The 72,089-nt window shown below is 41.4% G+C and overlaps 3 protein-coding genes across 3 annotated transcripts; all 3 read left to right on the forward strand.

The window, feature by feature from the left end:
• Positions 1-7,795: 7,795 nt before the first annotated feature.
• On the forward strand, positions 7,796-12,774 carry LOC135231204 (keratin, type II cytoskeletal 6A-like). The gene is made up of 7 exons (XM_064284187.1): positions 7,796-8,394; positions 9,661-9,875; positions 10,231-10,291; positions 10,413-10,508; positions 10,633-10,797; positions 11,313-11,438; positions 12,277-12,774. Exons 1-7 carry the CDS (start codon positions 7,876-7,878, stop codon positions 12,529-12,531), a joined length of 1,437 nt encoding a protein of 478 aa, XP_064140257.1. The 5' UTR covers positions 7,796-7,875; the 3' UTR covers positions 12,532-12,774.
• A 20,290-nt stretch (positions 12,775-33,064) lies between these two features.
• Positions 33,065-38,043, forward strand: LOC135231205 (keratin, type II cytoskeletal 6A-like). Its single transcript, XM_064284188.1, has 7 exons — positions 33,065-33,663; positions 34,930-35,144; positions 35,500-35,560; positions 35,682-35,777; positions 35,902-36,066; positions 36,582-36,707; positions 37,546-38,043. Exons 1-7 carry the CDS (start codon positions 33,145-33,147, stop codon positions 37,798-37,800), a joined length of 1,437 nt encoding a protein of 478 aa, XP_064140258.1. The 5' UTR covers positions 33,065-33,144; the 3' UTR covers positions 37,801-38,043.
• Positions 38,044-58,342: 20,299 nt separating this feature from the next.
• LOC100666418 (keratin, type II cytoskeletal 6A) lies at positions 58,343-63,702 on the forward strand. The gene is made up of 9 exons (XM_064284189.1): positions 58,343-58,910; positions 60,178-60,392; positions 60,748-60,808; positions 60,930-61,025; positions 61,150-61,314; positions 61,830-61,955; positions 62,810-63,030; positions 63,253-63,287; positions 63,397-63,702. The coding sequence occupies exons 1-9, from the start codon at positions 58,392-58,394 to the stop codon at positions 63,612-63,614; spliced, it is 1,656 nt and encodes a 551-aa protein (XP_064140259.1). The 5' UTR covers positions 58,343-58,391; the 3' UTR covers positions 63,615-63,702.
• Positions 63,703-72,089: the final 8,387 nt, after the last annotated feature.

The following is a 72,089-nucleotide window of genomic DNA, read 5'->3' on the forward strand; positions in this document are numbered from 1 at the left end:
AAGAGATTGAAAAAGTAATCAAAAAACTCCCAACAAAAAAAAGCCCTGGTCTGGACAGCTTCACGGCAGAGCTCTACCAAACTTTCAGAGAAGAATTAACACCACTACTACTAAAGGTATTTCAGAGCATAGAAAAGGATGGAATACTACCCAATTCATTCTATGAAGCCACCATATCCCTGATACCAAAACCAGGTAAAGACACCACAACAAAAGAAAATTATAGACCTATACCCTTCATGAATGTAGATGCAAAAATCCTCAACAAAATTCTAGCCAATAGAATTCAACAACATATCAAACAAGTAATTCACCATGACCAAGTGGGGTTCATACCAGGTATGCAGGGATGGTTCACCTTAGAAAAACAATTAATGTAATCCACCACATAAATAAAACAAAAGACAAGAATCACATGATTTTATCAATTAATGCAGAAAAGGCATTTGACAAAGTTCAACACCCATTCATGATAAAAACTCTCAGGAAAATAGGAATAGAAGGAAAACTTCTCAATATAATAAAGGGCATTTATACAAAGCCAACAGCCAACATCACCCCAAATGGAGAGAGCCTGAAAACATTCCCACTGAGCTCGGGAACCAGACAAGGATGCCCTTTATCACCACTCTTATTCAACATTGTGCTGGAAGTCCTAGCCAGAGCAACTAGGCTAGATAAAGAAATAAAGGGCATCCAGATTGGCAAGGAGAAGTGAAAGTATCTCTATTTGCAGATGACGTGATCTTATACACAGAAAACCCTAAAGAATCCTCCAGAAAACTACTGAAACTAATAGAAGAGTTCAGCAGAGTATCGGGATACAAGATAAACATACAAAAATTAGTTGGATTCCTCTACACCAACAAAAAGAACATCGAAGAGGAAATCACCAAATCAATGCCATTTACAGTAGCCCCCAAGAAGATAAAATACTTAGGAATAAATCTTACCAGAGATGTAAAAGCCTTGTACAAAGAAAACTACAGTACACTTCTGCAAGAAACCAAAAGAGACTTACATAAGTGGAAGAACATACCTTGCTCATGGATAGGAACACTTAACATTATAAAAATGTCTATTCTACCAAAAGCAATCTATACATTTAATGCAATTCTGATCCAAATCCCAAGGACATTCTTTAATGAAATGGAGAAACAAATCACCAATTTCATATGGAAGAGAAAGAGGCCCCGGATAAATAAGGCATTACTGAAAAAGAAGAACAAAGTAGGAGGCCTTACTTTACCTGATTTCAGAACCTATTATACTGCCACAGCAGTCAAAACAGCCTGGTACTGGTACTGGTACTGGTACAACAACAGATACATGGACCAATGGAACAGAATCGAGAATCCAGACATAAATCCATCCACGTATGAACAGCTGATATTTGACAAAGGCCCCAAAACTGTTAAAGGGGAAAAAGACAGTCTTTTTAACAAATGGTGCTGCCATAACTAGATTACAAAAAAAAAAAAAAAAACTGGATATCCATTTGCAAAAACATGAAACAAGACCCATACCTCACTCCATATACAAAAACTAACTCAAAATGGATCAAAGACCTAAATATAAAATCTAAAACGATAAAGATCATGGAAGAGAAAATAGGGACAATGTTAGGAGCCCTAATGCATGGCATAAACAGTGTAGAAAACATTATAAAGAACGTAGAAGAAAAACTAGATAACTGGGAGCTCCTAAAAATCAAACACCTATGCTCATCCAAAAAAACAAGGACTTCATCAGAAGAGTTAAAACACTACCTACAGACTGCGAAAAAGTTTTTGGCTATGACATTTCTGATCAGCGCCGGATCTCTAAAATCTACGTAATACTGCAAAAACTCAACTGCAAAAAGACAAATAACCCAATTAAAAAATGGGGAAAAGATATGAATAGACACTTCACTAAAGAAGACATTCAGGTAGCTAACAGATATATGAGGAAATGTTCACAGTCATTAACCATTAGAGAAATGCAGATCAAAACTACAATGAGATTTCATCTCACTCCAACAAGGCTGGCATTAACCCAAAAAACACAAAATAATAAATGTTGGAGAGGCTGTGGAGAGATTGGAACACTTCTATACTGCTGGTGGGAATGTCAAATGGTACAACCACTTTGGAAATCAATTTGGCACTTCCTTAAAAAGCTAGAAATAGAACTACCATATGATCCAGCAATCCCACTCCTGGCAATATATCCTAGAGAAATAAGAGCCGTTACAGGAACAGATATATGCACACCCATGTTTATTGCAGCACTGTTTACAATAGCAAAAACATGGAAGCAACCAAGGTGCCCGTCAACACATGAATGGATAAATAAATTATGGTATATTCACACGATGGAATACTACACATCGATAAAGAACAGTGAGAAATCTGAGAAATGTTTCATAACTTGGAGGAACCTGGAAGGCATTGTGCTGAGTAAAATTAGTTGCAAAAGGACAAATATTGTATAAGACTTGAGAAATAGTTTAAACTGAGAAGAAAACATTCTTTTGTGGTTACAAGATGGGGGAGGAAGGGAGGGTGGGAGAGGGGTATTCACTAATTAGATAGTAGATAAGAACTACTTTAGGTGAAGAGAAAGACAGCACACAGTACAGGGGAGGTCAGCACAATTGGACTAAACCAAAAGCAAAGAAGTTTCCTGAATAAGCCGAATGCTTCGAAGGCCAGTGTAGCAGGGGCAGGGGTCTGGGGACCATGGTTTCAGGGGACATCTAAGTCAATTGGCATAATAAAATCTATTAACAAAACATTCTGCATTCCACTTTGAAGAGTGGCATTTGGGGTCTAAACGCTAGCAAGCAGCCATCTAAGATGCATCAATTGGTCTCAACCCACCTGGATCAAAGGAGAATGAAGAACACCAAGGACACAAGGTGACTACAAGCCCAAGAGACAGAAAGGGCCACTTGAACCGGCGACTACATCATCCTGAGACCAGAAGAACTAGATGGTGCCCGGCTACAACTGATGACTGCCCTGACAGGGAACACAACAGAGAACCCCTGAGGGAGCAGGAGAGCAGTGGGATGCCGACCCCAAATTCTCATAAGACCAGACTTAATGATCTGACTGAGACTGGAGGGACCCCAGTGGTCATGGCCCCCAGAACTTCTGTTGGCCCAGGACAGGAACCATTCCTGAAGCCAACTCTTCAGACATGGATTGGACTGGACAATGCGTTGGAGAGGGATGCTGGTGAGGAGTGGGCTTCTTGGATCAGATGGACACGTGAGACTATGTTGGCATCTCCTGCCTGGAGGGCAGACGAGAGGGTGGAGGGGGTTAGAAGCTGGCGAAATGGACATGAAAAGAGACAGTGGAGGGAGAGAGCAGGCTGTCTCATTAGGGGGAGAGTAATTGGGAGTGTGTAGCAAGGTGTATATGGGTTTTTGTGTGAGAGAATGACTTGATTTGTAAACTTTCACTTAAAGCACAATAAAAATTATTTTTCAAAAATGTCGTTGGAATTTGGATCAGAATTGCATTGTATCTATAGATGGCTTTTGGAAGAATAGACATTTTTACAATGTTAAGTCTTCCTATCCATGAGCAAGGTATGTTTTTCCACTTCTGTTAGTCTCTTCTGGTTTCTTGCAGTAGTGTCTTGTAGTTTTCTTTGTATAGGTCTTTTATGTCTCTGGTAAGATTTATTCCTAAGCATTCTATCTTCTTGGGGGCTACTGTAAATGGTATTGGTTTGGTGATTTCCTCTTTGATGTTCTTTTTGTTGCTGTAGAGGAATCCAACTAACTTTTGTGTGTTTATCTTGTATCCTGATACTTTGCTGAAGTCTTCTATTGGTTTCAGCAGTTTTCTGGAGGATTCTTTAGGGTTTTCTGTGTATAAGATCATGCCATCTGCAAATGGAGATATTTTTACTTCTTCCTTACCAAATTGGATGCCCTTTATTTCCTTATCTAGCCTAATTGCTCTGGCTAGGACCTCCAGCACAATGTTGAATAAGAGTGGTGATAAAGGGCATCCTTGTCTAATTCCCAGTCTCAGGGTGAATGCTTTCAGAATCTCTCCATTTAGGATGATGTTGGCTGTCGGCTTTGTATAAATGTCCTTTATTATTTTGAGGAATTTTCCTTCTATTCCTGTTTTGCTGAGAGTTTTTATCACGAATGGGCGCTGGACTTTGTCAAATGCCTTTTCTGCATCAATTGATAAAATCATGTGATTCTTGTCTTCTGTTTTATTTATGTGGTGGATTACATTAATTATTTTTCTAATGTAGAACCACCCCTGCATGCCTGGTATGAATCTCACTTGGTCATGGTGAATTATTATTATTATTATTTTGATATGTTGTTGAATTCTATTGGTTGAGGATTTTTGCATCTACGTTTCTTAGGGACATAAGTCTATAATTTTCTTTTTTTGTGGCGTCTTTACCTGGTTTTGGTATCGGGTATATGCTGGCTTCATAGCATGAGTTTGGGAGTATTCTGTCCTTTTCTATGCTCTAAGTACCTTTAGTAGTAGTGGTGTTACCTCTTCTCTGACACTCTGATAGAACTCTGCAGTGAAGCCGTCAGGGCCAGGGATTTTTTTTGTTGGAAGTTTTTTGATTACCTTTTCAATCTCTTCTTTTGTTATGTGTCTATTTTGTTGTTCTACCTCTGTTTGTATTAGTTTAGGTAGGTAGTGTGTTTCTAGGAATTCATCTGTTTCTTCTAGGTTTTCAAATGTGGTAGAGTACAATTTTTCATAGTAATCTGATATGATTCTTTTAACGTCAGATGGGTCTGTTGTGGTATCTCCCTTCTCATCTCTTATTCAGGTTATTTGTTTCCTTTCCTGTTTTTCTTTTGTCAGTCTGGCCAATGGTTTATCAATTTTGTTAATTTTTTCGAAGACAAAGCTTTTGGTCTTTTTAACTCTTTCAATTGTTTTTCTCTTCTCAAATTCATTTAATTCTACTCTAATTTTTATTATTAGTTTTCTTCTGGTGCTTGAGGGGTTTTTTTGTTGTTGATGATGCTCTCTTTCTGTTTATTAAAGTTGCAGGGACAGTTATTTGATTTTGGTCCTTTTTTCTTTTTGTATGGGTGCATTTATTGATATAAATTGACCTCTGAGCACTGCATTCTCTGAATAACACAAAATTTAAGTAATAAGGTAGATTGTTACACTGACAAGAGCTCAAATATATTCTGGAATTAAAAATCCAGTGACTATAAACATGAATGTGTTCGATAAAATCTTCAGGTGACTCACAACATAGATCTAGGGAGATGGAGGCATTAAGCACAATGATATCTGCATTGAATAAGGTTGTTTTCATGAAGTGAAAGAGGAAAAAATAACATTTGTATACTAATTTATTAGGTTAATATTTTAAATAATACAATATTCAACACATGGATATGTGAATAAAAACAAAACAAAAACAAACCAAACCCATTACCACTGAGTGGATACCAACTCATAGCAACCATATATGACGGAGTAGAAGTGCCCCATGGAGTTGCCAAGGAGTGACTGGTGGATTCAAACTGCTGACGTTTTTGGTTAACAGCCATAGCTCCTAACCACTACACCACCATCTAAATTTAACCTAGTGGAGGAAAGTGAGGCGTTTCCCTCTTCTCTTCAGGAATTACCAAAAAAACAACCAGGAGAACTAGAAGCATAAAGTAAACTCCAATCACCAAAATTAAAATTAAAAGACCTTAAAATCTCTGAACCAAAAACAGAAGAAGGACTCACAGAAATAGAAAAGTATAATCAAAAGGGTCAGGAATACTGAGAGGGATGCTTATAGCTGCAGATCCAAGAAAAGGCCAGTGAAGAACACTCTCAAAAACCGACAAAACAAAACCAAACAACATTGTAAGCACAAAGCAAAACCAAACAAAGCCTCGCATTGAGGTTTTTCTACATACCAGGCACTGTTGACTCATTTAACTCATGCAAAGTCAATGCCAATGGCACTTCCTCAGGTCTAAACCCAAGAATCCCTTGTTTGCAACAACGGGAACAGGGTGTGTGGGCTGGGGGCAAGACCCCATTTGTCATGAAGCCTCCAGATGCTATGAAGCCAAGGCTGAATAACGAAGCAGAGGTAAGCCTCATTTGTAGCACAATTTCTTGGTAAGAAAAAGAAAACACAGAGACTGAATTGTAAACCACCCACCAGTGATCTTGATTGACTGGCTAGGATTAAAGATTAAAAGGATTATTCACACAGTCCTGGAATATGGCCCCAATATCTCCCCTCAGGGGCCAGGTGGCACAGAAGTTATGCACTTGGCTGCTAAACCACTAGCCGCTCCATGGGAGAAAGATGTGACAGTCTGCTTCCATAAAGATTTACAGCCTTGGAAACCCTCTGGGCAGCTCTATTCAGTCCTAAGGAGTCACTATGAGTCAGAATTCAACTCAGAATACATTCTGCAACGTATGGCTATGCCAGGAGGACTTTACCTCAATCAAAGATGATTACTATCCAGTAAGGAAAAATCTCAGGGCCCACAAAAGATACTACACGGTAAAAAATCAAAGGAACAGAAAAAACAAAAGGCAGAAAAAGGACACTCACCAGAAAAAAAGTCACTGTGAAATATTAACAAACAGCTCAATGAAATAATTACCTCTAGATCAAAGGAGAACGAAGGGACCATAGACTAAAACAATAAAATATAAAACATTAGATTGCAGAGTTCAGAAAAAAAGCAGAGAAAATAAGTAAATAAAGGAAGCCATGTCAGAAACAAAGGCCAAACTAAAAGCAGCACAAAGGGATTAGACATTGCTGAATGCCCAATGATGGACATACAGAAGAAGGCTGAGAGAAGCCAGCAATATGACATGAGGATCGGAGAGTGTGAAAAGAGCTGCAAGCAAAAATATAACTATGAAAGACAAAACAGTTTCCAAGCATAATTGGAAACCATAAGGAAAAGAGAATATACATGAGAGACTGGAGATTGTATACACAGAGAGAGAACCCACACTGCAGAAAGGCATAAAGAAGGGAAGCTGCTAGAAGGATATACAAGGAACCGGTAACAGTGCTTTCCTACAAATAGGGGAACTGAGTGGCTGGGAAATAGTCTTAATTGAAGCACATACTTTGTTTCATAAATGGGTGTTACATATTCAATTTTAAATATGTGAATAAATGTGTAAATAAAAAATATTCAATATTATAAGTAGACATTCAACTATGTCTACACCGGGAAAAAGGTAAATACGTAAGAGAAATTTCCTTAGCTTCTAGATTTAACTACTAGTTTATAGAAAATACAGAGAGGGTGGTGGGTATATAGGAGTTCATTTTGTTGTTCTACTTTTTCAGCTGAATAAATAATTAAAAGAAAAAATTTTTAACTTAATATTGGCTTTTATTGAGAACACAGTGATCCTTCTGTTGGGGCATATGCAATGGATTACATCTGATCTCTAATGTCCCAAATGGCAGGAAAGATTAGGTCGGGGAGAAGAGATCACTCAGTATCACTCGGTGCATTGTGATACACAACCATAAAACGTCCAACCTTTGCTGGAGACAGTGACTAACTCCTGACTACAGTGAATTGGGAATAGTCTTATTGTATTGTGATCAAGTCAAAGCTGGAAGGCAGGAGAATTTTTCCCTGACTAAAGGAAACTAAAACAGCAACCCTCACATTTCATAACTTTTCTAATAACCTGGGTGTGATCTCACTCTTTGCAAAGCTCAGCCCTTCCCACCTAGCAAGCTCTCCTTCCAGGGCTGAGCCCAGCCCATTCTCACCATATATAAAGTGTGCTGGGAAGCCCTGCTCAGAGTTTCCCTCCTGTCAGCTCCACACCACAGCTTCTCACACTTTCCTCACCTTCTCATCTTTAGAGAACCATGTCTAGCAAATCCACCATCATCCGCCGTGGCTTCAGCACCAGCTCGGCCAGAGTCCCTGGAGTAAACCGCTCAGGCTTCAGCAGCGTCTCAGTGTCCCGCTCCAGGGGCGGTGGTGTCCTCGGTGGGGCCTGTGGAGGAGCTGGCTTTGGCAGCAGGAGCCTCTATGGCCTGGGGGGCTCCAAGAGTATCTCCATTGGAGGGGGCAGCTACATCACAGGGGGTGGATGTGGCAGCAGAGTTGGAGGTGGCTATGGCTTTGGAGGAGGAGCCGGGAGCGGATTTGGTTTTGGCGGTGGAGCTGGTGGTGGCTTTGGGCTTGGTGGTGGAGCTGGCTTTGGTGGTGGCTATGGGGGCTTCCCTGTCTGCCCACCTGGAGGCATCCAAGAGGTCACTGTCAACCAGAATCTCCTCACTCCTCTGAACCTGCAAATTGACCCCACCATCCAGCGAGTGAGGACTGAGGAACGGGAACAGATCAAGACCCTCAACAACAAGTTTGCTTCCTTCATCGACAAGGTGAGACATGACAATGTTTTTCTCTCCATCAGGTATTTCAGAGTCTTCTAACTGAGAAACAATGAGTTTGCTGCCAGTGGGGAGACTTAGGAGGAGAGAGGAGGGGCCCTGATTAGCATTCCACGAGGATGCCACACTGGCTCCATGTTGGCAACAGGCAGAGGTGATGCAAATAATTTTGAAATAATTAATCTCTTCAGTGGCCCTCATTCCTGCCTAGCAAGAGTTATCAGCTTCTGACGATCCTGAAATATAGAAAAGAAATAGAAGAATGTAATGTGTTCCCTTTTACTTGTGAAGTTTCTAAGCAATTACAAAGGAAAGTCCAGTCATAAAGAGCCCTGAGCTCTGGAAAGGAGGGGGAAAATATGAGTTTATGTTAATAGTGGAGGAAGAACTTGGAAAAGGAGAGCTAAAAACTCTGCACAACTTGATGACAGTAATCAATGTCACTGAATGGTACACATAGAAATCATTGAATTGGTGTACCTTTTTTGCATGTATTTTCTTCAAAAATTAAAATAAGTTATTTAAAAAATAATAAGGAAAGAATATTTTGCCCAGGTGCAGAAGCATTTATAGAATTTATAGAAATAAGAGCTTATTCTAGAAAAAGAGGATGACCATCACTCAAGAATGTTTAAGAGGATACTCATGCACTGAATGGGAACTTGGATTCCAATCTAGCAATTAGGGAACAGTTAACATCCCTTCTAATTGCTCCCCAAATGAAACTCTTTGCCATCAAGTTGATTCTGGCTCACAGTGACCCAATAGGACAGAGTAGAAATACCCCCATAGAGTTTCAAGGCTGTGATCTTTAGGGAAGCAGACTGCCACATTTTTCTCCCACACACAGGTTCATGAGTTCAAACCCTGAACCTTTTGGTTCGATTGTGCTTAACCAATGAGCAACCAGGGCTACTACTAAAAAAAAAAGTTTTGTAGAATAAATCCTGTAAATGCTATTTTGTTAACAAAATTTATGTTTCTTCTGCTCAAGAGGGCAGACAGTGTTGAAAATCACTGATAGGCTACGTAACTACGGGCTGAGAAAAGCTCAAAAACCCTTGGGGGAGTTCCATGGAGGGTCTGCGAGGTGTGAAGGAAAAACATTTGGGAAGCAGAACTCTCAGCTTCAGCCCTGAGCTGCTCCTCCAAGGCCAGAACCATGGAGACCTCCCAGACCTGCTTGGAGACCTGAGAACACAGGCACTTCTTTCTTTCCTTTGCCTACGCATGACCACTTGTTTCCTTCCCCTCCAGGTACGGTTCCTGGAGCAGCAGAACAAGGTCCTAGACACCAAGTGGACCCTGCTCCAGGAGCAGGGCACCAAGACCGTGAGGCAGAACCTGGAACCCTTGTTCGAGCAGTACATCAACAACCTCCGCACGCAGTTGGACAGCATCCTTGGGGAGAGAAGCCGCCTGGACTCTGAGCTCAGAGGCGTGCAGGACCTGGTCGAGGACTACAAGAAGAAGTGAGTTAAAGAGAATTTGTAGGGCTAGTCCTTGAGGATGGCCCTTTAAGAAATAGATATCACCAGATATAAAATGGGCTTTACAATTCTTTAGCAAAATCAGTCCCACAGAAATAAAACCCACGGATTACTGTCTACAGCCAAATTAGAAACACAACAGGGAAGTAGGGGTAGAAGAGGAAGGGTAATAAAGGAAAGAAATTGATGAATCATAAAAATCATTCTTTATGCTCTCTGTGGAAAGAAAGCTAAATTTGTAACTATTAATCTTTATGGACAGCATCAGATCTCAGGCTGCCTTTCTATATCATCTTACCCACTGGCTAAATTCTATTCTACCTTTTTCTTCTTCTAGATATGAAGATGAAATCCACAAGCGCACAGCAGCAGAGAATGAATTTGTGACTCTGAAGAAGGTTGGTTGATTCAGATCATGGATTCAGGTTTCTTTATAGGAGCAGAATTGGTAGACAGCCTAAAAATTGAACAGGCTGGGGATGAGGGCTCAGCTGATTTAAGGTGTTGGTCTTTCCCCAGGATGTGGATGCTGCCTACATGAATAAGGTTGAACTGCAAGCCAAGGTCGATAGTCTTACAGATGAGATCAATTTCCTGAAAGTCTTCTATGATGCAGTAAGTATCTCTATCCCCAGGTTATGTAGTCTAGTGGGGTTCAGTAATGGGTGGAAGATTCTTGGGCTGGGATCCCCTGTGAATGTCTCTGGAAAAGGTGATCTTACAATCTTCTGTCCTGCAGGAACTGTCTCAGATGCAAACCCACATCTCAGACACATCTGTGGTCCTGTCCATGGACAACAACCGCAACCTGGACCTAGACAGCATTATTGCTGAAGTCAAAGCCCAATATGAGGAGATAGCTCAGAGGAGCCGGGCTGAGGCTGAGTCCTGGTACCAGACCAAGGTGAGCAGTGAGTTGGCAGCTGTGAGGAAACCTGTGCCCCTCTCGCTGATGGTCCAGTTAGCTGAACCAGCAAGAAAGTGGTCTTTATTTGAGAAATGTATTTCAGAGAAGCTGGGGTCATCTCACAGGATATATATCCTTTCATGGTTAAAGTGGACATTTACAGTATTTATGCCCAAATATATTAAGTAAAAGAATGCAACTGCAAGAGGAAACTACCTTAGATAAGCAGCTAGTGATCTTTCATTTTATCTTATTCCTGAATCCTGGGTCTCAGAAACATTATACAGAATATCACCTTCCCAGAAGAGAAGAAGATCAACAGTAGTCCAATAATAAGAATGCTGTGTGATTCAGTTGTACAGTAGCTAAAAACCTTGAAACATCAACTTTTCCCACATTCCCTAGATGAGAAACCATTAGGTTCAAGTTTTCTGAATGCCTGGTCAAGAACTGAAAGCCACTGTCGGCATGTGAAAACCCATACCCAGTGTCTCTCTCTCTCTGGGCCACAGTATGAAGAGCTGCAGATCACCGCAGGCAGACATGGTGACGACCTGCGCACCACCAAGCAGGAGATTTCTGAGATCAACCGTGTGATCCAGAGGCTGAGGTCCGAGATCGATCATGTCAAGAAGCAGGTACAATAGTGGGGGAATAGAGGGGAATAAGGAGGGCGATGGTGAATGAAAGCAACATTCCCTTGTTAGTCAATCAGGCAGTCATCAACCATCATCTATGCAGATTTCTGGGTTCTGAAGGAACAGCAGGGAAGGGAAGATGATCCAAACCAAGAGTGCGATATGAACATGAGGAGGGAAACATTCCCAAGTGTTCAGATCTGAAAAAAATTTAGGCTAGATGCATTATAAAGGATGTACACAAGAAGAATGACTGACTGACTTGGAAATTGCAAAGGAACATATTGGGAAGGAAAAATGCAGAAAGCTTGAGGAATCTAGTGGCAAATCTGTTCAAGTTAAAGGTGAACAAGGAGAGAGAACAAAGGCAGAGCGTGAAGAGCAGTGTTGCCCAAGTGTGTTGGAGACTGAGGTGAGAGAAAGACGAGATCTTTAGAGTATGAAGTGAAAACCCACCATTTTCACTGAGGATGTTTTTAATTTCATGTAGGTTAGTGTGTCATCCTCATCAGATCATCAATAATGGTCCTGGTTTGGCTTTGGAGACAATACAACAAAATGAAGTGAGACCCTTCATTCCAGTGTCTGCTGTACTGTCTTCCATCAGTCACCACCCACACCCTCATTCAGGGTGGTTAACACAAAGCAGCATGGGTCTTTGTCAAGCGAGTCCCAGACATGAAAAGTTTTAAAGTACTGAGACTTGGTACGAAGAGTCAAAACTCCTCTTCATCAATTCTGTGTTGTACGATTCTACATCACTGAGAAAGGAGAACCAGGAATACACACAACAGAAAAATCAGATTACAAATTCATTCTTTTTCTTTTCCCCATCAAGTGTGCCAACCTCCAGGCCGCCATTGCTGATGCTGAACAGCGTGGGGAGATGGCCCTCAAGGATGCCAAGAACAAGCTGGCAGATCTGGAGGATGCCTTGCAGAAGGCCAAGCAGGACATGGCCCGGCTGCTGAAGGAGTACCAGGAGCTGATGAATGTCAAGCTTGCCCTGGACGTGGAGATCGCCACCTACAGGAAGCTGTTGGAAGGCGAGGAGTGCAGGTGGGTAACACATACAACTTTCTCAAACTTCTGAGTGCTGTCTCCAAGACACCCAGGCCATGAGCAGAGCTTTTGGCCACTATAGTAATGACCATAATTGCTGTCCTCAGAAAAAAACCAAAAGGACCATTTCCTCTGGTCCATTCCTCAGATTGAGGTTTCCCACACAGATTCAGCTAATGGTTCTCTGGGATCTCATCTTCCCTGTGTTTCTTGTCCTCCTAGGCTGAGTGGGGAAGGCGTTGGACCAGTCAACATCTGTAAGTACTTTTGTGAGCCTTCCTCCCTTGCCTTTGCTCTTTTCCCTTGATTCAGGCTGGCAGGAAGAGTTTCAACATGCTTCATTTTTTCCCTGTTTCTTTCCCTTCAAAGCTGTGTCTCAGTCAACCATCTCCGGTGGATATGGCAGCTCTGGTGGTGTTGGCAGTGGCTTAGGCCTGGGCGGAGGCAGTGGCTACTCCTACAGCAGTGGCTTCAGTTCTGGGAGTGGCAGAGGCATTGGAGGTGGCCTCAGCTCTGTTGGGGGCAGCAGTTCCACCATCAAATATACCACCACCTCGTCTAGGAAGAGCTACAAGCACTGAAGTTCTACCACCAGCTTCCGGTTCTCCAATGCTTCAGGCTCGTTGCCAGAGGCACAGTCTCCACCTCAGGCTGCTTCTTCTCTCCAGACCTCTTGTGTTCTTTGCTGTCAGATTAGAGCTGATGTTGCCTAGTATCCTCATTTCCTCTGTCTGCCTATACCTGCTCCACCTGAGCTTCCTTTTCTCACCAACACAATGTCAACCTCTGAGTTTACATCATAATTTAATCACACGCGATGCTTCACTTTCTTACTAAATTATCCATCTCCTGCCACCAATGTCCTGCATCCGAGACTAAACATTTCAAGAGGATACTCTCTGCCACTGTTAATTATAGAAACTCAGTCTAGATTATACTCCAGAACAGGACAATTTCCCTTTGATTTCCAGTGGCCCAGAGTTCCCCATCTTACAAGTGTTGTGATCCTCACTTGCAGTGGCCGTGAAGGTGCAGGTGACAAGTCCTATGATGTACAGAGTCTGTATCTCTGTGATGTTTTCTCTGCTCTTTGAACTCTTGTCATTGCCAAATAAAGCAGACTTATTATATATCACATTGTTTCAGTTTCTTTGCCTTGGTACCAATGGTTCTTAAGATTTTTCCCCTCACAAAATCTTTCTCATTTTTGAGAGATACCCCAAGTGCCTGTGTCCCTCACTCCCTCCTTACAAAAGTTTAACAAACAGCAACTTGGCATTGTGATGCTCAGGGCTCCATCCCAGATCAGATCCCATCCTAAATGTTTAGCAAGTGAAATGGGAAGGAATGGGTCCACCATCATTGTATACTCTCTTTTTACTACCATACCATATTCCAACACCTTGGTCCCTCTGACTGGTGTCTGAGGCCACGCCATCCACTGTCCTACCACTCACCCTTAATTTCTGGTTGGAGAAACATATTTCCGGCTAACTAAAGCAAAGAGCATTTGACAAGAGCATAGAATGTTTGACTTAGAATTGCCTTCTTGACCAAGGAACTTACCTGACAACATGTACCCAGAGCATCAAAAAATGAGCATACTTTTGAATTATACTTCTAAAAATATATCCTGAGGAAATAGTACAAATGCAGAGAGATGTGCTTACATAGATGTGTATCACAAGAATATTCACAACAGGGAAAAACTGGAAGCACTACAGTAGATCAAATTGAGCACCCAACACACTCAAACACAAAATTCAAATTCTCATTTCTTGAACTGTGAAGGCAAGCCAAGAATGGAAATTCCCTTCTCCTCACTCTCTAAGAATCTAAAGCAGTCCTGGGCCTCCCATGGAGATCTAGGAACAGTCAGGTCTGTGTTGCTCAGAAGGGGTGGTCCATATCTTCTCTCACATGTGACCTATATTGGTTTGACTTCTATGAATGGGTAATAGGATACTCAGGACTCAGAATGAGGTTGGTCTGTCAACTTGTACTGCTCTGGGGCCACACCAGTCCTTGTTTCCCCCCAGAGGGACAATGATTCCCCTAGCCCCCTGGCTCTCATATCACAAGAGAAATTTTCTTGGATCGGCTAATATACGGAGGGTATTTCTGGAAACTGCTGTATCAATATCCTGCTGTGTTCACCCCTAATCATTCCCTCAGCCACAAGCGTAGCCTCTTAGGTTACTGCCTCTTTACTTTTCTCACAGAACTTCCCCAACAGCAAGTAAGTGATGACTGGCTTCTGAAATCTAAGCCTACTTGCCACATACTTTATTATGTGCCAAAGAGGAATAATGGAAAGGAAAATAACTGACAAGAAAAATTACCTAGGCTATAACAATGTATCAGTCTGGTTGCTCTAGAGAAACAGAACAAAAAATGAAGCTGAGAAATAATCACCAATGGATTCTAAAATCTCAGAGAAAAATTTTATGGTATACATTATTATTGAGAGACTAGGCTGAAAATGCTCATATCCCCAGATCAACCTTAACATCCCTAATGTTATGTGTCTCATGATATGATACAATAGAGAAGACATAACAGGAACTATGACATAAATGTGCCTGAAAGAATTGAAATAATCCAATCAAGCCTCTAGCTACCAGAATATAGGAAATTTTCATGGATTGGAAAGAAGTTAAGTGACACCCACAGGAAATAATCTGCCAAATCCAGAATGCAAGCATTCTGTTTAAAACAATTTATGTACTACTCAATGGCATAAAAAAGAAAAGGAAGGGTCTGTTATAGAACAAAGGAACCTTAAAGAGACATAGCAGTCAAATATAACATGTGAACCTAGTGTCGATATAGCTTCAAGCAAACCAGCCACAAAAAGACATCTTGGAGATAATTAAAGACATTTGAATGTGAAGAAGGTATTAGACTTCTTTAAGGAATGATGATTTTAATAGATTTTATGGGTCATGGTTCTCCAAATAAACAGAACGCATAGGATATAAATATATAGAGAAGATAGATATAGAGATAGAAATGGAGAAACAGGGAGAGATTTTTTTTTAAGGAATTGGCTCATGTGATTGTAGGGGGCTGGCAAGTTTTAAATCCATAGGTCCAATGACAGGCTGGAAAGTCTGGTAGGATATTGTCTTAGTTATCTATCTAGTGCTGCTGTAACAGAAATACCACAAATGGATGGCTTTCACAAAGAGAAATTTATTTCCTCAGAGTAAAGTAAGCTAGAAATTCAAATTTTCAGCTCCAGGCAAAGGCTTTCTGTCTCTGTCGGATCTAGAGGAAGGTCCTTATCGTCAATCTTCCCCTAGACTAGGAGCTTCTGCACACAGGAAACCTGGGTCCAAGGGACAAGCTTTGCTCCCCGCACTGTTTTCTTGGTGGTATGAAGTCCCCTCTCTCTGCTCCTTTTGAGAGATAAAAGTTGGTGCAGACCACATCCCAAGGAAATTTCTTTTACATTGGTTGAGGGATGTGACCTGGGTAAAAGTGTTACTTCCCACCCTAATCCTTTTTAACATAATCTAATCTTGCCTCATCAACAACAGGCAGAGATTAGGATTTATAATACATAGGAAAATTGCTGCCAAGAAATATGGAAGACACCTTCCTGGCCAACTGACTGGAAGAGATCCATATTTATGCCTATTCCCAAGAAAGATGATCCAACCGAATGTGGAAATTATAGAACAATATCGTTAATATCACACGCAAGCAAAATTTTGCTGAAGATCATTCAAGAACGGCTGCAGCAGTATATCGACAGGGAACTGGCAGAAATTCAGGCTGGTTTCAGAAGAGGACATGGAACCAGGGATATCATTGCTGATGTCAGATGGATCCTGGCTGAAAGCAGAGAATACCAGAAGGATGTTTACCTGTGTTTTATTGACTATGCAAAGGCATTCGACTGTGTGGATCATAACAAACTATGGATAACATTGCGAAGAATGGGAATTCCAGAACACTCAATTGTGCTCATGCGGAACCTTTACGTGGATCAAGGGGTAGTAGTTCTGACAGGACAAGGGGATACTGATTGGTTTAAAGTCAGGAAAGGTGTGCATCAGGGTTGTATTCTTTCACCATACCTATTTAATCTGTACGCTGAACAAATAACATGAGAAGCTGGACTAAATGAACTAAAATGGGACATCAGGATTGGAGGAAGACTCATTAACAACCTGCATTATGTAGATGACATAACCTTGCTTGCTGAAAGTGAAGAGGACTTGAAGCACTTACTAATGAAGATCAAAGACCACAGTCTTCAGTATGGATTGCACCTCAACATAAAGAAAACAAAAATCCTCACAACTGGACCAATGAGCAACGTCATGATAAATGGAGAAAACATTGAAGTTGTCAAGGATTTCATTTTACTTGGATCCACAATCAACAGCCATGAAAGCACCAGTCAAGAAATCAAAAGACGCGTTGCATCGGGCAAATCTGCTGCAAAGGACCTCTTCAAAGTGTTGAAGAACGAAGATGTCACCCTGAAGACTAAGGTGCGCCTGACCCAAGGCATGGTGTTTTCAGTCGCATCCTATGCATGTGAAAGCTGGACAATGAATAAGGGGACTGAAGAAGAGCTGACACCTTTGAATTGTGGTGTTGGGGAAGAATATTGAACATACCATGGACTGCCAAAAGAACGAACAAATCTGTCTTGGAAGAAGTGCGACCAGAATGCTCCTTAGAGGCAAGGGTGGCGAGACCGTGTCTTACATACTTTGGACATTTTGTCAGGAGGGATGAGTCCCTGGAGAAGGACATCATGCTTGGCAGAGTACAGGGTCAGCGGAAAAGAGGAAGACCCTCAGCAAGGTGGATTGACACAGTGGCTGCAACAATGAGCTCAAACATAACAACGATTGTAAGGATGGCGCAGGAGCCAGCAGTGTTTCGTTCTGTTGTGCATAGGGTCGCTATGAGTCGGAACTGAGTCGACGGCACCTAACAACAACAACAACAGGAAAATTGCATCAATCAGAAAATGGAGGACAACCACACAACACTGGGAATCATGGCCCAACCAAGTTGATACTATTTTCAGGGCATGCAGTTCAATCCATGGCGGATATCTATGTTGCAATCTTTAGGCCAAATTTATTTGCTTCTCAGAAACCTCGGTTTTTGCTCATAAGACCTTTAAGTGATTGAACGAAGACCCCACATTACCAAAGGTAATCACAATGTGATGAATTGACGTAAGTCACAACAAGGGACTCAAACATATCAACGATAATGGAGATGATGCAGGACCAGGCAACATTTTCTTCTGTTATATATAAAGTTGCCATGAGTTGGAGCTGTCTCCATGGGAACTAACAACAGCAACAATCTCCTTTGTAAGAGTCAAAGAATTGTAAATGTTAGTCACATCCACAAAATACCTTCACAGCAACGTTTAAATTAGTATTTGACCAAACAACTGGTACCATAGGCTTGCCAAGCTCACACACAAAATTAACCATCACATAGATACGATATTGTTATACAGTTAGACTGAAGAATTGAATTGCTTAGGCACATATACTGAATGAGTCCTTGGGTGGTACAAATGACTAAATGCTCAGCTGCTAACACAAAGTTTGGAGTTTCAAATCCACAAGAGTCTCCTCAGAACAATGGTCTGGTGATCTACATCAAAAACCATCAGCCATTGAAAACCGTACGGAGCATACTTCTATTCGGACACATATGGAGTTGCCAGGAGTCAGAGTCAATTCAATGGCAACTGTTAAATAAGTAAGCAAGTATACTCAATATTTACAAGTGAAAAAACCTGATGTTTGGATTTCTTTTCAAATACTCCAACAAAGGAAAAAGAATAGGGGAATTAGATAAATTAAGAAAATGTTTGAAGCCATTTAAACTAGGTGCAATCATATATGATCCTCTTTAATTTTATGTGTTTGAAATCTTCAATAACACAATTTTTTTTTTTTAATTCATTTTTATTGTGCTTTAAGTGAAAGTTTACAAATCAGGTCAGTCTCTCATACAAATACTTATATGCACCTTGCTATACACTCCTAACTGCTCTTCCTCTAATGAGATAGCACAGTTCTTCCCTCTACTCTCTCTCCTCGTGTCCATTCGGGTAGTTACTGGCCCCCTCTGCCCTCTCATCTCCCCTCCAAACGGGAGATGCCAACATAGTCTCATACGTCTACCTGATCCAAGAAGCTCATTCTTCACCAGTATCATTTTCCATCCCATATTCCAGACCAATCCCTGTCTGAAGAGTTGGCTTTGGGAATGGTTCCTGTCCTGGGCTAACAGAAGGTCTGGAAACCTTGGCCTCCGGGATCCTTCTCATCCCAGTCTGACCATTAAGTCTGGTCTTTTTACAAGAATTTGGGGTCTGCATCCCACTGTTCTCTTGCTCCCTCAGGGGTTCTCTGTTGTGTTCCCTGTCAGGGCAGTTATCGGTTGTGGCCGGGCACCACAGAGTTCTTCTGGTCTCAGGCTGAGGTAATCTCTGGTTTATGTGGTCGTTTCCATCTCTTAGGCTCATAATTACCTTGTGTCTTTGGTGTCCTTCATTCTTCCTTGTTCCAGGTGGGTTGAGACGAATTGAGGCATCTTAGATGGCTGCTTGCTAGCGTTTAAGACCCCAGACGCCACTCTCCAAAGTGGGATTCGGAATGTTCTCTTGACAGATTTTATTATGCTAATTGACTTAGGTGTCCCCCAGAAACATGGTCCTTGAACCCCTGCCCCTGCTACGCTGGCCTTTGAAGCATGCAGTTTATTCAAGAAACTTCTTTGCTTTTGGTTTAGTCCAGCTGTGTTGACCTCTCCTGTATTGTGTATTGACTTTCCCTTCAGCTAAAATAAAACTTATCTACTATCTAATTGGAAACCCCGGTGGTGTAGTGATTAAGCGCTACGGCTGCTAACCAAAAGGTCAGCAGTTCAAGTCCACCAGGTGCTCTTTGGAAACACTATGGGGCAGTTCTACCCTGTCCTACAGGGTTGCTAGGAGTTGGAATCCACTCGACAGCAGTGGGTTTGGTTTTTGGTTACTATCTAATTAGTGAATAGCCCTTTCCCTCCCTACCTACCCCCTCTCATAACCATCAAAGGATACTTTCTTCTCTGTTTAAACTATTTCTCAAGTTCTTATAATAGTGGTCTTATACAATATTTGTCCTTTTGCAACTGACTAATTTCACTCAGTATAATGTCTTCCAGATTTCTCCACGTTATGAAATGTTTTGTGGATTCATCATTGTTCTTTATAGATGTATAGTATTCCATCGTGTGAATATACCATAATTTATCCATTCATCCATTGATGGGCATCTTGGTTGCTTCCATCTTTTTGCTATTGTAAACAGTGCTACAATGAACATGGGCGTGCACATATCTGTTCATGTAAAGGCTCTTATTTCTCTAGAACATATGCCGAGGAGTCGGATTGCTGGATCGTATGGTAGTTCTATTTCTAGCTTTTTAAGGAAGTGCCAAATTGATTTCCAAAGTGGTTGTACCATTTGACATTCCCATCAGCAGTGTATAAGTGTTGCAGTCTCTCCACAACCTCTCCGACGTTTATTCTTTTTGTGTTTTTTGGCTTAATGCCAGCCTTGTTGGAGTGCGATGGAATCTCGTTGTAGTTTTGATTTGCATTTCTGTAATGGCTAATGATTATGAGCATTTCCTCATGTATCTGCTAGCTACCTGAATGTCTTCTTTAGTGAAGTGACTGTTCATATCCTTTGCCCGTTTTTTTAATTGGCTTATTTGTCTTTTCGTAGTTGAGTTTTAGTAGGATCATGTAGATTTTAGAGATCAGGTGCTGATCTGACACGTCATAGCTAAAAACTTTTTCTCATTCTATAGGTAGTCTTTTGACTCTTTTGGTGAAGTCTTTGGATGAGCACAGGTGTTTGATTTTTAGGAGCTCCCAGTTATCCTGTTTCTCTTCTGCATTTAGTAATGTTTTGTATACTGTTTATGCCATGAATTAGGGCTCCTAACGTTGTCGCTATTTTTTCTTCATGATCTTTATTGTTTTAGATTTTGTATTTAGGTCTTTGATCCATTTTGAGTTAGTTTTTGTGCATGGCGTGAGGTATGGGTCTTGTTTCATTTTTTTGCAGATCGATATCCAGTCATGCCAGCACCATTTGTTAAAAAGACTTGTCTTTTCCCCAATTAACTGACTTTGGGCCTTTGTCAAATATCAGCTGCTCATATGCAGATGGATTTATGTCTGGGTCCTCAATTCTGTTCCATTGGTCTATGAATCTGTTGCTGTAGTGGTACCAGGCTGTTTTGACCACTGTGGCTGTATAATAGGTTCTAAAATCAGGTAGAATGAGGCCTCCTCCTTTGTTCTTCTTTGTCAGTAATGCTTCACTTATCTGGTGTCTCTTCCCTTCCATAAGAAGTTGGTGATTTGTTTCTCCATCTCATTAAAAAATGTCATTGGGGAGAGGTGGAGCCAAGATGGCGGAATAGGCAGACTTTTCCGTGGAGCCTCTTTACAACAAAGACCTGAAAAAACAAGTGAAACGAGTATATTTGTGACAAGCTGTGAGCCCTGAGCATCAAAGGCAAGCTTAGACAATGAACTGAGGGGCAGGGAAAGGAAGAGACCGTTCAGAAGCGGAGAGGAGTTGCCGGACCTGAATCGTGGGGAGCCCTCAGGCACCATTTCTGGAGTGGCTGCCGCAGTGGGCTCGTCCTAGCGTTCGGCCACAGTTTCCTCTGGGAGAAGCAGCCAGCCACACAGCCCACTCACTCCTCCGGAACCTGAGCAGAAGGGCGCTCTCGGCAAAAGCTAAGTACTTGTGTATATTTTACTGCACCCCCCCACCCCCAACCCAGCTTCAGCGGCTGAATCCCTAGGCCTGAGATAGACCCTGGTGAGCACCTGGAGTCGTCCTCCTGGCCTTGGGGAAGGAAAAAAGTTCCAACTGGGGGGAAAAGATAATTTGCTAGCTCCATTAACTGGGGGAGCTCAGGACAGAACCGGTTCCTGTCCAGGCATAAAGCATCCGTGGACCTTGAGCACCTTTCCCTTTTGCATGGACCTGTGTGGGCCTATTTCAGGAGAATGGGCCCTTGTTGGCAGACTCCAGCCATTTCAAACTCCATTTGCACCGGGCATTTGTGTGGAGCCCTGGGCAGGCCCAGACCAGAGCAGGACAGGAGAGCAGCAGTCCAGGCTGGTCAGCTGGGGTGGGCACAACCAACGAAAGAGGACTGTTCCTGCCAACACCTCTCCCCTCAGACACGACAAAGCGATTCTACCCTGCCACCTGGGGCTCAGATCACACTGGATCGCTCGGCTCCCCAGAGAGGAAGTTTTATTGGGTCATGATCATTTTCGGGGAGGTGGGTGTTTGACGTTTGACATGGCTTTGCCTATTAAACAAGGTCCTCACCTACCCACAACAGGGACCTAAGGACTGGTGGCTCCACTTGGGTCGCCCAGCCACCCACGACAGGGACCCAGGGATAACTGGTACCTCCAAGTCCTCACAACCAAAAATTTGGGGTGCCCATGGTCCCTCTGCAGAGCCCACCCACCAGCACGCTTTAAGGAACAGAGACGTGTTTTCCTCAGAGACACTTGGGGGTCGGTTCTCAGCCCCCTGCCTTGTTCAGAGCGTGAGCCGTGCTGCAATCATATACCGGTATATACACCAATCACCCCTGCCCGTCTAAGACTGTAGGACAGAGCCTGTACCACACACTTGATATCAGCTACCTGGAAACCTGAGCTGAATTCATACAAGAAAACTGAATGGACTCCTAGATTGATGTACCTGAAACCAGCTCTAGCCAGCTGGGGACAGGACACCAGAGCTCCAAAGGTGAAAATAATCAAGCTAGCTCACTCAAGCAACCCACAGGGGTATACCAAAACAAAACAAAGCAAGCAGTTACGACCCAGTAAGCAAGCATAAACTAATACAATAACTTATAGATGGCTCAGAGACAACAGTCAATATCAAGTCACATAAAGAAATAGACCATGATCACCTCAACAGGCTCTCAAAACAAAGAATCCAGGGATCTTCTAGAGGAAAGTGCATTCCTGGAATTACCAGATGCAGAATACAAAAGTTTAATATATAGACCCTTGAAGACATCAGGAAGGCAATGAGGTAATATGCAGAACAAGCCAAGGAACACACAGATAAAGCAATTGAAGAAATGAGAAAGATTATTCAGGAACATAATGAAAAGTTTAATAAGCTGGAAAAATCCATAGACAGACAGCAATCAGGAATTCAGAAGATTAACAAAAAAAAATTATAGAATAAGACAACTCAATAAAAAGTCAGAGGAGCCAAATTGAGCAAGTAGAAGCTAGAATTTCTGAACTCAAAGATAAATCACTTGGCACTAATATATTTGAAGAAAAATCAGAAAAAAGAAGTTAAAAAAATGAAGAAACCTTAAGAATCATGTGGGACTCTATCAAGAAAAATAACCTACAAGTAATTGGAATACCAGAACAGGGAGGGATAGCAGAAAATACAGAGAGAATTGTTGAAGATTTGTTGGCAGAAAACTTCCCTGATATTGTGAAAGATGAGAAGATATCTATCCAAGATGCTCATCGAACTCCACGTAAGGTACATCTTAAAAGAAAGCCACCAAGACATATTATAATCAAGCTTGCCAAAACCAAAGATAAGGAGACAATTATAAGAGCAGCAAGGGATAAAAGAAAAGTCACCTACAAGGGAGAGCCAATAAGAATAAGCTTGGACTACTGGTAGAAACCGTGCAGGCAAGAAGGCAATGGGATGACATATTTAAAAAATTGAAGGAAAAAAATTGCCTGCCAAGAATCATATATCCACCAAAACTGTGTCTTAAATATGAAAGCGAAATTAAGATATTTCCAGATAAACACAAGTTGAGGGAATTCATAAACACCAAACCAAAACTACAAGAAATACTAAAAGGAGTTCTTTGGTTAGAAAATCAATAATATCAGGTATCGACCCAAGTCTAGAACACTGGGCAGAGCAACCAGAAGTCAACCCAGACAGGAAAATCCAAAAAAAAAACAAAGCAAGATTAAAAAAAAAAAAAGCCTAACACAGAGTAACGGCGATGTTATTATATAAAAGAAGACAACACTATAATAATAAAGAGGGACTAAGAAATGTAATCATACACCTTCCATATGGAGAGGAAGATACAGCAATACAAACAAATAAAAGTTAGTTATAAATATAGAAAAATAAGGGTAAATAATAAGGTAACCACAAAGGAGACAAACTATCCTACTCATGAAAATAAAATACAACGGAAAAATACAGACTCAGCAGAAACAAAATCAACAACAACAAATATGAGGAAAGGACAATATATAAAGAAAATCTACTCAGCACATATAATCAAGTGGGAAAAAGAAGCTGTCAACACACAAAAAGAGACGTCAAAATAATAGCACTCAATTCATACCTATCCATAATTACCCTGAATGTAAATGGACTAAATGCACCAATAAAGAGACAGAGAGTGGCAGAATAGATTAATAAACAGGGTCCATCTATATGCTGCCTACAAGAGACACACCATAGACTTAGAGACATAAACAAACTAAAACTCAAAGAATGGAAAAAAATATATCAAGCAAACAACAATCAAAAAAGAGCAGGAGTGCCAATAGTAATTTCTGACAAAACAGACTTTAAGGTTAAATCCATCAGAAAGGATAAGGAAGGACACTATATAATGATTAAAGGGACAATACACCAAGAAGATATAACCATATTAAATATTTATGCACCCAATGACAGGGCTGCAAGACACATAAAACAAACTCCATCAGCATTGAAAAGTGAGATAGACAGCTCCACAGTAATAGTAGGAGACTTCAACACACGACTTTCGGTGAAGGACAGGGCATCCAGAAAGAACCTCAATAAAGACACGCAAGATCTAAATGCCACAATCAACCAACCTGACCTCGTAGACATATACAGAACACTCCACCCAACAGCAACCAACTATACTTTCTTTTCTAGTGCCCATGGAACATTCTCTAGACTAGACCACATATTAGGTCATAAAGCAAGCCTTAGCAGAATCCAAAACATTGAAATATTACAAAGCATCTTCTCTGACCATAAGGCCATAAAAGAGGAAATAAATAACAGGAAAAGCAGGGAAAAGAAATCAAACACTATAGCCTGCTCAAAAAAGACTGGATTATAGAAGACATTAAGGATGGAATAAAGAAATTCATAGAATCCAATGAGAATGAAAACACTTCCTATCAGAACCTTTGGGACACAGCAAAAGCACTGCCAAGAGGTCAATTTATATCAATAAATGCACCCATACAAAAAGAAGAAAGGCCAAAATCAAAGAATTATCCCTACAACTTGAACAAATAGAAAGAGAGCAACAAAAGAAACCCACCAGCACCAGAAGAAAACAAATAATAAAAATTAGAGCTGAACTAAATGAAATAGAAAACAGAAAAAACAATTGAAAGAATTAACGAGACCAAAAGCTGGTTTTTGAATGAAAAACTCAACAAAATTGATAAACTATTGGCCAACTGACAAAAGAAAAGCAGCAGAGGAAGCAAATAACCCAAATAAGAAATGAGATGGGCGCTATTATAACAGACCCAACTGAAATTAAAAGAATCATATCAGATTACTATGAAAAACTATACTCAAACAAATTTGAAAACCTAGAAGAAATGGATGACTTCCTAGAAACACACTACCTGCCTAAACTAACACAAACAGAGGTAGAACAACTAAATAGACTCATAACAAAAGAAGAGATTGAAAAAGTAATCAAAAAACTCCCAACAAAAAAAAGCCCTGGTCTGGACAGCTTCACGGCAGAGCTCTACCAAACTTTCAGAGAAGAATTAACACCACTACTACTAAAGGTATTTCAGAGCATAGAAAAGGATGGAATACTACCCAATTCATTCTATGAAGCCACCATATCCCTGATACCAAAACCAGGTAAAGACACCACAACAAAAGAAAATTATAGACCTATACCCTTCATGAATGTAGATGCAAAAATCCTCAACAAAATTCTAGCCAATAGAATTCAACAACATATCAAACAAGTAATTCACCATGACCAAGTGGGGTTCATACCAGGTATGCAGGGATGGTTCACCTTAGAAAAACAATTAATGTAATCCACCACATAAATAAAACAAAAGACAAGAATCACATGATTTTATCAATTAATGCAGAAAAGGCATTTGACAAAGTTCAACACCCATTCATGATAAAAACTCTCAGGAAAATAGGAATAGAAGGAAAACTTCTCAATATAATAAAGGGCATTTATACAAAGCCAACAGCCAACATCACCCCAAATGGAGAGAGCCTGAAAACATTCCCACTGAGCTCGGGAACCAGACAAGGATGCCCTTTATCACCACTCTTATTCAACATTGTGCTGGAAGTCCTAGCCAGAGCAACTAGGCTAGATAAAGAAATAAAGGGCATCCAGATTGGCAAGGAGAAGTGAAAGTATCTCTATTTGCAGATGACGTGATCTTATACACAGAAAACCCTAAAGAATCCTCCAGAAAACTACTGAAACTAATAGAAGAGTTCAGCAGAGTATCGGGATACAAGATAAACATACAAAAATTAGTTGGATTCCTCTACACCAACAAAAAGAACATCGAAGAGGAAATCACCAAATCAATGCCATTTACAGTAGCCCCCAAGAAGATAAAATACTTAGGAATAAATCTTACCAGAGATGTAAAAGCCTTGTACAAAGAAAACTACAGTACACTTCTGCAAGAAACCAAAAGAGACTTACATAAGTGGAAGAACATACCTTGCTCATGGATAGGAACACTTAACATTATAAAAATGTCTATTCTACCAAAAGCAATCTATACATTTAATGCAATTCCGATCCAAATCCCAAGGACATTCTTTAATGAAATGGAGAAACAAATCACCAATTTCATATGGAAGAGAAAGAGGCCCCGGATAAATAAGGCATTACTGAAAAAGAAGAACAAAGTAGGAGGCCTTACTTTACCTGATTTCAGAACCTATTATACTGCCACAGCAGTCAAAACAGCCTGGTACTGGTACTGGTACTGGTACAACAACAGATACATGGACCAATGGAACAGAATCGAGAATCCAGACATAAATCCATCCACGTATGAACAGCTGATATTTGACAAAGGCCCCAAAACTGTTAAAGGGGAAAAAGACAGTCTTTTTAACAAATGGTGCTGCCATAACTAGATTACAAAAAAAAAAAAAAAAACTGGATATCCATTTGCAAAAACATGAAACAAGACCCATACCTCACTCCATATACAAAAACTAACTCAAAATGGATCAAAGACCTAAATATAAAATCTAAAACGATAAAGATCATGGAAGAGAAAATAGGGACAATGTTAGGAGCCCTAATGCATGGCATAAACAGTGTAGAAAACATTATAAAGAACGTAGAAGAAAAACTAGATAACTGGGAGCTCCTAAAAATCAAACACCTATGCTCATCCAAAAAAACAAGGACTTCATCAGAAGAGTTAAAACACTACCTACAGACTGCGAAAAAGTTTTTGGCTATGACATTTCTGATCAGCGCCGGATCTCTAAAATCTACGTAATACTGCAAAAACTCAACTGCAAAAAGACAAATAACCCAATTAAAAAATGGGGAAAAGATATGAATAGACACTTCACTAAAGAAGACATTCAGGTAGCTAACAGATATATGAGGAAATGTTCACAGTCATTAACCATTAGAGAAATGCAGATCAAAACTACAATGAGATTTCATCTCACTCCAACAAGGCTGGCATTAACCCAAAAAACACAAAATAATAAATGTTGGAGAGGCTGTGGAGAGATTGGAACACTTCTATACTGCTGGTGGGAATGTCAAATGGTACAACCACTTTGGAAATCAATTTGGCACTTCCTTAAAAAGCTAGAAATAGAACTACCATATGATCCAGCAATCCCACTCCTGGCAATATATCCTAGAGAAATAAGAGCCGTTACAGGAACAGATATATGCACACCCATGTTTATTGCAGCACTGTTTACAATAGCAAAAACATGGAAGCAACCAAGGTGCCCGTCAACACATGAATGGATAAATAAATTATGGTATATTCACACGATGGAATACTACACATCGATAAAGAACAGTGAGAAATCTGAGAAATGTTTCATAACTTGGAGGAACCTGGAAGGCATTGTGCTGAGTAAAATTAGTTGCAAAAGGACAAATATTGTATAAGACTTGAGAAATAGTTTAAACTGAGAAGAAAACATTCTTTTGTGGTTACAAGATGGGGGAGGAAGGGAGGGTGGGAGAGGGGTATTCACTAATTAGATAGTAGATAAGAACTACTTTAGGTGAAGAGAAAGACAGCACACAGTACAGGGGAGGTCAGCACAATTGGACTAAACCAAAAGCAAAGAAGTTTCCTGAATAAGCCGAATGCTTCGAAGGCCAGTGTAGCAGGGGCAGGGGTCTGGGGACCATGGTTTCAGGGGACATCTAAGTCAATTGGCATAATAAAATCTATTAACAAAACATTCTGCATTCCACTTTGAAGAGTGGCATTTGGGGTCTAAACGCTAGCAAGCAGCCATCTAAGATGCATCAATTGGTCTCAACCCACCTGGATCAAAGGAGAATGAAGAACACCAAGGACACAAGGTGACTACAAGCCCAAGAGACAGAAAGGGCCACTTGAACCGGCGACTACATCATCCTGAGACCAGAAGAACTAGATGGTGCCCGGCTACAACTGATGACTGCCCTGACAGGGAACACAACAGAGAACCCCTGAGGGAGCAGGAGAGCAGTGGGATGCCGACCCCAAATTCTCATAAGACCAGACTTAATGATCTGACTGAGACTGGAGGGACCCCAGTGGTCATGGCCCCCAGAACTTCTGTTGGCCCAGGACAGGAACCATTCCTGAAGCCAACTCTTCAGACATGGATTGGACTGGACAATGCGTTGGAGAGGGATGCTGGTGAGGAGTGGGCTTCTTGGATCAGATGGACACGTGAGACTATGTTGGCATCTCCTGCCTGGAGGGCAGACGAGAGGGTGGAGGGGGTTAGAAGCTGGCGAAATGGACATGAAAAGAGACAGTGGAGGGAGAGAGCAGGCTGTCTCATTAGGGGGAGAGTAATTGGGAGTGTGTAGCAAGGTGTATATGGGTTTTTGTGTGAGAGAATGACTTGATTTGTAAACTTTCACTTAAAGCACAATAAAAATTATTTTTCAAAAATGTCGTTGGAATTTGGATCAGAATTGCATTGTATCTATAGATGGCTTTTGGAAGAATAGACATTTTTACAATGTTAAGTCTTCCTATCCATGAGCAAGGTATGTTTTTCCACTTCTGTTAGTCTCTTCTGGTTTCTTGCAGTAGTGTCTTGTAGTTTTCTTTGTATAGGTCTTTTATGTCTCTGGTAAGATTTATTCCTAAGCATTCTATCTTCTTGGGGGCTACTGTAAATGGTATTGGTTTGGTGATTTCCTCTTTGATGTTCTTTTTGTTGCTGTAGAGGAATCCAACTAACTTTTGTGTGTTTATCTTGTATCCTGATACTTTGCTGAAGTCTTCTATTGGTTTCAGCAGTTTTCTGGAGGATTCTTTAGGGTTTTCTGTGTATAAGATCATGCCATCTGCAAATGGAGATATTTTTACTTCTTCCTTACCAAATTGGATGCCCTTTATTTCCTTATCTAGCCTAATTGCTCTGGCTAGGACCTCCAGCACAATGTTGAATAAGAGTGGTGATAAAGGGCATCCTTGTCTAATTCCCAGTCTCAGGGTGAATGCTTTCAGAATCTCTCCATTTAGGATGATGTTGGCTGTCGGCTTTGTATAAATGTCCTTTATTATTTTGAGGAATTTTCCTTCTATTCCTGTTTTGCTGAGAGTTTTTATCATGAATGGGCGCTGGACTTTGTCAAATGCCTTTTCTGCATCAATTGATAAAATCATGTGATTCTTGTCTTCTGTTTTATTTATGTGGTGGATTACATTAATTATTTTTCTAATGTAGAACCACCCCTGCATGCCTGGTATGAATCTCACTTGGTCATGGTGAATTATTTTTTTTTGATATGTTGTTGAATTCTATTGGTTGAGGATTTTTGCATCTACGTTCATGAGGGACGTAGGTCTGTAATTTTCTTTTTTTGTGGCGTCTTTACCTGGTTTGGGTATCAGGTATATGCTGGCTTCATAGCATGAGTTTGGGAGTATTCTGTCCTTTTCTATGCTCTAAGTACCTTTAGTAGTAGTGGTGTTACCTCTTCTCTGACACTCTGATAGAACTCTGCAGTGAAGCCGTCAGGGCCAGGGATTTTTTTTGTTGGAAGTTTTTTGATTACCTTTTCAATCTCTTCTTTTGTTATGTGTCTATTTTGTTGTTCTACCTCTGTTTGTATTAGTTTAGGTAGGTAGTGTGTTTCTAGGAATTCATCTGTTTCTTCTAGGTTTTCAAATGTGGTAGAGTACAATTTTTCATAGTAATCTGATATGATTCTTTTAACGTCAGATGGGTCTGTTGTGGTATCTCCCTTCTCATCTCTTATTCAGGTTATTTGTTTCCTTTCCTGTTTTTCTTTTGTCAGTCTGGCCAATGGTTTATCAATTTTGTTAATTTTTTCGAAGACAAAGCTTTTGGTCTTTTTAACTCTTTCAATTGTTTTTCTCTTCTCAAATTCATTTAATTCTACTCTAATTTTTATTATTAGTTTTCTTCTGGTGCTTGAGGGTTTTTTTTGTTGTTGATGATGCTCTCTTTCTGTTTATTAAAGTTGCAGGGACAGTTATTTGATTTTGGTCCTTTTTTCTTTTTGTATGGGTGCATTTATTGATATAAATTGACCTCTGAGCACTGCATTCTCTGAATAACACAAAATTTAAGTAATAAGGTAGATTGTTACACTGACAAGAGCTCAAATATATTCTGGAATTAAAAATCCAGTGACTATAAACATGAATGTGTTCGATAAAATCTTCAGGTGACTCACAACATAGATCTAGGGAGATGGAGGCATTAAGCACAATGATATCTGCATTGAATAAGGTTGTTTTCATGAAGTGAAAGAGGAAAAAATAACATTTGTATACTAATTTATTAGGTTAATATTTTAAATAATACAATATTCAACACATGGATATGTGAATAAAAACAAAACAAAAACAAACCAAACCCATTACCACTGAGTGGATACCAACTCATAGCAACCATATATGACGGAGTAGAAGTGCCCCATGGAGTTGCCAAGGAGTGACTGGTGGATTCAAACTGCTGACGTTTTTGGTTAACAGCCATAGCTCCTAACCACTACACCACCATCTAAATTTAACCTAGTGGAGGAAAGTGAGGCATTTCCCTCTTCTCTTCAGGAATTACCAAAAAAACAACCAGGAGAACTAGAAGCATAAAGTAAACTCCAATCACCAAAATTAAAATTAAAAGACCTTAAAATCTCTGAACCAAAAACAGAAGAAGGACTCACAGAAATAGAAAAGTATAATCAAAAGGGTCAGGAATACTGAGAGGGATGCTTATAGCTGCAGATCCAAGAAAAGGCCAGTGAAGAACACTCTCAAAAACCGACAAAACAAAACCAAACAACATTGTAAGCACAAAGCAAAACCAAACAAAGCCTCGCATTGAGGTTTTTCTACATACCAGGCACTGTTGACTCATTTAACTCATGCAAAGTCAATGCCAATGGCACTTCCTCAGGTCTAAACCCAAGAATCCCTTGTTTGCAACAACGGGAACAGGGTGTGTGGGCTGGGGGCAAGACCCCATTTGTCATGAAGCCTCCAGATGCTATGAAGCCAAGGCTGAATAACGAAGCAGAGGTAAGCCTCATTTGTAGCACAATTTCTTGGTAAGAAAAAGAAAACACAGAGACTGAATTGTAAACCACCCACCAGTGATCTTGATTGACTGGCTAGGATTAAAGATTAAAAGGATTATTCACACAGTCCTGGAATATGGCCCCAATATCTCCCCTCAGGGGCCAGGTGGCACAGAAGTTATGCACTTGGCTGCTAAACCACTAGCCGCTCCATGGGAGAAAGATGTGACAGTCTGCTTCCATAAAGATTTACAGCCTTGGAAACCCTCTGGGCAGCTCTATTCAGTCCTAAGGAGTCACTATGAGTCAGAATTCAACTCAGAATACATTCTGCAACGTATGGCTATGCCAGGAGGACTTTACCTCAATCAAAGATGATTACTATCCAGTAAGGAAAAATCTCAGGGCCCACAAAAGATACTACACGGTAAAAAATCAAAGGAACAGAAAAAACAAAAGGCAGAAAAAGGACACTCACCAGAAAAAAAGTCACTGTGAAATATTAACAAACAGCTCAATGAAATAATTACCTCTAGATCAAAGGAGAACGAAGGGACCATAGACTAAAACAATAAAATATAAAACATTAGATTGCAGAGTTCAGAAAAAAAGCAGAGAAAATAAGTAAATAAAGGAAGCCATGTCAGAAACAAAGGCCAAACTAAAAGCAGCACAAAGGGATTAGACATTGCTGAATGCCCAATGATGGACATACAGAAGAAGGCTGAGAGAAGCCAGCAATATGACATGAGGATCGGAGAGTGTGAAAAGAGCTGCAAGCAAAAATATAACTATGAAAGACAAAACAGTTTCCAAGCATAATTGGAAACCATAAGGAAAAGAGAATATACATGAGAGACTGGAGATTGTATACACAGAGAGAGAACCCACACTGCAGAAAGGCATAAAGAAGGGAAGCTGCTAGAAGGATATACAAGGAACCGGTAACAGTGCTTTCCTACAAATAGGGGAACTGAGTGGCTGGGAAATAGTCTTAATTGAAGCACATACTTTGTTTCATAAATGTGTGTTACATATTCAATTTTAAATATGTGAATAAATGTGTAAATAAAAAATATTCAATATTATAAGTAGACATTCAACTATGTCTACATCGGGAAAAAGGTAAATACATAAAAGAAACTTCCTTAGCTTCTAGATTTAACTACTAGTTTATAGAAAATACAGAGAGGGTGGTGGGTATATAGGAGTTCATTTTGTTGTTCTACTTTTTCAGCTGAATAAATAATTAAAAGAAAAAATTTTTAACTTAATATTGGCTTTTATTGAGAACACAGTGATCCTTCTGTTGGGGCATATGCAATGGATTACATCTGATCTCTAATGTCCCAAATGGCAGGAAAGATTAGGTCGGGGAGAAGAGATCACTCAGTATCACTCGGTGCATTGTGATACACAACCATAAAACGTCCAACCTTTGCTGGAGACAGTGACTAACTCCTGACTACAGTGAATTGGGAATAGTCTTATTGTATTGTGATCAAGTCAAAGCTGGAAGGCAGGAGAATTTTTCCCTGACTAAAGGAAACTAAAACAGCAACCCTCACATTTCATAACTTTTCTAATAACCTGGGTGTGATCTCACTCTTTGCAAAGCTCAGCCCTTCCCACCTAGCAAGCTCTCCTTCCAGGGCTGAGCCCAGCCCATTCTCACCATATATAAAGTGTGCTGGGAAGCCCTGCTCAGAGTTTCCCTCCTGTCAGCTCCACACCACAGCTTCTCACACTTTCCTCACCTTCTCATCTTTAGAGAACCATGTCTAGCAAATCCACCATCATCCGCCGTGGCTTCAGCACCAGCTCGGCCAGAGTCCCTGGAGTAAACCGCTCAGGCTTCAGCAGCGTCTCAGTGTCCCGCTCCAGGGGCGGTGGTGTCCTCGGTGGGGCCTGTGGAGGAGCTGGCTTTGGCAGCAGGAGCCTCTATGGCCTGGGGGGCTCCAAGAGTATCTCCATTGGAGGGGGCAGCTACATCACAGGGGGTGGATGTGGCAGCAGAGTTGGAGGTGGCTATGGCTTTGGAGGAGGAGCCGGGAGCGGATTTGGTTTTGGCGGTGGAGCTGGTGGTGGCTTTGGGCTTGGTGGTGGAGCTGGCTTTGGTGGTGGCTATGGGGGCTTCCCTGTCTGCCCACCTGGAGGCATCCAAGAGGTCACTGTCAACCAGAATCTCCTCACTCCTCTGAACCTGCAAATTGACCCCACCATCCAGCGAGTGAGGACTGAGGAACGGGAACAGATCAAGACCCTCAACAACAAGTTTGCTTCCTTCATCGACAAGGTGAGACATGACAATGTTTTTCTCTCCATCAGGTATTTCAGAGTCTTCTAACTGAGAAACAATGAGTTTGCTGCCAGTGGGGAGACTTAGGAGGAGAGAGGAGGGGCCCTGATTAGCATTCCACGAGGATGCCACACTGGCTCCATGTTGGCAACAGGCAGAGGTGATGCAAATAATTTTGAAATAATTAATCTCTTCAGTGGCCCTCATTCCTGCCTAGCAAGAGTTATCAGCTTCTGACGATCCTGAAATATAGAAAAGAAATAGAAGAATGTAATGTGTTCCCTTTTACTTGTGAAGTTTCTAAGCAATTACAAAGGAAAGTCCAGTCATAAAGAGCCCTGAGCTCTGGAAAGGAGGGGGAAAATATGAGTTTATGTTAATAGTGGAGGAAGAACTTGGAAAAGGAGAGCTAAAAACTCTGCACAACTTGATGACAGTAATCAATGTCACTGAATGGTACACATAGAAATCATTGAATTGGTGTACCTTTTTTGCATGTATTTTCTTCAAAAATTAAAATAAGTTATTTAAAAAATAATAAGGAAAGAATATTTTGCCCAGGTGCAGAAGCATTTATAGAATTTATAGAAATAAGAGCTTATTCTAGAAAAAGAGGATGACCATCACTCAAGAATGTTTAAGAGGATACTCATGCACTGAATGGGAACTTGGATTCCAATCTAGCAATTAGGGAACAGTTAACATCCCTTCTAATTGCTCCCCAAATGAAACTCTTTGCCATCAAGTTGATTCTGGCTCACAGTGACCCAATAGGACAGAGTAGAAATACCCCCATAGAGTTTCAAGGCTGTGATCTTTAGGGAAGCAGACTGCCACATTTTTCTCCCACACACAGGTTCATGAGTTCAAACCCTGAACCTTTTGGTTCGATTGTGCTTAACCAATGAGCAACCAGGGCTACTACTAAAAAAAAAAGTTTTGTAGAATAAATCCTGTAAATGCTATTTTGTTAACAAAATTTATGTTTCTTCTGCTCAAGAGGGCAGACAGTGTTGAAAATCACTGATAGGCTACGTAACTACGGGCTGAGAAAAGCTCAAAAACCCTTGGGGGAGTTCCATGGAGGGTCTGCGAGGTGTGAAGGAAAAACATTTGGGAAGCAGAACTCTCAGCTTCAGCCCTGAGCTGCTCCTCCAAGGCCAGAACCATGGAGACCTCCCAGACCTGCTTGGAGACCTGAGAACACAGGCACTTCTTTCTTTCCTTTGCCTACGCATGACCACTTGTTTCCTTCCCCTCCAGGTACGGTTCCTGGAGCAGCAGAACAAGGTCCTAGACACCAAGTGGACCCTGCTCCAGGAGCAGGGCACCAAGACCGTGAGGCAGAACCTGGAACCCTTGTTCGAGCAGTACATCAACAACCTCCGCACGCAGTTGGACAGCATCCTTGGGGAGAGAAGCCGCCTGGACTCTGAGCTCAGAGGCGTGCAGGACCTGGTCGAGGACTACAAGAAGAAGTGAGTTAAAGAGAATTTGTAGGGCTAGTCCTTGAGGATGGCCCTTTAAGAAATAGATATCACCAGATATAAAATGGGCTTTACAATTCTTTAGCAAAATCAGTCCCACAGAAATAAAACCCACGGATTACTGTCTACAGCCAAATTAGAAACACAACAGGGAAGTAGGGGTAGAAGAGGAAGGGTAATAAAGGAAAGAAATTGATGAATCATAAAAATCATTCTTTATGCTCTCTGTGGAAAGAAAGCTAAATTTGTAACTATTAATCTTTATGGACAGCATCAGATCTCAGGCTGCCTTTCTATATCATCTTACCCACTGGCTAAATTCTATTCTACCTTTTTCTTCTTCTAGATATGAAGATGAAATCCACAAGCGCACAGCAGCAGAGAATGAATTTGTGACTCTGAAGAAGGTTGGTTGATTCAGATCATGGATTCAGGTTTCTTTATAGGAGCAGAATTGGTAGACAGCCTAAAAATTGAACAGGCTGGGGATGAGGGCTCAGCTGATTTAAGGTGTTGGTCTTTCCCCAGGATGTGGATGCTGCCTACATGAATAAGGTTGAACTGCAAGCCAAGGTCGATAGTCTTACAGATGAGATCAATTTCCTGAAAGTCTTCTATGATGCAGTAAGTATCTCTATCCCCAGGTTATGTAGTCTAGTGGGGTTCAGTAATGGGTGGAAGATTCTTGGGCTGGGATCCCCTGTGAATGTCTCTGGAAAAGGTGATCTTACAATCTTCTGTCCTGCAGGAACTGTCTCAGATGCAAACCCACATCTCAGACACATCTGTGGTCCTGTCCATGGACAACAACCGCAACCTGGACCTAGACAGCATTATTGCTGAAGTCAAAGCCCAATATGAGGAGATAGCTCAGAGGAGCCGGGCTGAGGCTGAGTCCTGGTACCAGACCAAGGTGAGCAGTGAGTTGGCAGCTGTGAGGAAACCTGTGCCCCTCTCGCTGATGGTCCAGTTAGCTGAACCAGCAAGAAAGTGGTCTTTATTTGAGAAATGTATTTCAGAGAAGCTGGGGTCATCTCACAGGATATATATCCTTTCATGGTTAAAGTGGACATTTACAGTATTTATGCCCAAATATATTAAGTAAAAGAATGCAACTGCAAGAGGAAACTACCTTAGATAAGCAGCTAGTGATCTTTCATTTTATCTTATTCCTGAATCCTGGGTCTCAGAAACATTATACAGAATATCACCTTCCCAGAAGAGAAGAAGATCAACAGTAGTCCAATAATAAGAATGCTGTGTGATTCAGTTGTACAGTAGCTAAAAACCTTGAAACATCAACTTTTCCCACATTCCCTAGATGAGAAACCATTAGGTTCAAGTTTTCTGAATGCCTGGTCAAGAACTGAAAGCCACTGTCGGCATGTGAAAACCCATACCCAGTGTCTCTCTCTCTCTGGGCCACAGTATGAAGAGCTGCAGATCACCGCAGGCAGACATGGTGACGACCTGCGCACCACCAAGCAGGAGATTTCTGAGATCAACCGTGTGATCCAGAGGCTGAGGTCCGAGATCGATCATGTCAAGAAGCAGGTACAATAGTGGGGGAATAGAGGGGAATAAGGAGGGCGATGGTGAATGAAAGCAACATTCCCTTGTTAGTCAATCAGGCAGTCATCAACCATCATCTATGCAGATTTCTGGGTTCTGAAGGAACAGCAGGGAAGGGAAGATGATCCAAACCAAGAGTGCGATATGAACATGAGGAGGGAAACATTCCCAAGTGTTCAGATCTGAAAAAAATTTAGGCTAGATGCATTATAAAGGATGTACACAAGAAGAATGACTGACTGACTTGGAAATTGCAAAGGAACATATTGGGAAGGAAAAATGCAGAAAGCTTGAGGAATCTAGTGGCAAATCTGTTCAAGTTAAAGGTGAACAAGGAGAGAGAACAAAGGCAGAGCGTGAAGAGCAGTGTTGCCCAAGTGTGTTGGAGACTGAGGTGAGAGAAAGACGAGATCTTTAGAGTATGAAGTGAAAACCCACCATTTTCACTGAGGATGTTTTTAATTTCATGTAGGTTAGTGTGTCATCCTCATCAGATCATCAATAATGGTCCTGGTTTGGCTTTGGAGACAATACAACAAAATGAAGTGAGACCCTTCATTCCAGTGTCTGCTGTACTGTCTTCCATCAGTCACCACCCACACCCTCATTCAGGGTGGTTAACACAAAGCAGCATGGGTCTTTGTCAAGCGAGTCCCAGACATGAAAAGTTTTAAAGTACTGAGACTTGGTACGAAGAGTCAAAACTCCTCTTCATCAATTCTGTGTTGTACGATTCTACATCACTGAGAAAGGAGAACCAGGAATACACACAACAGAAAAATCAGATTACAAATTCATTCTTTTTCTTTTCCCCATCAAGTGTGCCAACCTCCAGGCCGCCATTGCTGATGCTGAACAGCGTGGGGAGATGGCCCTCAAGGATGCCAAGAACAAGCTGGCAGATCTGGAGGATGCCTTGCAGAAGGCCAAGCAGGACATGGCCCGGCTGCTGAAGGAGTACCAGGAGCTGATGAATGTCAAGCTTGCCCTGGACGTGGAGATCGCCACCTACAGGAAGCTGTTGGAAGGCGAGGAGTGCAGGTGGGTAACACATACAACTTTCTCAAACTTCTGAGTGCTGTCTCCAAGACACCCAGGCCATGAGCAGAGCTTTTGGCCACTATAGTAATGACCATAATTGCTGTCCTCAGAAAAAAACCAAAAGGACCATTTCCTCTGGTCCATTCCTCAGATTGAGGTTTCCCACACAGATTCAGCTAATGGTTCTCTGGGATCTCATCTTCCCTGTGTTTCTTGTCCTCCTAGGCTGAGTGGGGAAGGCGTTGGACCAGTCAACATCTGTAAGTACTTTTGTGAGCCTTCCTCCCTTGCCTTTGCTCTTTTCCCTTGATTCAGGCTGGCAGGAAGAGTTTCAACATGCTTCATTTTTTCCCTGTTTCTTTCCCTTCAAAGCTGTGTCTCAGTCAACCATCTCCGGTGGATATGGCAGCTCTGGTGGTGTTGGCAGTGGCTTAGGCCTGGGCGGAGGCAGTGGCTACTCCTACAGCAGTGGCTTCAGTTCTGGGAGTGGCAGAGGCATTGGAGGTGGCCTCAGCTCTGTTGGGGGCAGCAGTTCCACCATCAAATATACCACCACCTCGTCTAGGAAGAGCTACAAGCACTGAAGTTCTACCACCAGCTTCCGGTTCTCCAATGCTTCAGGCTCGTTGCCAGAGGCACAGTCTCCACCTCAGGCTGCTTCTTCTCTCCAGACCTCTTGTGTTCTTTGCTGTCAGATTAGAGCTGATGTTGCCTAGTATCCTCATTTCCTCTGTCTGCCTATACCTGCTCCACCTGAGCTTCCTTTTCTCACCAACACAATGTCAACCTCTGAGTTTACATCATAATTTAATCACACGCGATGCTTCACTTTCTTACTAAATTATCCATCTCCTGCCACCAATGTCCTGCATCCGAGACTAAACATTTCAAGAGGATACTCTCTGCCACTGTTAATTATAGAAACTCAGTCTAGATTATACTCCAGAACAGGACAATTTCCCTTTGATTTCCAGTGGCCCAGAGTTCCCCATCTTACAAGTGTTGTGATCCTCACTTGCAGTGGCCGTGAAGGTGCAGGTGACAAGTCCTATGATGTACAGAGTCTGTATCTCTGTGATGTTTTCTCTGCTCTTTGAACTCTTGTCATTGCCAAATAAAGCAGACTTATTATATATCACATTGTTTCAGTTTCTTTGCCTTGGTACCAATGGTTCTTAAGATTTTTCCCCTCACAAAATCTTTCTCATTTTTGAGAGATACCCCAAGTGCCTGTGTCCCTCACTCCCTCCTTACAAAAGTTTAACAAACAGCAACTTGGCATTGTGATGCTCAGGGCTCCATCCCAGATCAGATCCCATCCTAAATGTTTAGCAAGTGAAATGGGAAGGAATGGGTCCACCATCATTGTATACTCTCTTTTTACTACCATACCATATTCCAACACCTTGGTCCCTCTGACTGGTGTCTGAGGCCACGCCATCCACTGTCCTACCACTCACCCTTAATTTCTGGTTGGAGAAACATATTTCCGGCTAACTAAAGCAAAGAGCATTTGACAAGAGCATAGAATGTTTGACTTAGAATTGCCTTCTTGACCAAGGAACTTACCTGACAACATGTACCCAGAGCATCAAAAAATGAGCATACTTTTGAATTATACTTCTAAAAATATATCCTGAGGAAATAGTACAAATGCAGAGAGATGTGCTTACATAGATGTGTATCACAAGAATATTCACAACAGGGAAAAACTGGAAGCACTACAGTAGATCAAATTGAGCACCCAACACACTCAAACACAAAATTCAAATTCTCATTTCTTGAACTGTGAAGGCAAGCCAAGAATGGAAATTCCCTTCTCCTCACTCTCTAAGAATCTAAAGCAGTCCTGGGCCTCCCATGGAGATCTAGGAACAGTCAGGTCTGTGTTGCTCAGAAGGGGTGGTCCATATCTTCTCTCACATGTGACCTATATTGGTTTGACTTCTATGAATGGGTAATAGGATACTCAGGACTCAGAATGAGGTTGGTCTGTCAACTTGTACTGCTCTGGGGCCACACCAGTCCTTGTTTCCCCCCAGAGGGACAATGATTCCCCTAGCCCCCTGGCTCTCATATCACAAGAGAAATTTTCTTGGATCGGCTAATATACGGAGGGTATTTCTGGAAACTGCTGTATCAATATCCTGCTGTGTTCACCCCTAATCATTCCCTCAGCCACAAGCGTAGCCTCTTAGGTTACTGCCTCTTTACTTTTCTCACAGAACTTCCCCAACAGCAAGTAAGTGATGACTGGCTTCTGAAATCTAAGCCTACTTGCCACATACTTTATTATGTGCCAAAGAGGAATAATGGAAAGGAAAATAACTGACAAGAAAAATTACCTAGGCTATAACAATGTATCAGTCTGGTTGCTCTAGAGAAACAGAACAAAAAATGAAGCTGAGAAATAATCACCAATGGATTCTAAAATCTCAGAGAAAAATTTTATGGTATACATTATTATTGAGAGACTAGGCTGAAAATGCTCATATCCCCAGATCAACCTTAACATCCCTAATGTTATGTGTCTCATGATATGATACAATAGAGAAGACATAACAGGAACTATGACATAAATGTGCCTGAAAGAATTGAAATAATCCAATCAAGCCTCTAGCTACCAGAATATAGGAAATTTTCATGGATTGGAAAGAAGTTAAGTGACACCCACAGGAAATAATCTGCCAAATCCAGAATGCAAGCATTCTGTTTAAAACAATTTATGTACTACTCAATGGCATAAAAAAGAAAAGGAAGGGTCTGTTATAGAACAAAGGAACCTTAAAGAGACATAGCAGTCAAATATAACATGTGAACCTAGTGTCGATATAGCTTCAAGCAAACCAGCCACAAAAAGACATCTTGGAGATAATTAAAGACATTTGAATGTGAAGAAGGTATTAGACTTCTTTAAGGAATGATGATTTTAATAGATTTTATGGGTCATGGTTCTCCAAATAAACAGAACGCATAGGATATAAATATATAGAGAAGATAGATATAGAGATAGAAATGGAGAAACAGGGAGAGATTTTTTTTTAAGGAATTGGCTCATGTGATTGTAGGGGGCTGGCAAGTTTTAAATCCATAGGTCCAATGACAGGCTGGAAAGTCTGGTAGGATATTGTCTTAGTTATCTATCTAGTGCTGCTGTAACAGAAATACCACAAATGGATGGCTTTCACAAAGAGAAATTTATTTCCTCAGAGTAAAGTAAGCTAGAAATTCAAATTTTCAGCTCCAGGCAAAGGCTTTCTGTCTCTGTCGGATCTAGAGGAAGGTCCTTATCGTCAATCTTCCCCTAGACTAGGAGCTTCTGCACACAGGAAACCTGGGTCCAAGGGACAAGCTTTGCTCCCCGCACTGTTTTCTTGGTGGTATGAAGTCCCCTCTCTCTGCTCCTTTTGAGAGATAAAAGTTGGTGCAGACCACATCCCAAGGAAATTTCTTTTACATTGGTTGAGGGATGTGACCTGGGTAAAAGTGTTACTTCCCACCCTAATCCTTTTTAACATAATCTAATCTTGCCTCATCAACAACAGGCAGAGATTAGGATTTATAATACATAGGAAAATTGCTGCCAAGAAATATGGAAGACACCTTCCTGGCCAACTGACTGGAAGAGATCCATATTTATGCCTATTCCCAAGAAAGATGATCCAACCGAATGTGGAAATTATAGAACAATATCGTTAATATCACACGCAAGCAAAATTTTGCTGAAGATCATTCAAGAACGGCTGCAGCAGTATATCGACAGGGAACTGGCAGAAATTCAGGCTGGTTTCAGAAGAGGACATGGAACCAGGGATATCATTGCTGATGTCAGATGGATCCTGGCTGAAAGCAGAGAATACCAGAAGGATGTTTACCTGTGTTTTATTGACTATGCAAAGGCATTCGACTGTGTGGATCATAACAAACTATGGATAACATTGCGAAGAATGGGAATTCCAGAACACTCAATTGTGCTCATGCGGAACCTTTACGTGGATCAAGGGGTAGTAGTTCTGACAGGACAAGGGGATACTGATTGGTTTAAAGTCAGGAAAGGTGTGCATCAGGGTTGTATTCTTTCACCATACCTATTTAATCTGTACGCTGAACAAATAACATGAGAAGCTGGACTAAATGAACTAAAATGGGACATCAGGATTGGAGGAAGACTCATTAACAACCTGCATTATGTAGATGACATAACCTTGCTTGCTGAAAGTGAAGAGGACTTGAAGCACTTACTAATGAAGATCAAAGACCACAGTCTTCAGTATGGATTGCACCTCAACATAAAGAAAACAAAAATCCTCACAACTGGACCAATGAGCAACGTCATGATAAATGGAGAAAACATTGAAGTTGTCAAGGATTTCATTTTACTTGGATCCACAATCAACAGCCATGAAAGCACCAGTCAAGAAATCAAAAGACGCGTTGCATCGGGCAAATCTGCTGCAAAGGACCTCTTCAAAGTGTTGAAGAACGAAGATGTCACCCTGAAGACTAAGGTGCGCCTGACCCAAGGCATGGTGTTTTCAGTCGCATCCTATGCATGTGAAAGCTGGACAATGAATAAGGGGACTGAAGAAGAGCTGACACCTTTGAATTGTGGTGTTGGGGAAGAATATTGAACATACCATGGACTGCCAAAAGAACGAACAAATCTGTCTTGGAAGAAGTGCGACCAGAATGCTCCTTAGAGGCAAGGGTGGCGAGACCGTGTCTTACATACTTTGGACATTTTGTCAGGAGGGATGAGTCCCTGGAGAAGGACATCATGCTTGGCAGAGTACAGGGTCAGCGGAAAAGAGGAAGACCCTCAGCAAGGTGGATTGACACAGTGGCTGCAACAATGAGCTCAAACATAACAACGATTGTAAGGATGGCGCAGGAGCCAGCAGTGTTTCGTTCTGTTGTGCATAGGGTCGCTATGAGTCGGAACTGAGTCGACGGCACCTAACAACAACAACAACAGGAAAATTGCATCAATCAGAAAATGGAGGACAACCACACAACACTGGGAATCATGGCCCAACCAAGTTGATACTATTTTCAGGGCATGCAGTTCAATCCATGGCGGATATCTATGTTGCAATCTTTAGGCCAAATTTATTTGCTTCTCAGAAACCTCGGTTTTTGCTCATAAGACCTTTAAGTGATTGAACGAAGACCCCACATTACCAAAGGTAATCACAATGTGATGAATTGACGTAAGTCACAACAAGGGACTCAAACATATCAACGATAATGGAGATGATGCAGGACCAGGCAACATTTTCTTCTGTTATATATAAAGTTGCCATGAGTTGGAGCTGTCTCCATGGGAACTAACAACAGCAACAATCTCCTTTGTAAGAGTCAAAGAATTGTAAATGTTAGTCACATCCACAAAATACCTTCACAGCAACGTTTAAATTAGTATTTGACCAAACAACTGGTACCATAGGCTTGCCAAGCTCACACACAAAATTAACCATCACATAGATACGATATTGTTATACAGTTAGACTGAAGAATTGAATTGCTTAGGCACATATACTGAATGAGTCCTTGGGTGGTACAAATGACTAAATGCTCAGCTGCTAACACAAAGTTTGGAGTTTCAAATCCACAAGAGTCTCCTCAGAACAATGGTCTGGTGATCTACATCAAAAACCATCAGCCATTGAAAACCGTACGGAGCATACTTCTATTCGGACACATATGGAGTTGCCAGGAGTCAGAGTCAATTCAATGGCAACTGTTAAATAAGTAAGCAAGTATACTCAATATTTACAAGTGAAAAAACCTGATGTTTGGATTTCTTTTCAAATACTCCAACAAAGGAAAAAGAATAGGGGAATTAGATAAATTAAGAAAATGTTTGAAGCCATTTAAACTAGGTGCAATCATATATGATCCTCTTTAATTTTATGTGTTTGAAATCTTCAATAACACAATTTTTTTTTTTTAATTCATTTTTATTGTGCTTTAAGTGAAAGTTTACAAATCAGGTCAGTCTCTCATACAAATACTTATATGCACCTTGCTATACACTCCTAACTGCTCTTCCTCTAATGAGATAGCACAGTTCTTCCCTCTACTCTCTCTCCTCGTGTCCATTCGGGTAGTTACTGGCCCCCTCTGCCCTCTCATCTCCCCTCCAAACGGGAGATGCCAACATAGTCTCATACGTCTACCTGATCCAAGAAGCTCATTCTTCACCAGTATCATTTTCCATCCCATATTCCAGACCAATCCCTGTCTGAAGAGTTGGCTTTGGGAATGGTTCCTGTCCTGGGCTAACAGAAGGTCTGGAAACCTTGGCCTCCGGGATCCTTCTCATCCCAGTCTGACCATTAAGTCTGGTCTTTTTACAAGAATTTGGGGTCTGCATCCCACTGTTCTCTTGCTCCCTCAGGGGTTCTCTGTTGTGTTCCCTGTCAGGGCAGTTATCGGTTGTGGCCGGGCACCACAGAGTTCTTCTGGTCTCAGGCTGAGGTAATCTCTGGTTTATGTGGTCGTTTCCATCTCTTAGGCTCATAATTACCTTGTGTCTTTGGTGTCCTTCATTCTTCCTTGTTCCAGGTGGGTTGAGACGAATTGAGGCATCTTAGATGGCTGCTTGCTAGCGTTTAAGACCCCAGACGCCACTCTCCAAAGTGGGATTCGGAATGTTCTCTTGACAGATTTTATTATGCTAATTGACTTAGGTGTCCCCCAGAAACATGGTCCTTGAACCCCTGCCCCTGCTACGCTGGCCTTTGAAGCATGCAGTTTATTCAAGAAACTTCTTTGCTTTTGGTTTAGTCCAGCTGTGTTGACCTCTCCTGTATTGTGTATTGACTTTCCCTTCAGCTAAAATAAAACTTATCTACTATCTAATTGGAAACCCCGGTGGTGTAGTGATTAAGCGCTACGGCTGCTAACCAAAAGGTCAGCAGTTCAAGTCCACCAGGTGCTCTTTGGAAACACTATGGGGCAGTTCTACCCTGTCCTACAGGGTTGCTAGGAGTTGGAATCCACTCGACAGCAGTGGGTTTGGTTTTTGGTTACTATCTAATTAGTGAATAGCCCTTTCCCTCCCTACCTACCCCCTCTCATAACCATCAAAGGATACTTTCTTCTCTGTTTAAACTATTTCTCAAGTTCTTATAATAGTGGTCTTATACAATATTTGTCCTTTTGCAACTGACTAATTTCACTCAGTATAATGTCTTCCAGATTTCTCCACGTTATGAAATGTTTTGTGGATTCATCATTGTTCTTTATAGATGTATAGTATTCCATCGTGTGAATATACCATAATTTATCCATTCATCCATTGATGGGCATCTTGGTTGCTTCCATCTTTTTGCTATTGTAAACAGTGCTACAATGAACATGGGCGTGCACATATCTGTTCATGTAAAGGCTCTTATTTCTCTAGAACATATGCCGAGGAGTCGGATTGCTGGATCGTATGGTAGTTCTATTTCTAGCTTTTTAAGGAAGTGCCAAATTGATTTCCAAAGTGGTTGTACCATTTGACATTCCCATCAGCAGTGTATAAGTGTTGCAGTCTCTCCACAACCTCTCCGACGTTTATTCTTTTTGTGTTTTTTGGCTTAATGCCAGCCTTGTTGGAGTGCGATGGAATCTCGTTGTAGTTTTGATTTGCATTTCTGTAATGGCTAATGATTATGAGCATTTCCTCATGTATCTGCTAGCTACCTGAATGTCTTCTTTAGTGAAGTGACTGTTCATATCCTTTGCCCGTTTTTTTAATTGGCTTATTTGTCTTTTCGTAGTTGAGTTTTAGTAGGATCATGTAGATTTTAGAGATCAGGTGCTGATCTGACACGTCATAGCTAAAAACTTTTTCTCATTCTATAGGTAGTCTTTTGACTCTTTTGGTGAAGTCTTTGGATGAGCACAGGTGTTTGATTTTTAGGAGCTCCCAGTTATCCTGTTTCTCTTCTGCATTTAGTAATGTTTTGTATACTGTTTATGCCATGAATTAGGGCTCCTAACGTTGTCGCTATTTTTTCTTCATGATCTTTATTGTTTTAGATTTTGTATTTAGGTCTTTGATCCATTTTGAGTTAGTTTTTGTGCATGGCGTGAGGTATGGGTCTTGTTTCATTTTTTTGCAGATCGATATCCAGTCATGCCAGCACCATTTGTTAAAAAGACTTGTCTTTTCCCCAATTAACTGACTTTGGGCCTTTGTCAAATATCAGCTGCTCATATGCAGATGGATTTATGTCTGGGTCCTCAATTCTGTTCCATTGGTCTATGAATCTGTTGCTGTAGTGGTACCAGGCTGTTTTGACCACTGTGGCTGTATAATAGGTTCTAAAATCAGGTAGAATGAGGCCTCCTCCTTTGTTCTTCTTTGTCAGTAATGCTTCACTTATCTGGTGTCTCTTCCCTTCCATAAGAAGTTGGTGATTTGTTTCTCCATCTCATTAAAAAATGTCATTGGGGAGAGGTGGAGCCAAGATGGCGGAATAGGCAGACTTTTCCGTGGAGCCTCTTTACAACAAAGACCTGAAAAAACAAGTGAAACGAGTATATTTGTGACAAGCTGTGAGCCCTGAGCATCAAAGGCAAGCTTAGACAATGAACTGAGGGGCAGGGAAAGGAAGAGACCGTTCAGAAGCGGAGAGGAGTTGCCGGACCTGAATCGTGGGGAGCCCTCAGGCACCATTTCTGGAGTGGCTGCCGCAGTGGGCTCGTCCTAGCGTTCGGCCACAGTTTCCTCTGGGAGAAGCAGCCAGCCACACAGCCCACTCACTCCTCCGGAACCTGAGCAGAAGGGCGCTCTCGGCAAAAGCTAAGTACTTGTGTATATTTTACTGCACCCCCCCACCCCCAACCCAGCTTCAGCGGCTGAATCCCTAGGCCTGAGATAGACCCTGGTGAGCACCTGGAGTCGTCCTCCTGGCCTTGGGGAAGGAAAAAAGTTCCAACTGGGGGGAAAAGATAATTTGCTAGCTCCATTAACTGGGGGAGCTCAGGACAGAACCGGTTCCTGTCCAGGCATAAAGCATCCGTGGACCTTGAGCACCTTTCCCTTTTGCATGGACCTGTGTGGGCCTATTTCAGGAGAATGGGCCCTTGTTGGCAGACTCCAGCCATTTCAAACTCCATTTGCACCGGGCATTTGTGTGGAGCCCTGGGCAGGCCCAGACCAGAGCAGGACAGGAGAGCAGCAGTCCAGGCTGGTCAGCTGGGGTGGGCACAACCAACGAAAGAGGACTGTTCCTGCCAACACCTCTCCCCTCAGACACGACAAAGCGATTCTACCCTGCCACCTGGGGCTCAGATCACACTGGATCGCTCGGCTCCCCAGAGAGGAAGTTTTATTGGGTCATGATCATTTTCGGGGAGGTGGGTGTTTGACGTTTGACATGGCTTTGCCTATTAAACAAGGTCCTCACCTACCCACAACAGGGACCTAAGGACTGGTGGCTCCACTTGGGTCGCCCAGCCACCCACGACAGGGACCCAGGGATAACTGGTACCTCCAAGTCCTCACAACCAAAAATTTGGGGTGCCCATGGTCCCTCTGCAGAGCCCACCCACCAGCACGCTTTAAGGAACAGAGACGTGTTTTCCTCAGAGACACTTGGGGGTCGGTTCTCAGCCCCCTGCCTTGTTCAGAGCGTGAGCCGTGCTGCAATCATATACCGGTATATACACCAATCACCCCTGCCCGTCTAAGACTGTAGGACAGAGCCTGTACCACACACTTGATATCAGCTACCTGGAAACCTGAGCTGAATTCATACAAGAAAACTGAATGGACTCCTAGATTGATGTACCTGAAACCAGCTCTAGCCAGCTGGGGACAGGACACCAGAGCTCCAAAGGTGAAAATAATCAAGCTAGCTCACTCAAGCAACCCACAGGGGTATACCAAAACAAAACAAAGCAAGCAGTTACGACCCAGTAAGCAAGCATAAACTAATACAATAACTTATAGATGGCTCAGAGACAACAGTCAATATCAAGTCACATAAAGAAATAGACCATGATCACCTCAACAGGCTCTCAAAACAAAGAATCCAGGGATCTTCTAGAGGAAAGTGCATTCCTGGAATTACCAGATGCAGAATACAAAAGTTTAATATACAGAACCCTTCAAGACATCAAGAAGGAAATGAGGCAATATGTAGAACAAGCCAAGGAACACATAGATAAAGCAACAGAAGAACTCAGAAAGATTATTCAGGAACATAATGAAAAGCTTAATAAGCTGGAAAAATCCATAGACAGAGAGCAATCAGAAATTCAGAAGATTAACAATAAAATTACAGAATTACATAACTCAATAAAAGTCAGAAAAGCACAATTGAGCAAATAGAAGCTAGAATTTCTGAACTCGAAGATAAATCACTTGGCACTAATACTTTTGAAGAAAAATCAGAAAAAAGAATTTAAAAAAATGAAGAAACCTTAAGAATCATGTGGAACTCTATCAAGGGAAATAACCTACAAGTGATTGGAGTACCAGAATAAAAAAACGGAGGGATAATAGAAAATACAGAGAAAATTGGCGAGGATCTGTTGGCAGAAAACTTCCCTGATATTGTGAAAGATGAGAAGATATCTATCCAAGATGCTCATCGAACTCCACATAAGGTAGATCTTAAAAGAAAGTCACCGAGGCATATTATAACCACACTTGCCAAAACCAAAGATAAGGAGACAATTATAAGAGCAGCAAGGGATAAAAGAAAAGTCACCTACAAGGGAGAGCCTATAAAAATAAGCTCGGACTACTCAGTAGAAACCATGCAGGCAAGAAGGCAATGGGATGACATATTTAAAACATTGAAGGAAAAAAATTGCCTGCCAAGAATCATATCTCCATCAAAACTGTCTCTTAAATATGAAGTTGAAATTAACATATTTCCAGATAAACGCAAGTTGAGGGAATTCGTAAAAACTAAACCAAAACTATAAGAAATACTAAAAGGAGTTCTTTGGTTAGAAAATCAATAATATCAGGTTTCAGCCCAAGACTAGAACATTGGGCAGAGCAACCAGAAGTCAAAATAAACAGGGAAATCCAAAAAAAAAAAAGAAAGATTTTAAAAATGCCCAACACAGGGTAACAGAGATGTATTATATAAAAAAAGACAACATTAAAATAACAAAGAGGGACTAAGAAATGTAATCATACACCTTCCATATGGAGAGGAAGATACGGCGATACAAAGAAATAAAAGTTAGCTATAAATTTAGAAAAATAGGGATAAATAATAAGGTAACCACAAAGGAGGCAAACTATCCTACTCATCAAAATAAAATAAAATGGAAAAATACAGACTCAGCAGAAACAAAATCAACAACAACAAATATGAGGAAAGGACAATATATAAAGAAAATCTACTCAGCATATATACTCAAGTGGGAAAAAGAAGCTGTCAACACACAAAAAGAGATGTCAAAATAATAGCACTAAATTCATACCTGTCCATAATTATCCTGAATGTAGATGGACTAAATGCACCAATAAAGAGACTGAGAGTGGCAGAAAGGATTAAAAAACAGGGTCCATCTATATGCTGACACACACCATAGACTTAGAGACGTAAACAAACTAAAACTCAAAGAATAGAAAAAAATATATCAAGCAAACAACAATCAAAAAAGAGAAGGAGTGCCAATAGTAATTTCTTACAAAATAGACTTTAAAGTTAAATCCATCAGAAAGGATAAAGAAGGACACTATATAATGGTTAAAGGGATAACACACCAAGAAGATATAACCATATTAAATATTTATGCACCCAATGACAGGGCTGCAAGACACATAAAACAAACTCCATCAGCACTGAAAAGTGAGATAGACAGCTCCACAATAATAGTAGGAGACTTCAACACACCACTTTCGGTGAAGGACAGGACATCCAGAAAGAACCTCAATAAAGACACGCAAGATCTAAATGCCACAATCAACCAACTTGACCTCGTAGACATATACAGAACACTCCACCCAACAGCAACCAACTATACTTTCTTTTCTAGTGCCCATGGAATATATTCTAGAATAGACCACATATTAGGTCATAAAGCAAGCCTTAGCAGAATCCAAAACATTGAAATATTACAAAGAATTTTCTCTGACCATAAGGCCATAAAAGTAGAAATCAATAACAGGAAAAGCAGGGAAAAGAAATCAAACACTTGGAAACTGAACAATACCTTGCTCAAAAAAGACTGGATTATAGAAGACAATAAGAAAGGAATAAAGAAATTCATAGAATCCAATGAGAATGAAAACACTTCCTATCAGAACCTTTGGGACACAGCAAAAGCACTGCCAAGAGGTCAATTTATATCAATAAATGCACACATCCAAAAAGAAGAAAGGGCCAAAATCAAAGAATTATCCCTACAACTTGAACAAATAGAAAGAGAGCAACAAAAGAAACCCACCGGCACCAGAACAAAACAAATAATAAAAGTTAGAGCTGAACTAAATGAAATAGAAAACAGAAAAACAATTGAAAGAATTAACGAGACCAAAAGCTGGTTTTTGAATGAAAAACTCAACAAAATTGATAAACTATTGGCCAACTGACAAAAGAAAAGAAAAGCAGGAGAGGAAGCAAATAACCCAAATAAGAAATGAGATGGGCGATATTATAACAGACCCAACTGAAATTAAAAGAATCATATCAGATTACTATGAAAAACTATACTCAAACAAATTTGAAAACCTAGAAGAAATGGATGAATTCCTAGAAACATACTACCTACCTAAACTAACACAAACAGAGGTAGAACAACTAAATAGACTCATAACAAAAGAAGAGATTGAAAAGGTAATGAAAAAACTCCTAACAAAAAAAAGCCCTGGTCTGGACAGCTTCACGGCAGAGCTCTACCAAACTTTCAGAGAAGAGTTAACACCACTACTACTAAAGGTATTCCAGAGCATAGAAAAGGATGGAATACTACCAAATTCATTCTATGAAGCCACCATATCCCTGATACCAAAACCAGGTAAAGACACCACAACAAAAGAAAATTGTAGACCTATATCCTTCATGAATGTAGATGCAAAAATCCTCAACAAAATTCTAGCCAATAAAATTCAACAACATATCAAACAAATAATGCACCATGACCAAGTGGGGTTCATACCAGGCATGCAGGGATGGTTCAACACTAGAAAAACAATTAATGTAATCCACCACATAAATAAAACAAAAGACAAGAATCACATGATTTTATCATTTGATGCAGAAAAGGCATTTAACAAAGTTCAACACTCATTCATGATAAAAAAAAAACTCTCAGGAAAATAGGAATAGAAGGAAAATTTCTCAACATAATAAAGGGTGTTTATACAAAGCCAACAGCCAACATCCCCCCAAATGGAGAGAGCCTGAAAACATTCCCATTGAGTTCGGGAACCAGACAAGGATGCCCTTTATCACCACTCTTATTCAACATTGTGCTGGAAGTCCTAGCCAGAGCAATTAGGCTAGATAAAGAAATAAAGGGCATCCAGATTGGTAAGGAAGAAGTAAAAGTATCTCTATTTGCAGATGACATGATCTTATACACAGAAAACCCTAAAGAATCCTCCAGAAAACTACTGAAACTAATAGAAGAGTTCAGCAGGGTATCGGGATACAAGATAAACATACAAAAATCAGTTGGATTCCTCTACACCAACAAAAAGAACATCGAAGAGGAAATCACCAAATCAATGCCATTTACAGTAGCCCCCAAGAAGATAAAATACTTGGGAATAAACCTTACCAGAGACGTAAAAGACTTATACAAAGAAAACTACAGTACACTTCTGCAAGAAACCAAAAGAAACTTACATAAGTGGAAGAACATACCTTGCTCATGGATAAAAAGAGTTAACATTATATAAATGTCTATTCTACCAAAAGCAATCTATACATTTAATGCAATTCCGATCCAAATCCCAATGACATTCCTTAATGAGATGGAAAAACAAATCACCAATTTCATATGGAAGGGAAAGAGGCCCCGGATAAATAAGGCATTACTGAAAAACAACAACAAAGTAGGAGGCCTTACTTTGCCTGATTTTAGAACCTATTCTACTGCCACAGTAGTCAAAATAGCCTGGTACTGGTACAACAACAGATACACGCACCAACGGAACAGAATTGAGAATCCAGACATAAATCCATCTGCATATGAGCAGCTGATATTTGACAAAGGCCCAAAGTCAGTTAATTGGGGAAAAGACAAGTCTTTTTAACAAATGGTGCTACCATAACTGGATATCCATCTGCAAAAAAATGAAGCAAGACCCATACCTCACTCCATGCACAAAAACTAACTCAAAATGAATCGAAGACCTAAATGTAAAATCTAAAATGATAAAGATCACGGAAGAGAAAATAGGGACAATGTTAGGAGCCCTAACGCATGGCATAAACAGTGCAGAAAACATTATAAAGAACGTAGAAGAAAAACTAGATAACTGGGAGCTCCTAAAAATCAAACACCTATGCTCATCCAAAAAAAAACATAGACTTCATCAAAAGAGTAAAAAGACTACCTACAGACTGGGAAAAAGTTTTTGGCTATGACATTTCTGATCAGTGCCTGATCTTTGAAATCTACGTAATACTGCAAAAACTCAACTGCAAAAAGACAAATAACCCAATTAAAAAAATGGGGAAAAGATATGAATAGGCACTTCACTAAAGAAGACATTCAGGTAGCTAACAGATATATGAGGAAATGTTCACAATCGTTAACCATTAGAGAAATGCAGATCAAAACTACAATGAGATTTCATCTCACTCCAACAAGGCTGGCATTAACCCAAAAAACACAAAATAATAAATGTTGGAGAGGCTGTGGAGAGATTGGAACACTTCTACACTGCTGGTGGGAATGTCAAATGGTAAAACCACTTTGGAAATCGATTTGACACTTCCTTAAAAAGCTAGAAATAGAACTACCATATGATCCAGCAATCCCACTCCTGGGAATATATCCTAGAGAAATAAGAGCCTTTACACGAACAGATATACGCACACCCATGTTTATTGCAGCACTGTTTACAATAGCAAAAACATGGAAGCAACCAAGGTGCCCATCAACGCATGAACGGATAAATTATGGTATATTCACACACTGGAATACTAAGCATCGATAAAGAACAGTGAGGAATCTGTGAAACGTTTCATAACATGGAGGAACCTGGAAGGCATTATGCTGAGTGAAATTGGTCAGTTGCAAAACGACAAATATTGTATAAGATTTGAGAAATAGTTTAAACTGAGTAGAAAACATTCTTTTGTGGTTAAGAGATGGGAGAGGAAGGGAGGGTGGGAGAGGGGTATTCACTAATTAGATAGTAGATAAGAACTACTTTAGGTGAAGAGAAAGACAGCACACAGTACAGGGGAGGTCAGCACAATTGGACTAAACCAAAAGCAAAGAAGTTTCCTGAATAAACTGAATGCTTCAAAGGCCAGCGTAGCAGGGGCAGGGGTCTGGGGACCATGGTTTCAGGGGACATCTAAGTCAATTGGCATAATAAAATCTATTAACAAAACATTCTGCATTCCACTTTGAAGAGTGACATTTGGGGTCTTAAACGCTAGCAAGCAGCCATCTAAGATGCATCAATTGGTCTCAACACACCTGGATCAAAGGAGAATGAAGAACACCAAGGGCACAAGGTGACTACAAGCCCAAGAGACAGAAAGGGCCACATGAACCAGCGACTACATCATCCTGAGACCAGAAGAACTAGATGGTGCCCGGCTACAACTGATGACTGCCCTGACAGGGAACACAACAGAGAACCCCTGAGGGAGCAGGAGAGCAGTGGGATGCAGACCCCAAATTCTCATAAGACCAGACTTAATGATCTGACTGAGACTGGAGGGACCCTGGTGGTCATGGCCCCCAGAACTTCTGTTAGCCCAGGACAGGAACCATTCCCGAAGCCAACTCTTCAGACATGGATTGGACTGGACAATGCGTTGGAGAGGGATGCTGGTGAGGAGTGGGCTTCTTGGATCAGGTGGACACTTGAGACTATGTTGGCATCTCCTGCCTGGAGGGGAGATGAGAGGGTGGAGGGGGTTAGAAGCTGGCGAAAAGGACAAGAAAAGAGAGAGTGGAAGGAGAGAGCAGGCTGTCTCATTAGGGGGAAAGTAACTGGGAGTGTGTAGCAAGGTGTATATGGGTTTTTGTGTGAGAGACTGACTTGATTTGTAAACTTTCACTTAAAGCACAATAAAAATTATTTTTCAAAAATGTCGTTGGAATTTGGATCAGAATTGCATTGTATCTATAGATGGCTTTTGGAAGAATAGACATTTTTACAATGTTAAGTCTTCCTATCCATGAGCAAGGTATGTTTTTCCACTTCTGTAGGTCTCTTCTGGTTTCTTGCAGTAGTGTCTTGTTTTCTTTGTATAGTCCTTTTATGTCTTTGGTAAGATTTATTCCTAAGCATTCTATCTTCTTGGGGGCTACTGTAAATGGTATTGATTTGGTGATTTCATCTTCGATGTTCTTTTTGTTGGTGTAGAGGAATCCAACTGATTTTTGTGTGTTTATCTTGTATCTTGATACTTTGCTGAACTCTTCTACTAGTTTCAGCACTTTTCTGGAGGATTCTTTAGGGTTTTCTGTGTATAAGATCATGTCATCTGCAAATAGAGATACTTTTACTTCTTCCTTACCAATCTGGATGCCCTTTATTTCTTTATCTAGCCTAATTGCTCTGGCTAGGACTTCCAGCACAATTTTGAATAAGAGTGGTGATAAAGGGCATCCTTGTCTAATTCCCAGTCTCAGGGTGAATGCTTTCAGAATCTCTCCAGTTAGGATGATGTTGGCTGTCGGCTTGGTATAAATGCCCTTTATTATATTGAGGGATTTTCCTTTTATTCCTGTTTTGCTGAGAGTTTTTATCATGAATGGGCGCTGGACTTTGTCAAATGCCTTTTCTGCATCAATTGATAAAATCATGTGATTCTTGTCTTCTGTTTTATATATATGGTGGATTACATTAATTGTTTTTCTAATGTAGAACCATCCCTGCACACCTGGTATGAATCTCACTTGGTCATGGTGAATTATTTTTTTTTGATATGTTGTTGAATTCTATTGGTTGAGGATTTTTGCATCTACGTTCATGAGGGACGTAGGTCTGTAATTTTCTTTTTTTGTGGCGTCTTTACCTGGTTTGGGTATCAGGTATATGCTGGCTTCATAGCATGAGTTTGGGAGTATTCTGTCCTTTTCTATGCTCTAAGTACCTTTAGTAGTAGTGGTGTTACCTCTTCTCTGACACTCTGATAGAACTCTGCAGTGAAGCCGTCAGGGCCAGGGATTTTTTTTGTTGGAAGTTTTTTGATTACCTTTTCAATCTCTTCTTTTGTTATGTGTCTATTTTGTTGTTCTACCTCTGTTTGTATTAGTTTAGGTAGGTAGTGTGTTTCTAGGAATTCATCTGTTTCTTCTAGGTTTTCAAATGTGGTAGAGTACAATTTTTCATAGTAATCTGATATGATTCTTTTAACGTCAGATGGGTCTGTTGTGGTATCTCCCTTCTCATCTCTTATTCAGGTTATTTGTTTCCTTTCCTGTTTTTCTTTTGTCAGTCTGGCCAATGGTTTATCAATTTTGTTAATTTTTTCGAAGACAAAGCTTTTGGTCTTTTTAACTCTTTCAATTGTTTTTCTCTTCTCAAATTCATTTAATTCTACTCTAATTTTTATTATTAGTTTTCTTCTGGTGCTTGAGGGTTTTTTTTGTTGTTGATGATGCTCTCTTTCTGTTTATTAAAGTTGCAGGGACAGTTATTTGATTTTGGTCCTTTTTTCTTTTTGTATGGGTGCATTTATTGATATAAATTGACCTCTGAGCACTGCATTCTCTGAATAACACAAAATTTAAGTAATAAGGTAGATTGTTACACTGACAAGAGCTCAAATATATTCTGGAATTAAAAATCCAGTGACTATAAACATGAATGTGTTCGATAAAATCTTCAGGTGACTCACAACATAGATCTAGGGAGATGGAGGCATTAAGCACAATGATATCTGCATTGAATAAGGTTGTTTTCATGAAGTGAAAGAGGAAAAAATAACATTTGTATACTAATTTATTAGGTTAATATTTTAAATAATACAATATTCAACACATGGATATGTGAATAAAAACAAAACAAAAACAAACCAAACCCATTACCACTGAGTGGATACCAACTCATAGCAACCATATATGACGGAGTAGAAGTGCCCCATGGAGTTGCCAAGGAGTGACTGGTGGATTCAAACTGCTGAAGTTTTTGGTTAACAGCCATAGCTCCTAACCACTACACCACCATCTAAATTTAACCTAGTGGAGGAAAGTGAGGCATTTCCCTCTTCTCTTCAGGAATTACCAAAAAAACAACCAGGAGAACTAGAAGCATAAAGTAAACTCCAATCACCAAAATTAAAATTAAAAGACCTTAAAATCTCTGAACCAAAAACAGAAGAAGGACTCACAGAAATAGAAAAGTATAATCAAAAGGGTCAGGAATACTGAGAGGGATGCTTACAGCTGCAGATCCAAGAAAAGGCCAGTGAAGAACACTCTCAAAAACCGACAAAACAAAACCAAACAACATTGTAAGCACAAAGCAAAACCAAACAAAGCCTCGCATTGAGGTTTTTCTACATACCAGGCACTGTTGACTCATTTAACTCATGCAAAGTCAATGCCAATGGCACTTCCTCAGGTCTAAACCCAAGAATCCCTTGTTTGCAACAACGGGAACAGGGTGTGTGGGCTGGGGGCAAGACCCCATTTGTCATGAAGCCTCCAGATGCTATGAAGCCAAGGCTGAATAACGAATCAGAGGTAAGCCTCATTTGTAGCACAATTTCTTGGTAAGAAAAAGAAAACACAGAGACTGAATTGTAAACCACCCACCAGTGATCTTGATTGACTGGCTAGAATTAAAGATAAAAAGAATTATTCACACAGTCCTGGAATATGGCCCCAATATCTCCCCTCAGGGGCCAGGTGGCACAGAAGTTATGCACTTGGCTGCTAAACCACTAGCCGCTCCATGGGAGAAAGATGTGACAGTCTGCTTCCATAAAGATTTACAGCCTTGGAAACCCTCTGGGCAGCTCTATTCAGTCCTAAGGAGTCACTATGAGTCAGAATTCAACTCAGAATACATTCTGCAACGTATGGCTATGCCAGGAGGACTTTACCTCAATCAAAGATGATTACTATCCAGTAAGGAAAAATCTCAGGGCCCACAAAAGATACTACACGGTAAAAAATCAAAGGAACAGAAAAAACAAAAGGCAGAAAAAGGACACTCACCAGAAAATAAGTCACTGTGAAATATTAACGAACAGCTCAATGAAATAATTACCTCTAGATCAAAGGAGAACGAAGGGACCATAGACTAAAACAATAAAATATAAAACATTAGATTGCAGAGTTCAGAAAAAAAGCAGAGAAAATAAGTAAATAAAGGAAGCCATGTCAGAAACAAAGGCCAAACTAAAAGCAGCACAAAGGGATTAGACATTGCTGAATGCCCAATGATGGACATACAGAAGAAGGCTGAGAGAAGCCAGCAATATGACATGAGGATCGGAGAGTGTGAAAAGAGCTGCAAGCAAAAATATAACTATGAAAGACAAAACAGTTTCCAAGCATAATTGGAAACCATAAGGAAAAGAGAATATACATGAGAGACTGGAGATTGTATACACAGAGAGAGAACCCACACTGCAGAAAGGCATAAAGAAGGGAAGCTGCTAGAAGGATATACAAGGAACCGGTAACAGTGCTTTCCTACAAATAGGGGAACTGAGTGGCTGGGGAATAGTCTTAATTGAAGCACATACTTTGTTTCATAAATGTGTGTTACATATTCAATTTTAAATATGTGAATAAATGCGTAAATAAAAAATATTCAATATTATAAGTAGACATTCAACTATGTCTACATCGGGAAAAAGGTAAATACATAAAAGAAACTTCCTTAGCTTCTAGATTTAACTACTAGTTTATAGAAAATACAGAGAGGGTGGTGGGTATATAGGAGTTCATTTTGTTGTTCTACTTTTTCAGCTGAATAAATAATTAAAAGAAAAAATTTTTAACTTAATATTGGCTTTTATTGAGAACACAGTGATCCTTCTGTTGGGGCATATGCAATGGATTACATCTGATCTCTAATGTCCCAAATGGCAGGAAAGATTAGGTCGGGGAGAAGAGATCACTCAGTATCACTCGGTGCATTGTGATACACGACCATAAAATGTCCAACCTTTGCTGGAGACAGTGACTAACTCCTGACTACAGTGAATTGGGAATAGTCTTATTGTATTGTGATCAAGTCAAAGCTGGAAGGCAGGAGAATTTTTCCCTGACTAAAGGAAACTAAAACAGCAACCCTCACATTTCATAACTTTTCTAATAACCTGGGTGTGATCTCACTCTTTGTAAAGCTCAGCCCTTCCCACCTTGCAAGCTCTCCTTCCAGGGCTGAGCCCAGCCCATTCTCACCATATATAAAGTGCGCTGGGAAGCCCTGCTCAGAGTTTCCCTCCTGTCAGCTCCACACCACAGCTTCTCACACTTTCCTCACCTTCTCATCTTTAGAGAACCATGTCTAGCAAATCCACCATCATCCGCCGTGGCTTCAGCACCAGCTCGGCCAGAGTCCCTGGAGTAAACCGCTCAGGCTTCAGCAGCGTCTCAGTGTCCCGCTCCAGGGGCGGTGGTGTCCTCGGTGGGGCCTGTGGAGGAGCTGGCTTTGGCAGCAGGAGCCTCTATGGCCTGGGGGGCTCCAAGAGGATCTCCATTGGAGGGGGCAGCTACATCACAGGGGGTGGATGTGGCAGCAGAGTTGGAGGTGGCTATGGCTTTGGAGGAGGAGCCGGGAGCGGATTTGGTTTTGGCGGTGGAGCTGGTGGTGGCTTTGGGCTTGGTGGTGGAGCTGGCTTTGGTGGTGGCTATGGGGGCTTCCCTGTCTGCCCACCTGGAGGCATCCAAGAGGTCACTGTCAACCAGAATCTCCTCACTCCTCTGAACCTGCAAATTGACCCCACCATCCAGCGAGTGAGGACTGAGGAACGGGAACAGATCAAGACCCTCAACAACAAGTTTGCTTCCTTCATCGACAAGGTGAGACATGACAATGTTTTTCTCTCCATCAGGTATTTCAGAGTCTTCTAACTGAGAAACAATGAGTTTGCTGCCAGTGGGGAGACTTAGGAGGAGAGAGGAGGGGCCCTGATTAGCATTCCACGAGGATGCCACACTGGCTCCATGTTGGCAACAGGCAGAGGTGATGCAAATAATTTTGAAATAATTAATCTCTTCAGTGGCCCTCATTCCTGCCTAGCAAGAGTTATCAGCTTCTGACGATCCTGAAATATAGAAAAGAAATAGAAGAATGTAATGTGTTCCCTTTTACTTGTGAAGTTTCTAAGCAATTACAAAGGAAAGTCCAGTCATAAAGAGCCCTGAGCTCTGGAAAGGAGGGGAAGAATATGAGTTTATGTTAATAGTGGAGGAAGAATTTGGAAAAGGATAGCTAAAAACTCTGCACAACTTAATGACTGTAATCAATGTCACTGAATGGTACACATAGAAATCATTGAATTGGTGTACCTTTTTTGCATGTATTTTCTTCAAAAATTAAAATAAGTTATTTAAAAAATAATAAGGAAAGAATATTTTGCCCAGGTGCAGAAGCATTTATAGAATTTATAGAAATAAGAGCTTATTCTAGAAAAAGAGGATGACCATCACTCAAGAATGTTTAAGAGGATACTCATGCACTGAATGGGAACTTGGATTCCAATCTAGCAATTAGGGAACAGTTAACATCCCTTCTAATTGCTCCCGAAAACAAACTCATTGCCATCAAGTTGATTCTGGCTCATAGTGGCCCAATAGGACAGAGTAGAAATACCCTCATAGAGTTTTCAAGGCTGTGATCTTTAGGGAAGCAGACTGCCACATTTTTCTCCCACACACAGGTTCATGAGTTCAAACCCTGAACCTTTTGGTTCGATTGTGCTTAACCAATGAGCAACCAGGGCTACTACTAAAAAAAAAAGTTTTGTAGAATAAATCCTGTAAATGCTATTTTGTTAACAAAATTTATGTTTCTTCTGCTCAGGAGGACAGACAGTGTTGAAAATCACTGATAGGCTCCATAACTAGGGGCTGAGAAAAGCTCAAAAACCCTTGGGGGAGTTCCATGGAGGGTCTGCGAACTGTGAAGGAAAAACATTTGGGAAGCAGAACTCTCAGCTTGAGCCCTGAGCTGCTCCTCCAAGGCCAGAACCATGGAGACTTCCCAGACCTGCTTGGAGACCTGAGAACACAGGCACTTCTTTCTTTCCTTTGCCTACGCGTGACCACTTGTTTCCTTCCCCTCCAGGTACGGTTCCTGGAGCAGCAGAACAAGGTCCTAGACACCAAGTGGACCCTGCTCCAGGAGCAGGGCACCAAGACCGTGAGGCAGAACCTGGAACCCTTGTTCGAGCAGTACATCAACAATCTCCGCAGGCAATTGGACAGCATCCTTGGGGAGAGAAGCCGCCTGGACTCTGAGCTCAGAGGCATGCAGGACCTGGTCGAGGACTACAAGAAGAAGTGAGTTAAAGAGAATTTGTAGGGCTAGTCCTTGAGGATGGCCCTTTAAGAAATAGATATCACCAGATATAAAATGGGCTTTACAATTCTTTAGCAAAACCAGTCCCATAGAAATAAAACTCACGAATTACCGTCTACAGCCAAATTAGAAAAACAACAGGGAAGTAGGGGTAGAAGAGGAAGGGTAATAAAGGAAAGAAATTGATGAATCATAAAAATCATTCTTTATGCTCTCTGTGGAAAGAAAGCTAAATTTGTAACTATTAATCTTTATGGACAGCATCAGATCTCAGGCTGCCTTTCTATATCATCTTACCCACTGGCTAAATTCTATTCTACCTTTTTCTTCTTCTAGATATGAAGATGAAATCCACAAGCGCACAGCAGCAGAGAATGAATTTGTGACTCTGAAGAAGGTTGGTTGATTCAGATCATGGATTCAGGTTTCTTTATAGGAGCAGAATTGGTAGACAGCCTAAAAATTGAACAGGCTGGGGATGAGGGCTCAGCTGATTTAAGGTGTTGGTCTTTCCCCAGGATGTGGATGCTGCCTACATGAATAAGGTTGAACTGCAAGCCAAGGTCGATAGTCTTACAGATGAGATCAATTTCCTGAAAGTCTTCTATGATGCAGTAAGTATCTCTATCCCCAGGTTATGTAGTCTAGTGGGGTTCAGTAATGGGTGGAAGATTCTTGGGCTGGGATCCCCTGTGAATGTCTCTGGAAAAGGTGATCTTACAATCTTCTGTCCTGCAGGAACTGTCTCAGATGCAAACCCACATCTCAGACACATCTGTGGTCCTGTCCATGGACAACAACCGCAACCTAGACCTGGACAGCATTATTGCTGAAGTCAAAGCCCAATATGAGGAGATAGCTCAGAGGAGCCGGGCTGAGGCTGAGTCCTGGTACCAGACCAAGGTGAGCAGTGAGTTGGCAGCTGTGAGGAAACCTGTGCCCCTCTCGCTGATGGTCCAGTTAGCTGAACCAGCAAGAAAGTGGTCTTGATTTGAGAAATGTATTTCAGAAAAGCTGGGGTCATCTCACAGGATATATGTCCTTTCATGGTTAAAGTGGACATTTACAGTATTTATGCCCAAATATATTAAGTAAAAGAATGCAACTGCAAGAGGAAACTACCTTAGATAAGCAGCTAGTGATCTTTCATTTTATCTTATTCCTGAATCCTGGGTCTCAGAAACATTGTACAGAATATCACCTTCCCGGAAGAGAAGAAGATCAACAGTAGTCCAATAATAAGAATGCTATGTGATTCAGTTGTACAGTAGCTAAAAACCTTGAAACATCAACTTTTCCCACATTCCCTAGATGAGAAACCATTAGGTTCAAGTTTTTTGAATGCCTGGTCAAGAATTGAAAGCCACTGTCGGCATGTGAAAACCCATACCCAGTGTCTCTCTCTCTCTGGGCCACAGTATGAAGAGCTGCAGATCACCGCAGGCAGACATGGTGACGACCTGCGCACCACCAAGCAGGAGATTTCTGAGATCAACCGTGTGATCCAGAGGCTGAGGTCCGAGATCGATCATGTCAAGAAGCAGGTACAATAGTGGGGGAATAGAGGGAAATAAAGAGGGCGATGGTGAATGAAAGCAACATTCCCTTGTTAGTCAATCAGGCAGTCATCAACCATCATCTGTGCAGATTTCTGGGTTCTGAAGGAACAGCAGGGGAGGAAAGATGATCCAAACCAAGAGTGCGATATGAACATGAGGAGGGAAACATTCCCAAGTGTTCAGATCTGTAAAAATTTAGGCTAGAGGCATTATAAAGGATGTACACAAGAAGAATGACTGACTTGGAAATTGCAAAGGAACATATTGGGAAGGAAAAATGCAGAAAGCTTGAGAAATCTAGTGGCAAGTCTGTTCAAGTCAAAGGTCAAAAAAGAGAGAGGAGAAAAGGCAGAGTGTGAAGAGCAGTGTTGCCCAAGTGTGTTGGAGACTGAGGTGAGAAAAAGGCAAGATCTTTAGAGTGTGAAGTGAAAACCCATCACTTTCACTGAGGATGTTTTTAATTTCATGTAGGTTAGTGTGTCATCCTCATCAGATCATCAATAATGGTCCTGGTTTGACTTTGGAGACAATACAACAAAATGAAGTGAGAATCTTCATTCCAATGTCCCCTGGACTTACGTTCACTGTACTGTCTTCCATCTGTCGCCACCCACGTCCTCATTCAGGGTGGTTAGCACAAATCAGCATGGGTTTTCATCAAGCGGCTCCCAAACCTGAATAGTTTTAAAGTGTTCAGACTTTGTAAGAAGAGTCAAAGCTCTTCCTCCATCAGTTCTGTGCTGTAGGATTCTACATCACTGGGAAAGAAGAGGAACCAGGAATAGTCACCCCTGAAGGAAGAGATTACACATTCTTTCTTCTTCTTTTTCCCTGTCTAGTGTGCCAGCCTGCAGGCTGCCATTGCTGATGCTGAACAGCGTGGGGAGATGGCCCTCAAGGATGCCAAGAACAAGCTGGCGGGGCTGGAGGATGCCCTGCAGAAGGCCAAGCAAGACATGGCCCGGCTGCTGAAGGAGTACCAGGAGCTGATGAATGTCAAGCTGGCCCTTGACGTGGAGATTGCCACCTACAGGAAGCTGCTGGAAGGCGAGGAGTGCAGGTGGATAACTCCTACAACTTTCTCAAACTTCTGGGTGGTGTCTCCCCAATATCCAGCCCCTGAGCACACCATTTGGCCACTATAGTCATGACCATAATTGCTACTCTTGGAAAACAACGAAAAGGACCATTTCCCCTGGACTATTCCTTATATTGAGGCTTCCCACACTAATTCAGTGAATGGCTCCCTGAAATCTCATCTTCCCTGTGTTTCTTCTCATAGGCTGAATGGGGAAGGCGTTGGACCAGTAAATATCTGTAAGTACCTTTGCGTGCCTTCCTGCAATACCTTTGCTCTTCTGCATTCAGGGTGCCAAAAGGAGTTTCACCATGTTTCATTGTTTCCCTGTTTCTCTACCCCTCACAGCTGTGTCTCAGTCAACCATCTCCAGTGGATATGGCAGCTCCAGTGGTGTTGGCAGTGGCTTAGGCCTGGGTGGAGGCAGTGGCTACTCCTACAGCAGTGGCTTCAGTTCCGGGAGTGGCAGAGGCATTGGAGGTGGCCTCAGCTCTGCTGGGGGCAGCAGTTCCACCATCAAATATACCACCACCTCATCCTCCAGTAGGAAGAGCTACAAGCACTGAAGTTCTACCACCAGCTTCCGGTTCTCCAATGCTTCAGGCCCATCGCCAGCGGCACAGCCTCTACCTCAGGCTGCCTCTCTTCTCCTGGTCTCTCGTCTTCTCTGCTGTCTGAGTTAGAGCTGATGTTGCCTAGTGTCCTCATTTCCTCTCTCTGCCTATACCTGCTCCATCTGAGCTCCCTTTTCACACCATCACAATGTCGGCCTCTGAGTTTACATGATAATTTAATCTCATGCGATGGTTCGCTTTGTTACTAAATTACCCATCTCTTGCCGCCAATATCCTGCATCTGAGGCTAAATGTTTCAACAGAATTCCCTCTGCCACTGGTATTTACAGAAATTCAGTCTGGATTATACTCCAGAATAGGACAAGTTCCCTTTGATTTCCAGTGGCCTGGAGTTCCCCATCTTACAAGTGTTGTGATCCTCCCTTGCAGTGGCCGTGAAGGCGCAGGTGACAAGTCCTGTGATGTACAGAGTCTGTATCCCTGTGATGTTTTCTTTGCTCTTTGATCTCTTGTCATTGCCAAATAAAGCAGACTTATAATATATTGCATTGTTTCAGTTTCTTTGCCTTGGCACCAATCTTTCTTAAGACTTTTCGCCTCACAAAATCTTTCTCATTTTTGAGAGATACCCCAAGTCCCCGTATTCCTCACCCCCTCCTTACAGAAATTTAACAAACAGCAATTTGGCATTGTGATGCTCAGGGTTCCACCTCATATCAGATCCCATCCTAAATGTTTAGCAAGTGAAATGGGAAGGATCTGGTCCACCTTCTGATTGGTGTCTGAGGCCATGCCATCCCCTGTCCCACCACTCATCCTTAATTTCCAGTTAGAGAAACATATTCCTGGCCAACCAAATCAAAAGAACATTTGACAAGAGCATAGAATGTTTGGTTTATACTTAGAATTGCCTTCCTGACCAAGAAACTTACCTGACAACATGTACCCAGAGCATCAAAAAATGAGCATACTTTTGAATTATACTTCTAAAAATATATCCTGAGGAAATAGTACAAATGCAGAGAGATGTGCTTACATAGATGTGTATCACAAGAATATTCACAACAGGGAAAAACTGGAAGCACTACAGTAGATCAAATTGAGCACCCAACACACTCAGACACAAAATTCAAATTCTCATTTCTTGAACTGTGAAGGCAAGCCAAGAATGGAAATTCCCTTCTCCTCACTCTCTAAGAATCTAAAGCAGTCCTGGGCCTCCCATGGAGATCTAGGAACAGTCCGGTCTGTGTTGCTCAGAAGGGATGGTCCATATCCTCTTCCACATGTGACCTGGCCTGGTTTGACTTCTATGAGTGGGTACAAGGAAACTCAGGACTCAGAGAGAGGTTGGTCTGTCAACTTGTGCTGCTCCAGGGCCACACTAGTCCCTGTTTCTCCGAAAAGGGACAACTATCCCGCTAGCTCCCTGGCTATCATATCAGAAAAGGAATTTTCTTGGATTGGCTAATTTATAGAGGGTATTTCTGGATCCTGTTCTATTAGTATCCTGCTGTGTTCACCCCTAACCATTCCCCCCAGCATCATGGGCAGCCTCTTACATTAGTAACTCTTTACTTTTCTCACAGAACTTTCCCAACAGCAGATAAGTAATGACTGGCTTCTGAAATCTAAGCCCACTTACCACACACATTATTATGCACCAGTGAGGAATAAAGGAAAGGGAAATAACTGACAAGTAAAATCATCTAGACTATAACAATTTTTTTATAACAATGTATCAGTCAGGTTTCCCTAGAGAAACAGAACCAGTAATGAACCTGAGAAATAATTATCAATAGATGCTAAAATCTTAGACAAAATTAAAAAAAAAAATTTTTAAATCTTTGATAAAAATTTGATGGTGCAGATTATTAATGACTGATCTGGCTGAAACTGCACAGATCCCCTGATCAATCTTAACATCACTAGCAGCTTGTGCTTCATGATATGATACAATAGAGAACACATAGACGAATCCATGGCATAACTGTGCCCGAAACAATTGAATTAATCTAATCAAGCCTCTAATACAAATGCCAGAATATAGGAAAATTTCTTGGATTGGGGATAGAAGTTAAGTGATGCCAACAGGAAATAATCAGCTAAATCCAGATTGCAAACATTCTATTAAAAACTATTTACTATTCAATAGCATAAAAAAAGAATAGGAAGGGTCTGTTATAGAATAAATGAAACTTAAGAGACATAGCAGTCAAGTGCAACATGTGAATGTAATGTGAATGTTACTTCAAGTAAAGACAAAAAGATGTGATGGTTAAGATTGTGTATCAACTTGGCCGGGCCATGATTCTCAGTGTTTTGGCAGTGGCATAATATTGTGATGACTTCCCTGTTGAGATCTGATATCTGATCACGCCTATGATGGCATCTGCTGTGAGTAGCAACTCAGTAGAAAGAAAGTTTCCTTGGGCATGTGGTCTGCTTTGAATATAAATGGACATTCTTGCAAGGCCCATGGGCTTGTTGCTCACACTGGATCCTACAGCTGGCTCCTGTTCATCTGATCTCCAGTTCTTGGGACTTAAGCTAGCAACTTACCTGTGGTCTTGCCTGTCTATCTTGGGATTCATTGATCTTCACAGCCTGTGAGCAAGAGCTTTGCTCTTTGGTCCCTGTGGCTATGTGAATCAGGAGAAGCCTCTATCCTGACCCACAGACTTGGGACATTCCAGTCTCTACAACTTCGTGAGCCATTTCCTTGATATAAATCTCTCTCTCTGTGTGTGTGTATGTATATATATATATATATATACATACATACATATATGTGTGTGTATGTATATATATATATATACATACATACATATATGTGTGTGTGTATGTATATATATATATATATATACACATACATACATATATGTGTGTGTGTGTGTATGCTTTACTGGCTTTGCTTCTCTAGAGAACCCAGCCTAAACCATTTGGTACCAGGAGTGGGGTGCTGCTTTAACAGATACTAAAATGTGGAAGTAGTTTTGAAACTGTGAATGGGTAGAGGCTGGTAGAATTTTAAGATTGCTTTGAAGAGACTGTTGGTGGAATTATGGACTTCAAAGACAATTGTGGTGAGAACTCTGAAGGAAGTGAGGAGAGCTGTTACACTGGAGACAGCACAAACGGTGAGAAGCAGCATCAGAGAAATGGCAGCAGCAGAACCAGGAGACCAATGCAAGACAACCCTAGACCCTACCCATGGAGTGAGAGAGCTGAGTGCCTTTGGCAGAAGGCTTCCTGGCAGAGCGTGGAGCCTCCAGACACTTACTGGAGGAGCTAGGCTTGCCGACTCATTGAGCAAGAGAGCTGAATGCCTTCCAGCCAAAGTTTACTGGTGAAGTGGGTGCCTCCAGGTACTTATCAGTGGAGCCACAGAGCTTTGGAACATTTACCCAAGCAGAGCATATGAGCTCCAAGAGACCAAGGAACCAGGAAGCAGAAGCTGAAGAGACAAGGAATACAGGAAGCAGAGCTACCTCCATCTCAAATGGTATAGCCACAACCTCTGGGGTCTCAAAGGGTGGAATCACCACTCAGATGGACTAGGAGAATGGGGCCTTCCAAAGCTGAGGGAGCAGAGCTGCCATTTCAGTGGGCCTGGAAGGTGGAGCTGAAGCCCAGGGAGAAGGGGCCTCCAATCAGAATCCAGAGAGTGTGGCCAATACCTACAGCCTGGAGGGCAAGGCTGTTGTGTAAATGGTCTCAGAGAACAGAGGATTATTTTCAAGCCTTGAGGGCTAATGTATTGTGTTCTGCTGACTTGCTTGGTACCTGTTATGCCTTCTTCCCCTCCAATTTCTCCCATTTGTAATGGAAATGTCTACCTTGGATCTGTTCCACCATTATACTTTCGGAAGCAGATAACTTGTGTTCTAGATTTCACGAGTGAAGAGAAATTTTTTGGATTTTGGACTTGGAGTTGAATTAAGACTTTTGCTATGATATGATGGGGTAAATATGTTTTACATATGACAAGGACATGGATTTTTGGGGGCCAAAGGGTAGAAGTCATGGATTGAATTGTGTCCCCCCAAAAATCTGTCAACTTTGTTATGCCGTGACTTCCAGTATTGTGTGATTTTCCACCATTTTGTCATCTGATGTGATTTTCCTATGTGTTGTAAATCCCATCTCTATGCTGTTAATGAGATGGAATTAGTGGCTGTTAAGTTGATAAGGCAAAGATTCAATTTACAAGATTAGGTTTTGTCTTAAGCCAATCTCTTTTGAGATATCAAAGGGAGAAGCAAGCAGAGAGACATGAAGACCTCATACCACCAAGAAAGTAGGACTGGGAGCAGAGTGCATCCTTTGGACCCAGGATCCCTGTGCCTGAGAAGCTCCTAGACCAGGGGATGATTGATGACAAGAGCCTTCCTCCTGAGCTGATAAAGAGAGAAAGCCTTCCCCTGGAGCTGGCCCACTGAATTTGGACTACTAGCCTCCCAGACTGTGAGAGAATAAACTTCTGTTTGTTAAAGCTATCCACTTGTGGTATTTATGTTATAGTAGCACTAGACAACTAAGGCAGACATCTTGGAGATAATCAGAGATATTTGAATATGAAGTAGATATTAGATTTCATTAAGGAATGATGATTTGAATGGATTGTGTTAGTCATGGTTGTCCAAATAAACAGAACCAATAGAATATAAAGATGATGCATGGATGGATGGATGGATGGATGGATGGATGGATGGATGGATGGATGGATGGATGGATGGGTGGGTGGGTGGGTGGGTGGAGGGAGGGAGGGAGGGATGGAGGGATGGGTGAATGGGTGGATGGGTGGATGGGTGGGTGGATGGATGGATGGATGATAGGTAGGTAGATAGGTAGATAGATAGATGATAGATAGATGATAGACAGACAGGTGATAGACAGACAGACAGATAGATAGATAGATATGAAGACAGGAATGGAGAAAGAAGGAGAAAGAGGGATTTATTTTAAGGAGTTGGCTTGCATGATTGTGGAGGGCTGGCAAATTCTAAATCCACAGGCCAAGAAACAGGCTGGAAACTCTGGTAGGATATGTATGTTGCAATCTTGGGGCAGAATTCATTCCTCTCAGAAACCTCAGTTTTTGCTTATAAGGCCTTTAACTGATTGAATGAGGCCCACCCACATTATCAAAGATAATCACAATGTGATGGATTGACACGATAGTCATGGCACTGGACTCAAACACATCAATGATTATGAAGATGGTGCAGGACCAGGCAACATTTTCTTCTGTTATACCTAAAGTTGCCATGAGTAAGAGCTGTCTTCATGGCAACTAACAAAAACAATCTCCTTTATAAGAGTTAACTAATTGTAAATGTTAATCACATCTACAAAATACCTTCACAGCAACATCTTAACTAGTATTTGATCAAACAACTGGGTACCATAGGCTAGCCAAGCTGTCACATGAAATTAACCATCACAGAGATATAATATTGTTATGCAGTTAAACTCAAAGAATTTAATTGCTTAAGCACATATATATTGAATGAGTCCCTGGGTGGTACAATGACTAACACGCTCAGCTACTAAGAAAAAGTTTGGAGGTTCAAGTCCACCCAGAGGCTCCTCAGAAGAAAAGCCTAGTGATCTACTTCCAAAAATATTAGCCATTGAAAACGGTATGGATCACAGTTCTACTCTGACACACATGGGGTCACCTACTTCCAAAAATATTAGCCATTGAAAATGGTATGGATCACAGTTCTACTCTGACACACATGGGGTCACCATGAGGTAGAGTCAATTCCATGGCAACTGGTAAATAAATAAGTATGCTCAATATTTGCAAGTGAAATAACTTGATGTTTGAATTTCCTTTCAAATACTCTAACAAAAGAAAAAGAGTAGGGGAGTCAGATGAAATAAAATTGAGAAAATGGTTGAAATTGTTTAAATTGGGTGATTGGTACATGGAAGTTCATACACTATGTTTTTGAAATTTTCAATAACACAAAATTTAAGTAATAAAGTAGATTGTTATACTGAGGAGAGCTCAGATATACATTGGGATTAAATATCCAGTGACTGTAAACATCATGAGCTCTAGAAAACTTGTGGGTGACTCGCAACATGGCTCTAGGGAGATAGAGGCATTGAGGATGGTTAAAAACCAAACCCATTGCCAGTCGAGTCAATTCCGTCTCATAGCAACCCTATAGGACAGAGTAGAACTGCCCCATAGGGTTTCCAAAGACAGCCTGGTGGAATAGAACTGCCAGCCTTTTGATTAGCAGCTGTAGCTCTTTACCACTACTCCACCAGGGTTTCCAGTTGAGGCTGATATCTGCATTGAGTAAGGTTGTTTTCATGAAGTAAAACCAAAACCAATCCCATTGCCATTGAGTCAATTCATACTCATAGCGACCCTATAAGTCAGAGTAGAACTGCTCCATAGAGTTTCCAAGGAGTGCCTGGTGGATATGAACTGCCGGCCTTTTGGTTAGCAGCTGTAGCACTTAACCACTACACCACCAGGGTTTCCTTCATGAAGCAAGAGGGGAAAAAATAATATTTCTTTTTTTCCTTTAACCTCTTTTTTTTAATGATTTAAGTAAAAGTTTACAGAACAAATTAGTTTCACATTCAAAACTTTACACACAGATAGTTTCATGGCTTTGGCTACAATCCTGCATTGTGTCAGCACGCTCCCCCTTTCCCTTTCCACCCAGGGTTCACCATGTCCATTTGACCAGTTTTCCTGTCCCCTCCTGCTTCTCATCTTTGTTCCCGTCAAATGGTGTTGCCCATTTGATCTCATATACTTGATTGATCTAAGAATATTCCTCACTTGTACTATTGTTTGTCTTATAGGCCTAATATTTGGCTGAAAGTTGAACTTTGGGAGTAGCTTCAAGTCTGAGAAGGGTGTCTGGGGGCCATAGTCTCAGAGGTCCCTCCAGTCTCTGTCAGACCAGTAAATCTGGTATTTTTTGTGAATTTGATCATTTGTCCTACATTTTTCTCCCACTGTCCGGGACTTCCTGTTGTAATACCAGTCAAAGTGGCCAGTAGTGGTAGCTGGACACTATCTAGTTCTCCTGGTATCAGGGTAATGTAGGCTGTGGTTCATGTGGTCCATTAGTCCTTTAGACTAATTGCTCCCTTGGGTCTTTAGTTTTTTTCTCCTTTCCTTTGCTCCAGACTAGAGAAGACTGATAGTTGTATCTTAGATGACTGCTCTAAAGCTTTTAAGACCCCAGATGATGCCCACCAAAGTAGCATGTAAAACACCGTCTTTAAGAATTATGTTGTCCCAGGCAGGGCCAAGATGACAGAATAGACAGATGCCTCCGGAGAGCCCTCTTACAACAAAGACCCAAAGAAACAAGTGAAACAAGTACATTTATGACAAGCTAGGAGCCATGAACATCAAAGGCAAAGTTAGAAAACAAACTGAGCAGCAGGGGGAGGAAGAAATAGTTCAGAAGTGGAGAGGAGTTACTGGACCTGAATCACCGGGAGTCCTCAGGCACTATTCCCAGGAGCAGCTGCAGTGGGCAGGTGGTAGAGTTCTGCTCAGTTTCCTCAGGGAGAAGCAGCCAGCCACACAGCCTACTCATACCTCCGGAACCAGAGAATAATGGCACTCTCGGCAAAAGCTAAGTACTTGCATATATTTTACTGCGTGCCTCGCTCCCAAGCTAGCTTCAGCAGCTGTTGATTTCCCTGGGCCTGAGATAGGTCCTGTTGAGTGCCTAGAGCCATCCTCCCAGTCTTGGAGAAGGAATAAATTCACAGGTGGGGGAAAGATAATTTGCCAGCTCCACTAACCTGGGGAGATCAGGACAGAAGCAGCTCCTGTCCAGGCATAAAGCGTCCATGAACTTTGAGTACCTTTCCCCCGCATAGATCTGTGTGGGCCTATTTCAGGAGAATAGGCCCTTGTTGGCAGACTACAACTGTTTCAGCTGTGCGGTAGAGGGGTGCGTGTTTGATGTTTGACACCACTTTGCCTATTAAACAGGGTCCTCACCTATTCACATCAGGGGCCTAAGAAGTGGTGCCTCCACTCAGGCCACCCAGCCACCCACAACAGGGGTCCAAGGATAACTGATACCTCCCAGTCCCTACAACCAAAAACTTTGGGTGCTTATGATCCATCTGCAGAGCCCAACCACCTGTACACTCTAGGGAACAGGGATGTGTTTTCTTCAGAGACACTTAGGGGGCGATTCTCACCCCTGTTCCTTGTTCAGAGTGTGACCCCTTGCTGCAACCAGGTTCCAGTACCTACACCAATAACCTCTGCCCCTCTAAGACTGTAGGACAGAGCCTTTACCACAAACTTGATGAGCAGCTGCCTGGACACCTGAGCTGAATCCATACAAGAAAAATGAATGGACTCCTAGACTGATATACCTGATAACAGCTCTAGCCATCTGGTGACAGGATGTCAGAGCTTCGAAGGTGAAAATAATCTAGCTAGCTCACTCAAGCAAC

Source organism: Loxodonta africana, chromosome 4 (genome assembly GCF_030014295.1).
Source record: "Loxodonta africana isolate mLoxAfr1 chromosome 4, mLoxAfr1.hap2, whole genome shotgun sequence".
Classification (NCBI taxonomy): domain Eukaryota; kingdom Metazoa; phylum Chordata; class Mammalia; order Proboscidea; family Elephantidae; genus Loxodonta; species Loxodonta africana.

Coding starts and splice junctions, on each gene's coding strand:
- LOC135231204 (XM_064284187.1), top strand. CDS start 7,876: ATGTCTAGCAAATCCACCATCATCCGCCGTGGCTTCAGCACCAGCTCG. Junction 10,509..10,632: donor TGAAAGTCTTCTATGATGCA/GTAAGTATCTCT, acceptor TCTGTCCTGCAG/GAACTGTCTCAGATGCAAAC. Junction 11,439..12,276: donor TCGATCATGTCAAGAAGCAG/GTACAATAGTGG, acceptor TTCCCCATCAAG/TGTGCCAACCTCCAGGCCGC.
- LOC100666418 (XM_064284189.1), top strand. CDS start 58,392: ATGTCTAGCAAATCCACCATCATCCGCCGTGGCTTCAGCACCAGCTCG. Junction 58,911..60,177: donor TTGCTTCCTTCATCGACAAG/GTGAGACATGAC, acceptor CTTCCCCTCCAG/GTACGGTTCCTGGAGCAGCA. Junction 61,026..61,149: donor TGAAAGTCTTCTATGATGCA/GTAAGTATCTCT, acceptor TCTGTCCTGCAG/GAACTGTCTCAGATGCAAAC.
- LOC135231205 (XM_064284188.1), top strand. CDS start 33,145: ATGTCTAGCAAATCCACCATCATCCGCCGTGGCTTCAGCACCAGCTCG. Junction 35,145..35,499: donor GTCGAGGACTACAAGAAGAA/GTGAGTTAAAGA, acceptor TTCTTCTTCTAG/ATATGAAGATGAAATCCACA. Junction 35,778..35,901: donor TGAAAGTCTTCTATGATGCA/GTAAGTATCTCT, acceptor TCTGTCCTGCAG/GAACTGTCTCAGATGCAAAC.